This window comes from Silene latifolia, chromosome 8 (genome assembly GCF_048544455.1).
Source record: "Silene latifolia isolate original U9 population chromosome 8, ASM4854445v1, whole genome shotgun sequence".
Taxonomy (NCBI): Eukaryota; Viridiplantae; Streptophyta; class Magnoliopsida; order Caryophyllales; family Caryophyllaceae; genus Silene; species Silene latifolia.
Genome location: NC_133533.1, coordinates 81,900,346 through 81,972,434, shown reverse-complemented (window position 1 = coordinate 81,972,434; position 72,089 = coordinate 81,900,346). Strand labels below are relative to the sequence as shown.

At 37.2% G+C, this 72,089-nt stretch overlaps 1 protein-coding gene and 2 long non-coding RNA genes across 3 annotated transcripts; 2 read left to right on the top strand and 1 right to left on the bottom strand.

The window, feature by feature from the left end:
- Window positions 1-22,573: 22,573 nt before the first annotated feature.
- On the bottom strand, window positions 22,574-26,269 carry LOC141597009 (uncharacterized). The gene is made up of 3 exons (XR_012522662.1): window positions 25,920-26,269; window positions 25,614-25,793; window positions 22,574-22,808 (listed from the first exon to the last, which is right to left on the bottom strand). It is a non-coding gene; the product is annotated as an uncharacterized LOC141597009 (long non-coding RNA).
- A 6,154-nt stretch (window positions 26,270-32,423) lies between these two features.
- LOC141597008 (DNA-directed RNA polymerase I subunit 2) lies at window positions 32,424-58,097 on the top strand. Its single transcript, XM_074417307.1, has 27 exons — window positions 32,424-32,737; window positions 32,849-32,925; window positions 33,016-33,135; window positions 34,240-34,316; window positions 35,358-35,421; window positions 35,879-35,949; window positions 36,698-36,775; window positions 36,865-36,910; window positions 38,810-38,990; window positions 39,966-40,018; window positions 40,116-40,192; window positions 40,283-40,400; window positions 41,290-41,377; window positions 44,150-44,265; window positions 44,442-44,569; window positions 45,152-45,231; window positions 46,300-46,541; window positions 46,641-46,805; window positions 46,940-47,104; window positions 47,205-47,279; window positions 48,125-48,228; window positions 48,324-48,399; window positions 50,663-50,791; window positions 50,872-51,012; window positions 51,811-52,023; window positions 54,490-54,741; window positions 57,192-58,097. Exons 1-27 carry the CDS (start codon window positions 32,545-32,547, stop codon window positions 57,603-57,605), a joined length of 3,543 nt encoding a protein of 1,180 aa, XP_074273408.1. The 5' UTR covers window positions 32,424-32,544; the 3' UTR covers window positions 57,606-58,097.
- A 493-nt stretch (window positions 58,098-58,590) lies between these two features.
- LOC141594437 (uncharacterized) lies at window positions 58,591-62,290 on the top strand. The gene is made up of 3 exons (XR_012522202.1): window positions 58,591-59,434; window positions 59,563-59,667; window positions 62,105-62,290. It is a non-coding gene; the product is annotated as an uncharacterized LOC141594437 (long non-coding RNA).
- The last annotated feature ends 9,799 nt before the right edge of the window (window positions 62,291-72,089 follow it).

The window sequence follows — 72,089 nt, the reverse complement described above, 5'->3', positions numbered from 1 at the left end:
TAATTGCCAGAAGAACACCTTGATACGGGGAAGAACGGGCATTTTCCATATCCTACTCCAAAGCCATTTATCACGAGTAAAGTCCGACTGTTCTATTCCACTACCATCATCGACAAGCAATTTGTAGGCCGAGCGAACCGAGTACTCACCATCTTTCTCGTGATCCCAACACCAATCATCCACGGGTTTCGTTGCACTAATACGAATGCTAAAGACTCTTTCCTGTTCGAAAGGTAGAAAAAGGAGGACCTTCTCACAGTCCCAACCCAAACCATCCGCACACAACAAATGGGCCACTTTCATATCCGCATCGTTGTCCAGCCTAGGAGAAATAATACGTCGAGATTGAGTTTTTGGGATCCAAGGATCCGACCACACCGAAGTGCTCCAACCATACCCAATTCGTCGTCTCGCTCCTCGCATAACAACCTCCCTAGCTTCCCAAATGCTCCTCTAATTATAGCTCGGATTGGGTCCAAGCTCCGCTTCAACAAAGGAACGGTCTCCAAAATATTTCCCTTTAAGTACACGAGCCATAAGACAGGTATCATTTGTCATGAGTCGCCAAGCCTGTTTTCCTAATAGCGCTTTATTGAAATTCGCAAAATCTCGAAACCACAAGCCTCCACGGCACTTTGGCTTACACATCTTGCTCCACGTTACCCACGGCATTTTCCTCCTCCCATTGTCCGAGCCCCACCAAAAGGTCGACACCATAGAGCGTAGATCGTCACAAAAAGTCGTCGGGATTTTGAATACACTCATGCATATGTGGGCATAGCTTGAGCAACCGCTTTAATCAAAGTCTCTTTTCCCGCCTTACTAAAGAGCAACCCTCTCCATCCTTGAAGTTTCTTGCTTAGTTTATCCCGGATAATATTAGTAAGAGCTTTCTTCGATCGTCCTATAACCGTAGGGAGCCCCAAGTATTTTTCTTGTACATCGACTTCTCTGACCCCTAGCACTCCTAGGACACCCACTTTGCGGAACGCCTTAGTCCCCTTGCTGAAGGATATGGTTGTCTTCTCTAAATTAATAGACTGCCTCGATGCATCTTCGTACCTCCTCAAGATATCCCTCACCACGCCAGCTTCCCGAACATTTGCCTTAACAAAAAGAATGCTATCGTCCGCAAACAACAAATGGGTCACAACCGGGGTTACGGGTGCTATGCAGATTCTGTGAATACTTCCCCTTCCCATAGCATTATGGAGCATGCTTGACATAACTTCAGCACAAATGATAAACAAATAGGGTGATAATGGGTCCCCTTGTCTCAGCCCTTTAGTCGGGAAAAAAGTCTCAGACTCCGACCCATTAATTAAGACAGAATAGGAAACTGTTCTCACGCATTCCATAACCCGATTTATCCACCTCATGTCCATTCCCATCACACAAAGAACTCGCTCCAGAAAATCCCATTCCACCCAATCGTAGGCTTTAGACATGTCCAATTTCAACGCCATATGTCCCTCAGCTCCTCTCGAGTTTTTCATATAATGGAACATCTCAAACGCTATTAAAACATTATTCGTTATAAGCCGACCCGGTGTAAAAGCGCTTTGATTTTCAGAGACTATCTCACCAAGAAATTTTTTTAAACTATTAGCCAATACTTTAGATATAAGTTTATAGAGCACATTACATAGGTTTATAGGTCGAAAATCTACAAATTTGTCCGGAGCTTTCATTTTCGGGATAAGAAAAATCTGGGTAGTATTCAGACCAGTAGGAAAAGGGGCACCATTAAGCACATTTAAAGTCATATGAACCACAGACGGACCAACAATATGCCAATATGTTTGATAAAAAAGAGCATTCATACCGTCAGGTCCCGGGGCTTTGAGAGGATGCATTTGATTCAATGCTTCTACAACTTCTTCGCCGTTATAAGGGGCCCGTAGAGTATCATTCATCTCATGTGTCACCCGTCCCGAGACTCCCTCCAAAATATTTTCGAAGTTAGCCGGTTCTGATGATGTAAAAAGAGACCCAAAGTATTTAACAGCTGCCCCTTTAATTCCTTCCCCATTCTCGTATTTTCGGTCATTCTCATCAAAAATTTGGCGGATGAAATTTTTTTGCTTACGTTGCGGTGGAAGAATTTCGTGTTCTTATCGCCATCTTTTAACCACAGAGCTCTTGATCTTTGTCTCCAGTAAGACTCTTCTTTACGCAGAAGCCCAGCAATCTCGCTCATCACCGCTTTTCGCTCCCTCAGTAAACTCCTAGACTGCTCGCCCTCATTTAGCCTCTTAAGAATGCCCCTCTTCTTCCTCAAGTCCTTCAGAATTTGGCCTATATTTGAGCCTTTCTATTTCCCCAGCTCCATCGCACACCGATTTATTGTATCAGTTATATCAAAAACTCCCTCGTCCTACACCTTTTTTATAGTCTCCTCACACCCCACCTCCCCTACCCATATTTGTTCAAACTTAAATTTTTGTTTTTGCCCTTCGACACCACCAGTTCTCGCGTCAAGATCGATTCTAATTGGAGCGTGGTCCGACCATTCCCGGTCCAAGTGTGTAAGCTTGGCGTATGGAAACAAGTTCCTCCATACTTCATTCATCATAGCTCTATCCAACCTACATTGACGGTTATCATCCCCTTCTTGGCCATTATTATAGGTGAAAGCATACCCCTCAAAGTCAAGGTCCCGTAACCCACATTCTTCCACAGCCGTTCTAAAATTATTCATCTGCCACTGAGCCCGCTCTCATCCCCTCATCTCCATCGAGAACAAGACTTCATTGTAGTCGCCTATACAAATCCATGGGTCGTCCGACTGCTGAGCTAGAAGTCTCAATAATTGCTAAGAAAGGTGTCGATCTTGAACCGTGGGCCGACCATAAAACTGGTCACTCTCTACTTAGCCACCTCTCCCTCAATCACAAAATCCATATGGTGCACCGACGCATAATAAAAAACACAATTAACCTCCGTCCTCCACAGAAAAGCTAAGCCACCAGATCGACCTACACTATCTACTTCTCTACCAACAAAATCCGGAAAAAACTGTTTAACTTTACACATCTCTATACTAAGCTTGGTTTCACACAAAAAAACTACAGAAGGGGCCTCTCTTTGGATTAACTCCCGAAGTCCGCCTACTGCATCGGGGTTGCCCAGCCTCTGCAATTAAGGCTCAAGATTTTCATAATGTCCGGCGGGGTTGAGTCCTCTCAACCTCCGCCTCAGGTGAAGTTACACCCATCATTAATCGAACCTTCTTTTGACCCCCTACATCAGCCAGCCTGTCAACCCCGTGTTCCCCGTCACCCTCCTATTTTTTACGTTTCTTCTCCCCCTTCCTTTCCCCCCTTCCTTCTGTTCCTCCTGCGCACCCCATCCCCGCAACTAAAGTTCCCGTCCCTACCGTCCCCATCTAATCTCTCTCCAAACGCCTCCAAGTACTCAACCCCTTCAGCTGCCCTCCAACAAAGCCACTGTCAGTTTGCGTAGCCTCCACTTGGGAAAGCTTCGTGCAATCCTCCTCAGCACTCCCCCTTCCAACATCGTTGACATTCCTATGCTCCCCTGTCACCACAGCCGGCGTCCCTTCCTTTTCCCCCACTTTGATATTCTCCGTTGTACTCCTCATTTCCCCCTCCTGCTCTTGGTCAGTGCCCCCTTGCTCCACCACCATGGCCATGCTAGTAACCTGCTCCTTCTCGCAATCCTTAACTCTTCCCCCCTTCAATTTAAGAGCAATGGATTTAAGTTTGTCAATTATATTATCCACAGCTTCTTCCTCCCTCCGTCTGTTTTCCCTCTCAAATGCCTCATTTAAAGATCGCACTCCTTCGCCTTAACCTCCGTTGCAGTTTTGAACACCTTCCAAGGAGAGGCTCTCAAGGCCTCGCTGAAACGTAACTCACCCTCATCATAAGGTCCCTCGTCACAATCTTTCTCACCATGCCCTAAAATACCACATCTGTAACAGAAGGTCGGGAGTCTTTCATATTTCACTTCAAACTCCACCTGCAAACCAATTGGCATCCTCACTCCAACCTTAGACTTTAGGGGTTTTCTAATGTCATGGATAACCCTAAGTCTAATGGCTCGTTCCATCTCCGGAAAGGCGGCGTACGGTCCACCATCACAAACCGTCTCCAAGTGCATACCTAGCGTACGAATGTTCTCCTCGTTCGCTCTCCCCCTAACTGGTAAATCATATACCCTAGCCCATATTGGAACAAGAAATAGCGGTGTATCCGACAATCTACCATCATCACAAGGATCATTGAAGCCAAATAAATTTATCGAAATGCCACGGTTGGCCTTCTATAATTCTCGCTTTATCTTTCTCATCATCAAAGTTGAAAACAAAAATCTTATTTTTGACATCGATTAGGTTAACCGTAACCGTAACCGTACCTTTCGTATTCCAGAGTTTGATCATCGACTCAATAGCAGCCTTCGCATTAATCGCCTTCGAGGTCCAGATTCGCCCTACCAGAAGATGTTTTTCTACGCTTTCCTCCTTCAAACTCCCCCCAACATCCCATACAAAAGTCTCGTCATCAGCATTCATGGCTTTTTTCCCTTTGTTCGTCTCTGAATTTGACCTAGCATGATCCCCCATGCCCTAATCTCAAAAAAACGAATAACTACCACCCGAAAGAAAAAGAAGAAAGAGAAAAAGTAAGTAAATGAAAACATGAGCCCCTCGAAAAAGAACGAGGAGATCAGCCCTCAGGAAAAAGGAGAAATCGACGACTGAGTATAGACGGAAACCCTCATAGAAACCCTAGAGAAGACTGCCTTTTTTTGTGATTATCGATTGTACCTTGTAGTATTTTTAAATAAGGTTTTTCTTTACTATTATTATAACATAATTATCGTTTATTATTATTATTATTATTATTATTATTATTATTATTATTATTATTATTATTATTATTATTATTATTATTATTATTATTATTTTATTATTATTTTTTTATAATAAGGATGCGCGCAGCTTTCATTAAATGAAAAACAAAAGTTTACATGAAATTGGTGGGGAGCCGAGAAACAAGCTGGGCTCCCACACCCTTAGCAACAGCAAAGCTAAGTCTAGTAAAAATGTAAGCGGCCACCCGAGCCCCCGCATCCTGAGATACCGAGAATTTCTGGATCCGCTTGAGCAAGGCAACAGCATCCGAACCCAACTCCCCAAGTGATGAGAAAGAGAAAGGAAGGAAACCATACCCCGCAGCCGCGCACAAATCCCCATATTATTATTTTTATTATTATTATTATTTATTTATTATTATTATTATTATTATTATTATTATTATTATCATCCAATTTTCATCCCGACTTATTATTCTATTATTTACTATTTTATTATATTATTTCGTCTTATTCACAATCAATAATTATAAATGTCATAATTAATTATTAAAAATGCTCGAAACGTAAATATAAGTTCCCACAAATTACGGGGTATTACAGTTGTCCCCTCCAACCACCGCAAGAAACACAATATAGTTAAAAGAAATCATTCTTTTAGTTAAACAAACAACAACAAATAGTATCAATTCTATAGTTTCCCTTTTCATTCCGAATATCCCAACCAAACAGCTCTTAATTAGTTTCTTTTTTGGGTTTCACCCATCTATTTTCTATAAAAAAAAAGTTTTATGAATGAAAAAGAAAAATATTTTTTGTTACACAAATTGTTCTATAAGACTGTCTTATAGCATAAGACCAGCCGATAATCCAAAGTCCGAACAATTAACTTATAACGTCTTTTTTTAATTAAATAACCAAAACCCCCGAAAATTTAGTTAATAGACTTGTAAAAAATTATTTTATTTTGATAATCTAAAATTTTATGTTAATAACTTGTATATTTAAATATATTAATTTCGAATTTATTTTCAGCAAGTACAATTTTTACTCTTTACAAGATTACTTTTACATGATAATTTTCATTTGCATGCCCTTGACCAAAATAACTCTAAATCAAATTCTCTCCCTTGGTAACAATGCCTCTCAAATTACCTCTCAAATTAATCGAACACATCATCTCAAATCAATAAAATTGCTTCATTAGGAATGATATTTATGCTTAAATCACAAATTTATTGATCAATTTAATGTTATATTTAGAATATTTTATTTTTTTAATAATTAGGGTTTGTGGTTAATTGAAAATTATAAATCAAGTGTGCCGAGGGTGGAGGCATCACCGGCGACAGAAGGAGGTGGAGTCATCGGTGGAGGGAGGGGAGTTCACATGCGGGGGGACAAAGAGTTCGATAATGTAGACTTATAGTTGGTATCGAAGGCAGACCGTTGAGGAAAAGGCGTAGACAGTAGCCAGCGTGATGGTGAGGGGATGTCGTCGTCGGAGCGTCGGTGGGATGGTAGGTGGACGGCTGAGAGGCCGCGGTGGTCTAGACACCTCAAAATGTCTACCTAGCCTTAAGAGTACCCGATGATGAGGCTAATATTTAATGACTAAATGAAAATCGACAATGTTAATAATTTACGGCTCTTTACGCTTATTTCCCGAAAAGTTACTAACAATGGCATAAAACCATTCGTAGACCTTTGTTCCATTCTTTCTAATTTTGACATCTTACTAGTTGAAAAGCCCGTGCGATGCACGGGGCTCCCAATAGGATTATATGTAAAACCATGTACTAAAGTTGATAAAAAAAAAAAGTTCAACTATGTTGAATCATTGATGAAAAAAAAATCGTGGTTGGTTTAGTTGATCACCGATGAATTATTAGTGTGTTTAGCATAAAAGTTTTGTCATTCAATAGTATAATATCAAGTGACATAGTTATAGTATGTTGTTAGTTTTTTCATTGTTACAGACACAACTGGTTTTTAATTTAAAAAAAAATGATACCAGTGTTATGTAAAACAACATGTGTCAAAATTATATATATTTATTAGTATGTTCAGAGAAAATGTTAAATCTCTTACAACATAATTTTTAATTTTACCTTGACTATTTACAATTAAGAGTATTTGCTCCCTATATACTTTTCGCAAAATCAAATAATCCAAAATGAATTTCAACAGAATTAGTAGTCTCTAAACAACAATCAAAAATATTTGTGATTCTATTAAATAGAATGCAGGGTCGGGGGAACTTAGTACTTAGTAGTATCATCTTTGGCAACATCATTTAGTAGTTTAAGGTATCACTAAAATCGTTGGGTTACCAAGTTAGTATTTTATGGCAACACTTAAAGCGTTGATTTAAGTTAGCATGGTCCATGGGAAATAATTATTAGCTTGTGTACATGGAGGTGGGTCTTAGACCCGGTGGGAGTTTTACTCCGTAATGTCTATTCCTTTCAGTAATGGTATACCGAAATCAATAAACTATATCACTTGTATAACATTCGGAGATATAGTTGGATTATAGAGTTATCGTTTTTATTATTTCACGCACCATCATTTTTTTATCAAAATAGTCTTTGACTATGTATACTTAAGACTACTTATCCTTTGAAGTTTCATGCAAAATATTTAATATGACACCTAATTTTGTAAATTTGTGAAAACTTTTTTGTAAACAATGTTCTTTGTGTGGCCTTAATACATTTGGTCTCTATTATCAATGAGAACCTAAATCACTCGGATGACGTTGTTTTTTACGCTTATACGTAAAGCTGGCCATTACTAAATATTGGTTTCAGCACATAAATTCCAACATGATAAAGTGACCGTCCATGACTCTTGTTTATTGTCAAGGTGTAGAACGGCCTCAATAAATATTGTCTCCGCTCAAGAACGAAAGGAATATTTGCATCCGAGGAAGTCGTTACTATCCTCGAGTTAAGTACATTTTGCCGAATTTGAAACATGCAATTATCTTCCCTTATACTACGAATTTCCCAAAGCGATTGATAATAAAATAGATCTTGTTACATAATCCTCTTACGGAGTTAATGTTTCTCAATTCTCAACAACATAATCGACATACCACAATTGGTCTAAGACTCACCTTGCTTCTTAAACAAATCATTATGAGATATTAAAAAAAAATCATCATGGATATTCCTTTCCCTTCTTAAACATCTTCCACCTTACTTTTTAGGGGTCAAACTTTAATAAATTTGACCATTAATATGTCTAAATTCATGGTCAAACTACCCCATTGATGACTGTGTAAAAGCAATACAAACGATAATTGCGAAGAGGATGAAATACATTTAGTCAATTCCTAAAATTAATGAATTTTGCTCCCAATATATAACCCGACTAAAATACTATCAAGTCTCAAAAAAAAAAAATTGACTCCTAAAAGCAAGGATGTCGTATGAGGGAGGGGACAGGACGGATGTAGATCTTCTCATACCCGTATTTAGTAGAAAAAAGATACATGGTTGAGTAAATACTATGTAGTACACAAGCCTGATTTGGTTAAATTAAAACATATTGCGCATTCTTTTAATTTAATTAATTAATGACCATAACATATGTACACTCTTGAGGCATTTACTAATTAGTAGTCTAAATTATTAAGATTCTTTCAAACTTACTATTATTCGAAATTTAGGCTAATGCGTGAGTTTAGAAATGATCAGCAATTCATCATATGAATAATACTATGAGTTGCTGTCCAAATAACTGCCAAATTCTACTTCAATTCTTTTCGATTTCGTTTCTCCACCTAATGATCTCTACATTCTTATAGAGAGTAAATTGATGAAACAAAAATAGTAACATTTACAATTTATATACACACACTCCAATGATTATTTAGTGACTATATTTTGATGGAATCGTAGGTTATACTCCGTATAACTACGTAAGATTACATTACATCATATTAACATAACAATTTAATCAAACAAATTCATTATTTATCCTTCAGCTTCTTAAATTTATTTTAATGCTAGAATACAAAATACAAATGTATGATACCATAAGTGGGGCAAAAATAAAAATGATTACTTGAACTATTACAAATGTCCATTATTTATTTGATAATTTTAATCTACTTATATTAGTGTCATGTTATTAAGATACATTTGATCTACTTCTATTAGGATAGTTTTATTCAAACTTGTTTTAAGTATTAGAAATCTAATCTTCTTAGGATAATTTTATTTATTTTATTTATTAATTTTTTTTCGAAATCTGCTCTTATTAGTATTTGAATTTATTAAAAAATTGTTATTTTATTTATCAATTTTTTTTTTGAAATCTACTCTTGTTAGGATTTCTAAAAAAAGTTGGACTCTCTAATATCGTTCGAAAAGTTCCTGCTTTATATATATGTACTAGTTTGGAAGCCCGTGCGACGCACGGAGCTCCCATTAGGATTATCTGTAAAAAATATATTCTTAAGTTGATAAAAAAGTCCTACTATGTTGTTGTCATTGCTGAAAGAAAAAAAATCGTGATTGATATAAATGATAATCGATGAATTATTAGTGCTTTTAGCATAAAAGTTTTGTCATCGATTAGTATAACATCAAGTGACATAGTTATAGTATGTGGCTAGCTTTTTCATTGTTACATGGACAACCGGTTTTTAATTAAATACAAAACGCTTTCTCTATAAACATGGTGGAGCTCACCAATATCAACCCTTAATAACGGAGACATATCTTTATGAGTTTTGCAAATTATTTTATAACTACGTAAAACTGAACGATGTTACAAAAAACAGTTGGTATCATAATTATATATATTTAGTGCGTTGAGAGAAAATGTTAGATCTCTTACAAAATAATTTTTTCTTGACTATTTACACTTAAAAGTATTTGCTCTTTATAGACATCTCGCAGTATCACTGATTCTATTAAATAGAATGCACAAGCACCTAGTAGTATTATTTGTGACAACATCAGTTAGTAGTTTATTTTATTTTTTAAAATAGTTGGGTTACCAAGTTAGTATAATAATCTCAGTTAGTAGTATATATTTTATGGCACCTCAGAAAACGTTATTTTATGTCACCATTGTCTAGTAATAGAAAGCTATTAGATTTAACAAACAGTCAAATTATGCTATAAATGGAAGCAAACAAAATTCGGGGGTTGATATAGATGAGGACATATTAATCATCAGTTCCTATAACAAAAAAGCAACGAAAGCGTTGTGGCATTTGATATTTAACTATATCAGTTGTATACTAACATTCAGAGATATAGTTGGATTATAGAGTTACAATTCTTATTGTCTTAGCACCATCTATTTTTTACCGAAATAGTCTTTAACTACTTATCCTTAAAAACTTCATGCAAAATATATAATACGACATCTTAATTTGGTAAATTATGAAAACTTTTTTGTAAACAATGTCCTTCTTGTGGCCTTGATACATTTGGTCTCTATCATCGATGTAGAACCTTAATCTCTCGGATGACGTTGTTCTTGAAAGTACATAAAGTTGGTCATTAATAAAAATTGGTTTCGGCAGATAAATTTCAACATGATTTAATGACTGTCCATAACTCTTGTTGATATAATGATTCAAATAACTGCTTTTATTCTTTAAACTGTCGTTTCATAACTTTTAATCGTTTTTATTTAAACAATTTTACGACATCAGTTTTGTTTTCTAAACGGGTTAGTGGCTTGCACATAGTAATAATCATATGATAAGAAAGTGAGCCTTCTATTTGATTAAATTTCATTCAGATTTTGTATTTTTTTAATCAAACAATTGTTTTGGTTTGCCTTAACATGAAAATATTTTAATTTAAGTCAATTTGTGAAAACAGCGAATTTGGATTTCACTATTTTATATTTGTTCGAAAAATGACGGCAAATAGATGGTAAACGAGGTTAAAGGATTTTGGTTGACATTTAACGACCCATTTATATTATGTAAGTGGGTTGACACGAACACGACACAGATTTAATTGGGCTAGGTTTGGGTTGAGCACTCTACACACGAACCCAACACGAATAACATATTTACTAAATTAATCCCAAATTTTCTTGATCCTCACATAAATATACTTACACTTTCCAAATATTACATGACACGAAAACACGATACGAAATTAACGGATTAGGGTTGAGGTTTGATGACCTATTAATGTAACTGAATCGACACGAACACGACACGAGATTTAATTGGGTCGGGTTTGGGTTGAAGAGTTCGTGACCCGTTTAAATGTGACACCTAAACCCGACACGATTAGACTTGTTTGTCACGTCTACGTAGCATGGACTCAACATATATTGTCTCTCGCTAAGAAACGAAAAGAATCTTTGTATCTAAGGAAGTTATTACTATTCTCGGGTTCAGTACATTTTGCCGACTTTGGAACCCGTAAGTATCTTCCTTTCTATTATGAATTTTCCAGGGCGATTGATAATAAGATAGGTCCTGTTAGATAATTCTCTTACAGAGTTAATGTTTCTCTACAACGTAAAACGGGCATACCACACTTGGTAGAGCATACTATTATGAGTTATATTAAAAAAAAAATCATCATGATGTATACTCTTTCCACTTCTTAAACTCTTCCACCTTGCTCCTTAGAGGTCAAACTTTTATAACTGACTATTAATATGTCAAAAATCATGATCAAACGTCCGCAATAACAATTGTGTAGAAGCAATACAGAAGATCATTGCGAAGAGGATGAAATACATTTAGTATGAAATTCCTAAAAGATAATGAATCTTACTCCCAAAGTCCACACCAACTAAAATACCCGACCAAATCTCGCATAATGAAAATAAAAGCGACGCCTAAAAGTAAGAATGCCAAATGGCGGATAAGACATGACGAGTGTAGGCCTTCTCATACCCGTATTTAATAGAATAATTACATGCCCCTACTTGTCGCAAGTAAATTTTCAAAACCATAACCGCTTCAACTTTGGGAGATCTTAAAATAGTTTCGTTCCATTTAAATGTCATATACTCTTCTATTCTATAACTTTTTCAAATAATTTTGATATTATTTTACCCATATATAACACCCATGGTTGGCACGATTTAAAATTCAGTTTGAGTCTAAAATTTTATTTATATTCGCTACATCCAAGACAAATGCGATATAGCTGGACACTGTGATAGATTTTTCCTTTTGATTAAATTAATTTGCTTTTTTATCTTATTGTAGAGCTAATAATAATTTTCATTCTTATGTAGAAAGCTAACATTTATTTTGAACCAATTACTTATTTATTATGTTCCTCATGATTTTGTAGTATATATCTACCTTGTGGTACAGTACCTAATTGCTAATATTTATTTTGAACCAATAGCTATAATGGAGGTTATAAAATAAAAAATGGAACTTGAGATCAACTACTAACAATAGGGGCAAAAATAAGTAAGCATTGGCAAAAAAATATAAAGGAGTAATTAATTAGATATGAGGAAGCTCGGTAGATCATGAAAAATCTCATATTTAGGCTTTATTTCAAAGAAATTAGCGTTTGAGCAAAATTTTATTTATCTTAATACTTTTGTAAATATTTGATAGATAAATTATTTACCAAAATAAGAGTAGCATGTGAGAAATAAGTTACCTCTTTTTTTATTCATTCAACTTATAATATTAAATATAGAGAACTTATTACGTCCTTTTACCAAAAAAAACAGCTACCTTTCGGTTAGTTGCCAAACATGTAACACTACGGATTTTCTTTGGTGACTACTCGACCGAGTAGAACCTACTCGGCCGAGTAGTGCTGAGGTTGTGTGTTGTTTTGGTTCTGCCGAGGAACACTCGGCCGAGTAAAGTGAACACTCGACCGAGTATGGGACACTCGGCCGAGTATACACTTACTCGATCGAGTGTCCGGTTTGGCGGAGTGTTATTTCGACGGTTTGATTAGGGAATGTTTAGGGTATTTTATATTTCCGCGTCAGTTTCTAAACATCATTCCAACCCTAATCATTCTACGATCTCTCCCTAATCACTCCCTAATCATCCTCATATCTCGTTGTGTGTGCAAATCGTCGTGATCCTTGCGTGTAGTCTCTTATTCTACTGTTGGTAAGTTTCATTCCCTTGTCATTTGTATTCTTTTGGGGTTACTGTATATATGAATTGGGGAAAATGGGATTGTGCAATGTGTAATTGTATTATGTGATTATTGTTGTAGGTGACGATGTGATATTTGTTATGCATTTGTATGGTTGATTGCGATAGCGGATTGCGAAAAGGTAGGGTTTCCTACTCGGTTTATCATCAATTGATTTGAGATTGTGCTTGTTGTAATTGTTGTTATCTGCTGATCATCGGAGTATGGAGATTGTTGTGACGATGTTGGTATGAGCGGATTGAGATGGCTGTGATGTCATGTGATTGTGATTGTGGTGGAGTCACTTGCGGGAGTGGCTTCACACCCTAGTTCGCCCTCCGTGGAACCCGCCACGGGAGGGGATGTGCACATTAAGGGACAGGGATTGTTAGTCGCTCGTTGATGAGCTGGACTAGGTGGGGATGGGCTGCGGTCACCCATCGCGGCGAGGATTACCCGTGTTGCGATGGGTAATGGCAGCGGGCTACACACTTCGGTGTGTAGTCGGTTCTCGTGTGAGATCGATGATCAGCCGGTTGTATTGTTGTTGTCTTATATTGATTGAGTAGTACTGACCCCGTGTTGTTGTTTTGTAAAACCCGCGGTGATCCATTCGGGATGGTGAGCGATTGTGACAGTAATGCGGATGTTTAGCTATGGGACAGTCATGGGGAGTCACCACGTCAAGTCTAGCTTCCGTTGTTATGAGTTTAGATGTCTTGGATTTCATTTGTATTGAGACCTTGTACGTTTATTTTGAGTTGGTCTGAGATAATGTAATCTTTAACTTTTATACTTTAATAAATGTTGTTTGGAATTTGTAACTTTGATATACTAACCTCGGGAAACCGAGATGGTAACAGCCTTTCATGCTAGGGTAGTCCTTGGTAAGGTACCTTGGTATGAGGGGGTGTTACAAAGTGGTATCGGAGCCGACGATTCCGGCACCTAAAACTAATGAACCCAATGAACTTAGGGAGTCTAAATAAAATGAACCCGGGGAGAGTTGTTTGGAGCTACCGCAAAGACTTGGGAGACGTCCCGGAGTCGCACTAAGGCCCTTACGATCTCAAGCCGGTCACATGGGGGAGAAACTGTTGTATGTTTGAGTTATGTGTGTTTGATATCTGTAGTTTGAATCTTGTGCATGGTTGGATTAAATGAGGAAAGAAGTGGAATATGGTAGTAGTTGAAAGATGTATCGACGATTTGTTGATGTTGAAACTTTGAGCATGGAATATGTTGGCATGTTAAGTGTTGGAACATGGTAAAAGATGAAAAGTGAATTGTGAAATTGTATCTGGTTGATATTGAGCATGAAGAATGTGATCATGTTACCTGTTTAATACAATGTTGAGCATGAAGTATGGTAGTGGTACATGTGCATATGAATATGATGATTTTAATGCTTGATTGTTGGTAGAAGCATGTGATTAAGGTCATGCGTCTGTATATGTAAATGTGGTGTTTAATTTTAATGTGAATATGATAAATGTTCAACTATGTACTGGTTTTTAGAAGCATTGGGTCGTTATTGTTTGTTTTATGCATGTTAAAGTTGTTCTGAAAAGAAATTTTGATTTGTATACAAACCGATTTTGGAAGGGTTGTCTTAAAACTGTCATAAGTCGAGTTCTAGAAAAGATATTGCTGTCATTCCAAGTTGAGGTGATAGCTTGTCCTCTTACGATTCTAACGATAGGTCACACGCCCAGATTGACCAAGTAACGAGTGAGATATGACTGTTTTACGAAAACTGGACGGTGCTGAGAACTGCGCCTATACTCGACCGAGTAGTCCCTACTCGGCCGAGTGTCTTTTATACTCGACCGAGTATTCCATATTCGGCCGAGTAATCTCTCTGTGATAATACTTTTTAGCGTCTGGAGTCGTGAACTCGGCCGAGTAGTCTCATACTCGACCGAGTAAGGTCTACTCGGCCGAGTATTCCCAATACTCGACCGAGTAATCCTTCTGCGACAATTGAGTTTGCTTCTGGAGTCGAAAACTCGACCGAGTACCTTGTACTCGACCTAGTATGTTATGTATTCGACCGAGTACCTCGTTGGGCGGCCACTTTGAGTCGGTGGCTATGTTCTTACTTTTGTTTTGAGTCGGTGGCTATGTTTTTACTTTTGTTTTGAGCCGGTGGCTATGTTTTTCATTGTTTTGAGTCATAGGGTATATACACATGTATGTTTTGAGTCTTAACGCATTCTTTTATATGAGAGACGGTCTTGATACGTAAGTTACCGGATGTTATGACAAGGTGTATTCCGGCTTGTGAAGGACATGTGTTGGGAAAGGAATACATGTGTTAATATGTGGTTGTGAGGGATAGTGGAATAAGAAAAGAGTAGATTGATGAGCTAACCAAGACAAGGAGCATGTTTTGTGAGATACGATGAGTGATGTAGCCGTGGATTGAGTATTATAAAAGTAAGTGCATATGGGCAAGGGTGATGTACGTGTAAAGAAACGTGAGAATGAAAGATTGAGATGAGGGATACGAATAGTGGCGTATTGGGAGGTGTAAGGATTTATGGAGGGAGACGGTTTGGATTGAGTTGCTTAAGGTTATATGTGATAAAAGGTCGTTATAAGAGATGGAAACGAATAGTGTATAGTGAGGTCAAGTTATGCCGCGATGAGTAGATAGCAGTTTATTTGGGAATTTTGAATATCACGATGTGAGCCTAGTGAGTAATTCTTAGGGCAATTAACGGTATGAGATGAATTTTTGGTTTTCTAGTGATGTAAAAAGGGAGATGTAATTGTTTGAACATTAAACGTTGATTTTATGGATAGATTAGTGACAATTGGGAGTTATAGTATAATGAGGGAAGACCCATAGTAAGAAAGAGTGAGATGATATCGACATAAAATAATGGGATTTGAGTTTGGAGGCAATGTGAAGGTAACCGGAGCACTAGAGAGTTAGATAGAAATAATGAAGAGTTGAATTATTAAGGGAGTTTGTCGAGGGTAAAAGAAAGGAATAAGGGGAGTAAACCTAGGAACATGTTCACCGAGGTTATGTGATATAAAAGTATGGAATCGTCGAGATGTATGATACTTTCGTGAGGATTTGAGTTTACAGTTATATAGAAGTTTCAGGACAACATGATAATCATGAGTTTCGAGGAATTAAAGAAAGCAAAAGTTGGGTAAAGAATTTGCACGATATGAGATTTTGGTGGTGAGTCGGGTGACGATACAATTAAGGATGGAATTGGAAATAGTGTTGAGGTGATTTTGTTGATATATTTGATGTTAGTTGTTTGGGATGATAACTAAAGGGAGGAAACGGATTGTTATATTAAGAAGTGATAGTAAGAGAGTAGTCATATGAAAGATGTTGGTGTCATAGTATTGTCACTAGTGGTTGAGGACGATGTTATTTTAGGGAAGTTAGTTGTTCTAATGAGGTTGATTTTGTGGAGGTGATTAATGTTTGGTTGTGAGGGATTTTAAGGTATGGATATATGAGGTATTCGTTAGTAGTTGGGTACGGATGTTATGGCTACGTTCACGGGTGGTGATAATTGTGTGTAAAAGAAGATATGTTATGAAGGGCACCGAGTTAAGTCCTGGATAAGAGGTATTCATTGTCAAGTGGTAACTTACGTAATCAGGATTGGCTATTTGGATGTGATTATGGGTCTTAGGAGTATGTAAATGTTTGTGTGAGGTTGTGACCTCACGAGATGTGGTATGGTGTGATAGTCATAAAGTTGTTATATGAATGTTTGTAATATATGTTGGATACGGTAACTTAATGGAATGATGATAAAAAAAGTGATAGTTTGGGTGGTCTGACAAGATTGGTTATACTTGCATGTGTATTCATGATATATGTTTATTCCATGAAAAGTATGGATGGTATGCATGAGATTCTTGTCTATTTATTCCGTATGATGTATGGTGTTGTGATCCGTAAGGCGCTTTTGAGTAAGTTTGTTGTCCAAGATGTTATGTTGAGTCAGTGTTTATGGGATTGTGTATGTTGTGATGTCTATCGGTGTGGTTGTGGTGCCTCGGGTGGTGATCCGGGCACGGTACTTACTGTTGTGATGCGGGTATTTTCGCACCGTGGTGCGGTTGTTGGTGGCGGTGTTGCGATCTTTGTCACACGGTTGTGGTGGAGTAGGTGAGATGACTATAATACAAGTTTTCGTAAGTGCATACCATTAAACATAGATTGTTGTTTTGTTTGTCTTTGTTCCTTGTGAGTTTTGGTTGAACATAAAGACTGTTGTTTTGTTTTGTTGATGTTTCTTACCGCCTTTCGGTTTGGGAATGAGGGTAGAGTATGATGTGAAAGAGAGTTGTATATGTTTTCGTTGTTGTCATGGTATAGTGATATTCATTGATGGGACACATTGTGAGAAGTTGTTACGATAATTTTTATCTTGTTTTAAGATGAGGCATCGGTAGTCATGGTCATGGCAAGTGATTCGTGGAATATGTGTTGTAATGATCTGAAAGCGACAAGTGGTTCATAATCTTTTGTTGAGATAGTGAGTGCAGGATATTGGGAATTAGTGTCACGTTCAGTTATGTATGAGTTTTGCGGTAATGAAAGAAAAGAACTTGAGGATCTAGTGTGAGTGTACGTAACAAGTGTGGAGTGTGAATTATGCTTTTGGGTGATATGAGTTTTATATAGTTTATATAAAGATATATGTCATATTGCGGTAATGTGGAAGAGTTGAAGTTTTGGGTTAAGTTAAGGATTTTGAGGTATAGGTTAGGGGGTGTGACGAGTGAATTGAAGGATGAGAGTTGTTTAAGTAAGAGAGCCTAAGATATATGCATGGCGACTGTTCAGATTATAAGTGGTTATCTTTGACATGTGGTGGTGATGAAGATAATGAGAGGTATAGCTAAGGATCTAGTATTAGTGAGTTACGAGGACGTAACATTTATCTTAAGAGGAGTAGGATGCGATAAAAGAGATTTTGATGGTTGTGCATATGGTAGTATAATTGGAAGTAGAGTGTTGGTGTAGCATAAAGGACGGATATTTGTGTTGATTTTATTAAAGGTCATGACCGTGCTTGTAGTAGTTCGATGTTTAGCAATGAGAGAATATTTCAACAAAGGTGTTGATTGAATGATAATGATTATGAGTCTAATAGTTTTGACATTGGAAGATGATGTTTATGTGTTTGAGTAAACTTCGAGGACGAAGTTCGTTTTAAGGATGATAGAATGTAACATTCCGTTTTGATGATTGATCTTCTTTTGTGGATTGAGTGCTATTGAGTGTTATGGAAGTAATACAAGGTTGGCAACATTATATTGGGTAATGTTATGGAGTCAGTATTGAGAGCCTATGCTATAGTTGAGACGATATCGTGAGCCATGTTGTGGAAGGAAGAGTAGTTTGTGGAGTTGGTGTTGTGGAAGGAAGAGTAGTTTGTGGAGTTGGTGTTAAGTGTCCATGTTTTATAGGTTGGGTTAGAACTTCGCGGTCGTGTTTCGTTTTGTTTGTTGTTTTGCTTTGACTCGGGATAATGATTTTTGTGGTGACTTGTATAGTTCCTTGGTGTTGTTATATGTGGTTGGTATAGTCTTGTGGCGTAGTGTTGTGCTTTGTTTTATAGTAGAGTGTGAACTTCGGGACGAAGTTCTTTTAAGGGGGGAAGATTGTAACACTACGGATTTTCTTTGGTGACTACTCGACCGAGTAGAACCTACTCGGCCGAGTAGTCTTTGAGGTTGTGTGTTGTTTTGGTTCTGCCGGGGAACACTCGGCCGAGTAAAGTGAACACTCGACCGAGTATGGGACACTCGGCCGAGTATACACTTACTCGACCGAGTGTCCGGTTTGGCGGAGTGTTATTTCGACGGTTTGATTAGGGAATGTTTAGGTATTTTATATTTCCGCGTCGGTTTCTAAACATCATTCCAACCCTAATCATTCTACGATCTCTCCCTAATCACTCCCTAATCATCCTCATATCTCGTTGTGTGTGCAAAAATCGTCGTGATCCTTGCGTGTAGTCTCTTATTCTCTTTGTTGGTAAGTTTCATTCCCTTGTCATTTGTATTCTTTTGGGGTTACTGTATATATGAATTGGGGAAAATGGGATTGTGCAATGTGTAATTGTATTATGTGATTATTGTTGTAGGTGACGATGTGATATTTGTTATGCATTTGTATGGTTGATTGCGGATAGCGGATTGCGAAAAGGTAGGGTTTCCTACTCGGTTCTTGTCAATTGATTTGAGATTGTGCTTGTTGTAATTGTTGTTATCTCACGATCATCGGAGTATGGAGATTGTTGTGACGATGTTGGTGTGAGGGGATTGAGATGGTTATGATGTCATGTGATTGTGATTGTGGTGGAGTCACTTGCGGGAGTGGCTTCACACCCTAGTTCGCCCTCCGTGGAACCCGCCACGGGAGGGGATGTGCACATTAAGGGACGGGGATTGTTAGTCGCTCGTTGATGAGTGGACTAGGTGGGGATGGGTCATCACACCATCGCGGCGAGGATTACCTGTTGCGATGGGTAATGGCGGGGCTACACACTTCGGTGTAGTCGGTTCATCGTGTGAGATCGATGATCAGCCGGTTGTATTGTTTGTTGTCTTATATTGATTGAGTAGTACTGACCCGTGTTGTTGTTTTGTAAAACCTGCGGTGATCCATTCGGGGATGGTGAGCGGATTGTGACAGTAATGCGGATGTTTAGCTATGGGACAGTCATGGGGAGTCACCACGTCAAGTCTAGCTTCCGTTGTTATGAGTTTAGATGTCTTGGATTTCATTTGTATTGAGACCTTGTACGTTTATTTTGAGTTGGTCTGAGATAATGTAATCTTTAACTTTTATACTTTAATAAATGTTGTTTGGAATTTGTAACTTTGATATACTAACCTCGGGAAACCGAGATAGTAACAGCCTTTCATGCTAGGGTAGTCCTTGGTAAGGTACCTTGGTATGAGGGGGTGTTACAAAACATTTCTGGCTTAATCAATTAAATTATCATCTCTTAATTTTCAGTTACCTTTTAAGCTACATTTTTAGGTTTCAGTGAACTTTTCAGTTAGTACGTATGACAAATGGAATTTAAGATTAGTAGAGTTAATTATATTTTACTCCCTTTTGAAATTCAAATTTTAAAAATTACTCCCTTTTGAAATCTTTTGCTAAAATTACTCCCTTAAGTTGCATTTTTTACCTAAAATTGCTTCAAAATTTCAATTTAAGTGACTTATTTTCTTTGTTTTTGAACTCTCCCTCTATTTGCCTACATAGTTGTACCTTTCAAAGTATAAATTGGCTAACGCACAAACGGAATAAGTTCAAAAATGCAAAATAGGTCACTTAAATTGGAGTTTTGAAATAATTTTAGGAAAAAATGCAACGTGGGAGTAATTTTAGCAAAAAAAATCAAGAGGGAGTAATTTTTAAAATGTGAATTTCAAAAGGGAGTAAAATCTAATTAACTCGATATAGAATATGAATAATGTTTATATTATAATTAATATACCATATAATTAGTTACATTGTGTATTTTGAGTATCACCTACTTATATTAGAATAATTTTATTAAAATAAATTTAATCTACTTATATTAGGATAACTTTATTAAAATATTAAGAAATCTACTTTTATTAGGAGAATTTTATTAAATTTGTTTGAAATCTACTCTTGTTAGGAATTCTAAAAAAAATTGGACTCTCTAATATCGCTCGAAAAGTTTCTGCTTTATATATATGTATGTATTAATTGATTCCATAACCAAGTCCAAATAGTTATCTGGCCCAATTAATTAAGGCAACCCACCTTATTAACCCGATATAATACACCCGCTATATTTTTATTCAATCCAACAGCCCATTTATACCATGTCGTTGATTTTGGCCCAAGTAGGTATACAAAGGTCACTCTTGCCATTCCTTATAAAACCCAATTGTGATTGGATAAAGAAAGTAAGAACAAGGATGAAACAAATTAAGGAAGAGATATATGTTGGGTAGCATGATACACGTAGGAATGTTAGGGTCCAACAACCATACTGCAGCACATGACCGCAAATCACTATGACTCAGAGACGTACACTAATAATTATATATGACAAAAATATTATCTCTTAGATTCCGACTTGCATTAAGCCTCATTCTAAATTCCTAATAAGGTTACTATAAATATCACACAGCAGACGAGAATACGAAGCATACGGGATTCACAAATACACACACAAATCACACGAATTCAAATTCCGTACAAATTACCGTCTCAAATATTTTATCTCAGTTTCAAATCAAACGATTCACATAAAAACCGTCCCAGTTCCCATATAAGATAAGAAATGTTTAATTTACGACAAAGTCAAAATTCAAATTAATAATAAATAACATCCACATGTAGACACGAGGGTTGTTTCATCTTGTCTTGTATAAAATTGTATAACTAACCTTTTTATCGTCAATTTTCGTTAAATATATAATATTACAAATAAATAGTAGAGGCCGTCAGTTTGATGGGCGGTCCGGGTGCCTAACACCTTCCCTGACCGTACCTTTACCCCCGAATCCGCAATCTTTGGTTCAGACCGGAGAAACGGATCATTCCCATTCCAGGATCAAAAGGGCTTTTTCCGTTAAATTGTTTTTGTATGTTTTTTTATAAAACCTACTGGCGACTCCATATTAATTATTTAATTTTAAAAAGGAGATTTTTTCAGGGATCTCACAGTGGCGACTCTGCTGGGGACTTAATAAGAGGGTAAGACTTGAAATTTAATGGTAATAATATATATTTGACGTTTATTGTTTTCGTCTTTGGAGCACTGTTTGGAAGTGTTGTGATTAGAGGGAAATAAATCAAGAACAAACAAAAGTAGCAAGTGTTGTTGATTGCATGTTTTAACGTGGCTAACAAGTAACAAAGAATTTGATGAATCGTCTATACCTGTCCTTACCGTCCCATGCAATGCAAATCTACGACACTTTTGATATGAGTATTTACTTTCCATATTATTTTATCTGATGTGTATATTAAAATAGTTTTGTTTTATTGTACTTTATATTTTATATATATATAATTATATCAGACAAAAAAGTGTAGGCTCCCCGTTAGCCAATATTACGCCATTTAAGCTACCCTATTCACCTTCGGCAAAGTATGTTGTATACTTAGAAGGTCCACTCGACCGACTAGGCCTTACACATATTTTCCACCTCATGACGTCGCGTTTTGGCAACTCATTTGGTCCATATGACTGGGGGAGCACAAAAGCGAGAGATACCCTCGGGTATTTTAATGTTGTGAGTACCCAATTATCAACCACAAACCTAACCATAGATCCCGTAGAACCTTTGTTAGGCTATATTATGTGTCATGTTTGTTAATTTTTGACATAATCTTACTCGTAATAAATTTAAAAAAAAAATTATTATGATAAATAGAATTTGTTCTAGACGTGGGATAACAGGGATAGCTAGTATGCATTGTCTGTCTACTCATGTACATAAGCCATAGATTAGCCTAAGCATGTATTTGCAGCTACGTCCTCATAATGGTAGCGTCTAGCACGATCACCACATTTGTTTGTGTCTGTTTCCATAAGATCTCGTATCATCATGAACCATTACACTTAGGGAGGCATCGTAGGACATAAGTATTGCATTTAGCTAGTTCATCGACTTACCAGGTTTTGCATTTAGCTAGTTCACATGTCAGTCCGTCAGTTTCTCAGTTCGTAGTTCGTCATTCTGTCCATCGGTTCCACACACTAAAAAAAAAAAAAAAAAAAAAAAAAAAAAAAAAAAAAAAAACCAGTCCAGAGTCCAACGCATCAGTCCGTCAGCGCACCTGACGCCCGTCCCGTCCTGCTCATTTGACATGTCAAAAACAAAGTATATATTAGTACCTGCATTGAATCAAGGGTGCAGCATTCAGCATCCTAGAAAGTTCAGCATATGCATTCAACATAGTAATTTACATTCTTAGGCGAGGTCTCATGTAGAGCATGCATCACCTTGTGTCTCGTATCTAGGCCAGTGGACACGCATCCAGCATTCAGCACTTGCATATAATAGGTCCAGTATAGCAAAAGTAAAAGTACAGCAAGTAAAAGTACAACAATAACACTGAGCATGTAAAAAAAATAGGTACTTGCATTCAGGTTTTAGCTAGCATTAGATACATATGCATTCACCATTTTATCTCATTCTAGTCCTGTTTATTATAATATAAAATAAAACTTTCTAAAGCTAAGATATCATCATCCGGGATAGGGGGAGTAAACGAGACCCTAATAGCCACTCTAGCTTGGGAACCAAAGAAGAGTAGAGGAAGACTAGGTAATACCAACCTACATGAAGTTTCCATCAAATATAATTAAATTAGGACCATCCAAGTCCTTTCTCACTTGCATATATATATATATAAAAATAAAAACTAAGAGTAAGAACAAAAATGTCAACAGAATAAGAAAATTCACTCTTATAGTCATATAATCTCATACGAGTGTTCCTGACCTTACCTAAAAAAAACACTAGTTTACATAAGTGTCTAATTAAGATAGGACCATTCAAGTCCTTTTGAGTTACATATAAATAAATAAAACGCGCATATGTCCTTTTTATTAGTCACTTATTCTACTTTTTACCCTTAACTAGTAGAATAGATTTAGAATGCTTTAGGGCGTATCTCTTTAGTCTAGATCAATCGACCTCTTAGAGTCAGCCTGAACGAGGGCATGCATTTGACCACCTTTTCCACCTCCTGTGGTGTGATAATTCCTTGATCATCGTGTCTCTAGGTGACCTCTAGGTTTGGAGACTACATCTTTCTACCCGATTCGTTAATTTTCCATATGACTACCAAAGGAGCACAACTCTCCATCTACCAGATTTATCAATTTCCCATATTTCAAATGACCACTAGATGAGCATAAACTCATATGATCGACCATTTTAGCAAATATTGTCATCCATTTCCATTAAGGCTAGAAGACTAGCCCAAAAATATTAAAATCAGATTCCTAGTATACCCGTGCCTAAACTTACCAAATAAAACACGGGAGCGCATACTCCATGCCCTTAAAACAAGATAGGTGACCACAAGTCCCTTAGAATGAACTTAAGACATGAGTCTAAATACCAATACATTTTCAAGCAGAAAATCCAGCTTCAAGACTCTCAAATATTCAAAGAGAGAAATTATGATCTCAATAGATACAAATCCAATGTCAAAAGTCTCGAAAATCCACAAGACAAAAAAATCCAGCCAAAGTTGCAATTTTATCCCGTATCAAAAATCTCAAAAATTCAAAAGACAAAAAAAAAGTTCCAGTAAAAAAAAAGACAAAATAATTGTTCCAGTAAAAAAAAAGACAAAAAAAAAGTTCCAGTAAAAAAAAAAACAAAAAAAAGCTTCAGTCCAAGATGCAAATAAAAATTGTAGAGTAGTCACTTTTTCATCTCTCAGACGAGTCAATCCACAGTTACTTTGTCTCCATTCCTCTTGGGACGATCCTTTCATTCATTTAGGTGAGTGAGAGAGGCACACAGATCTCCAGTGTCTTCTAACACCATAGACCCTTCCACTCCATTCCATTTATCACCCTCGTTTAGCATCTAAGAATTCGGTGGATGTACGCTACACTTACACGGTCACAAAAGTATTTTATTTCTATAGTATTAGTTTTGGGTAATTAGCCGAGCTTGTTATTGTAAAGAGGGCAAAACTCATTTTACAAATCTCAAAATCCAAGGCAAAAAAAATAAGAAAAAAAATTGGCACAATCACGACCCACACTAGGCCGGAAACAAAAAAAAAGAGAAAAAAAAAACAGTAGCACGTGTGTGAAAGACACTGATGTAACATGGGGACAATCACGACCCACACCAGGTCGGAAAAAAAAATAAACAGAAGAAAGACCTGAACAGGTGGCTACCACAAAACATATAGTGAAGAGTTTCAGTTAAGTTCAATTCAGTTAAGATCAGGAGCATAAGGAAACACTCAGCGCACATGTTTGACTACATTTAGACGGCAGCCTGACCGATAATATTGTAAGGACTTACAAAGCAATGACAATTCAATAGGCATAACACCTAAGCAGCTAGGAGTAGAGTACTATGTCCCTTGCCCAGATCATGCTCAATAGCACGTTTTTAAAAAAAATTAACAGGACTAGAAATGAGATGTGTCATGTGTCCGTGGTCTATTTTAGGAAAAGAATGCATTGTCAATTAGCTAGTGTTTGTCTCCATTGTCTTAAGTACATTAGCATCTTGCATCATTAGCATCATAAGCATTCTAATTGCATTATCAGCATACTACTTGCGTCTTACATCATAAATTATTTGCATTAATGTCATAATTGCGGAATCAGTTCAGTCGTATTATCAAGCACACTACTTGATTCGAGAAATCGGTAAAACCATAAAACCAAAAATATAAAAAAACAAAGAAGAGAGCATGGATTCAACATCAATCGACTAAGAAAGGGGAAGCACCCATAATTTGGCCAGAAGCTATGTATCAAGCACACAACTTGATTCATAAGACCAGTAAAACTATCAGTTCAATCGTATAATCAAGCATACGACTTGACCAGTAAAGAAATAAAACAAAGAAAAGAGGCATAAATATGAATCAGTCAATAAAGAGACGGAAATACTCACAGCTTGATTGGAGCCGGTGCCAAGAAATCTGTTCAAATGTCACAGGCAAGGGTTCGACAATGCTCCATCATCAGTCATCCGGTCACCAATCCGAAGCTCGAACGATTGCTTATCGACAGTACAATAACTGTCGCCGATTTCATCCCATATTAAGGATAGTCGAATTGATAGGCGTTTTCTCTGATGGGCAACAACAAACGAAAGAAATTCAAAAAAATTCAATCACAATGTGACGAATGATTGGAGCTTCGTTGAGCAACAATGGTGGAATTTAAGAAAATTAATTAGAGAACAGGAAGAACAAACCTGAAGTCATAATACGAAGGGAAACTTGATCGATGAAATGAGTATCCGAAATGCAAAGTCCGTCTGAGGATCAAGGCCATGTCAGCCCCGACGGCGCTCCGTCATCGACCATCTTATCGCCAATCTAGCGATGGGTATGGCGGCACAACTTCAGAAGATTGATCTCGTCCCAAATCAGGATGGTACAATTAGTTGCTTGAAACTTCATTTGAGTCACAATAGAGGAATTTCAATCGAGAGATCCGAGAAAATTTGGTCATGGGATGATTCTAGAATAAAGCATGTAATTTGGGGAAAACAAGTCTTGCCCCAATTAGTCAATTCTGAAACATGTGATTGTGATTCAAGCTGTAAGTCCATTTCAAGTTTGGGTTAGGAGCACGTCATTTTCCCTTAAATGTCCACTAAATTATTTCCAAAATAATATGTTACGATTTTTTTTAAATCCCAGTTTGTAAATGGATTTACGTTCCTCACTCATTTTACAAGTTCAAATTTTATTTTTTAATTCCAGTCTATTTTGTTAGTAAAACATTACGATTTTCAAATTCATCCTTTTTCAAAATAAAATTTTGAATCCTGTGGTCGGCAGGCCCTGACATGCATTTGAGTTCTTAAAATAAAATTTTTTGAACTTGCCTTTTTGCGAAATAAAACTTTGCAATTTTCAAATCCTTTTACAGTCGTGCGCCCGACGTATTTTAAGTTCTTAAAATAAATTTTTTGAACTTGCCCTTTTTTTATGAAATAAAATTTTGCAATTTTCAAACTTATCGGTCTACGGTCCCGACACACATCTAAGTTTGTAAAATAAAATTTTACGATCTTATCCATCCTTTTTCAAAATAAAATTTTGAAATCCTTTGGTCAAAACCACTCGACATGCATATGAGTTCTTAAAATAAAATTTTTTGAACTTTCCTCTTTGCGAAATAAAATTTTGCAAATTCTAGTTTGTAAAATAAAATTTTACATTCTAATCCCTTTTCAAAATAAAATTTTGAATCCTCGGTCAATTGGCCCCGACACGCATTCGAGCTTGTGAAATCAAATTTTGCAGGTTCACTCTTAAGTGAAATAAAGTTTTGCTTAACCAGATTCCAGACCAGCGAAACAAAGTTTCGCTCTACCAGATTCCAGATCAGCTAAACAAAGTTTGGCTATAGCAGATTCCAGACCGGCAAAACAAAATTTTGCCATGCCAGTTTCCAGATTGGCGAAACAAAGTTTTACCAACTTCATTTCAGATTAGTAAAACAAAGTTTTGCTAAGCCAGTTTTAGATTCCAGCTGCTCCAGACGGGTAATATAAGAGGCCCATGTACGTTTCTTATCCTTTATCTGTCCCGACCGGACTACTTTGACCTTCGTCTTACTCAGACTCGGTCAAAGTGGGGGCTTCTGTAGACACCTCAAAATGTCTACCTAGCCTTAAGAGTACCCGATGATGAGGCTAATATTTAATGACTAAATGAAAATCGACAATGTTAATAATTTACGGCTCTTTACGCTTATTTCCCGAAAAGTTACTAACAATGGCATAAAACCATTCGTAGACCTTTGTTCCATTCTTTCTAATTTTGACATCTTATTCCATAACCAAGTCCAAATAGTTATCTGACCCAATTAATTAAGGCAACCCACCTTATTAACCCGATATAATACACCCGCTATATTTTTATTCAATCCAACAGCCCATTTGTACCATGTCGTTGATTTTGGCCCAAGTAGGTGTACAAAGGTCACTCTTGCCATTCCTTATAAAACCCAATTATGATTGGATAAAGAAAGTAAGAACAAGGATCAAAGGATGAAACAAATTAAGGAAGAGATATATGTTGGGTAGCATGATACACTAGGAATGTTAGGGTCCAACAACCATATTGCAGCACATGACCGCAAATCACTATGACTCAGAGACGTACACTAATAATTATATATGACAAAAATATTATCTCTTAGATTCCGACTTGCATTAAGCCTCATCCTTTTTTTTTGAAGGGAAAGATCGATTTCATTAATCAAAAGCCATACGGCATCTACAACAGATGTCAGAAAAGACGAAATACAATATCGTTAACATCAAAGAAAAACCATCTTTAGCGAAACAAAGATCACTAATTAGAATGCAAGAGGCTTCTGCACACCCTCGGAAACACCGCTGTTTCTTCACACAGCTCAACGGGAGGGATTCTTCGGATCTGAACGAGTTTTGTGAAAGATGAGTTTTTTCTGATCTAACCTCTTGTATCTGACACACCGAAATCAGCTGCACCACCATAGGAGAAACAACGAGAGCGCCGATCTTCCGCATCGATCTACAAATCCCAAAAGGGAGACAAAGCCCACAAAAAGCGGGAGCAAACCCACCATATGTGGGGACAAAACTCTCCAACAGGGAGAGGACAAAAAGACCAAACTAAAAACGAAGCCTAAACGGATGAACAACGCAGAAGCGAAAAAAGAAAAGAACAACAGAAAACATGAAAGAAAAAGAGGACCGCCACCGCTGAACCCACCGTCACTACCACCAAGCCAACAAACAAGCCCTCACATTCAGATCTAAAACACCGATAAAGAACCAAATCAATAGAAACCCACAGAAGAAGAAAAAAAGTGGGTTAAAACTGATTTATCACGAACTTTATTGGTGGTTTAGAGGTGAATCGCCGGAGATCGACCTCAGGGAGGCCAAATCGCCGGCGTAAGAAAGGGCTAGCATGGGGTGGTAGAAGGGAGGGGGCGGCGGCGGAGCAGAAGAGGAAAGGGTTTTGTGTTTTTTTACTTATTTATTTGGGAAATTTTAGAGAGGGAAAGAAGAGAGATAGTTTTGTGGTTTGCATTAAGCCTCATCCTAAATCCTAATAAGGTTACTATAAATATCACACAGCAGACGAGAATACGAAGCATACGGGATTCACAAATACACACACGAATCACACGAATTCAAATTCCGTACAAATTATCGTCACAAATATTTTATCTTAGTTTCAAATCAAACCATTCACATAAAAACCGTCCCAGTTCCCATATAAGCGCATAAGAGCCGTTAATTTACGACAAAGTCGAAATTCATTAATAGTCAACATCCACATAGGCCTGAGGGTTGTTTCATCTTGTCTTGTATAAAATTGTATAACTAACCTTTTTATCGTCAATTTTCGTCAAATATATAATATTACAAATAAATAGTAGAGGCCGTCAGTTTGATGGGCGGTCCGGGTGCCTAACACCTTCCCTGACCGTACCTTTACCCCCGAATCCGCAATCTTTGGTTCAGACCGGAGTGACGGATCATTCCCCATTCCAGGGATCAAAAGGGGCTTTTTCCGTTAAATTGTTTTTGTATGTTTTTTTTATAAAACCTAAAAGCGACTCCATATTAATTATTTAATTTCAAAAAGGAGATTTTTTCAGGGATCTCACAGTGGTAAGAAAGGTTGGTAGTAAGGTGATTGCTTTGTTTTGCAATTTGTTTTTTGTTTATTTTTCCTCTTGCGTAGTATCATAAGACGGCGTGTGCGGAAAAATCCGGCCAGCATTGGGGGCGACAACGGCTAGTGGTGGTTGTCGGCAGAGAAGGGCGGTGGTATGGAGTTGTGGGAGAGGAGGTGGAGGATGAACCAGGAGAATAATGGGAGAAAATGTACTGCACAAAGTTTCACTGAAAAATTTATAAAAACTCATATGTGGTGGTTGTACTCGCTGTTATATTATGATTATTTTTCACAAGTTCTGATGCATTGTTTAAACTTTACAATGCCGTATACCATATTCAATATTAATCTTGCAGTACACTATACGGTAAGGTGGAAGATGAAAATGGAGAGAAATGTTAGAGAGATGATTTTTGGGAAGAGAAATGAGAGGGGTATTTTTGTCAAAAGCGTACTACAATGAGTAAAATATATACTGCAAAAATCAGGACCCATTATTTTTTATCATAAAATATCATGTTGTTAAAATAAAATTAAAATATAAATTAAATTAAGTGTCATCTTTGGAAAGGTAGAAATGAGGACGTAGCTATAAGGACCTCGTTGATACTCCGTCAAACTTGCCGTTATCTTATCTTCTTTTTTTCTTTTAAACAAACAAATTCTTTGTCTACAAGAATTTGCCACATGTTAATATGATTTAAATATGCAGATCAATTTGCTCCATGCTTGTTTTGCAAATGAGCTAGTTTTGCTATATCTGTCTATAGCTAAAAACAGGTTAAATAGCTTAAAAGTGGTAATATTTTTGCGCTCACCATCCCACTTGTTACTTATTCTATTAGAAATGTGGTATTGTATTTGACCCGTCTTTAGTTATAGACGGATATGTGCCCTCTATAATGAGATTTTGTGTTCACAAATTATTTCTTATTTCTATATCTATTACACAATTCATTTATAGTTTCATAAATTGGTTATGAGACAGGTGGTAATTGGGTTGTTTGGGCCGGGTTTAGGTTGGGTTGAATTTGGTTCAGGAAATGCCTATGATCAGGTCGAGTTCGGTATGCTTATGGCTCGGATTAGTCGGGTCAATTCTTAGCTCGGGTTTGGGTTGGAACGGATTCGAATTATTGTCAGGTCGGATAGATAGATTTGTCGGGTTGAGTTGAGTTTTGGTTGTGTCAGGTCAGGTCATTGTCGGGCATGGTAATTATGATATTTTCTCGGGTTTGGGGGTTTGCTTGGTTTGGGCCGGGTTTTTGTATAGTCATTATTAGTAAAGTTATAGGGTTATTAATACTCCCTCTTTTTTTTTTTCTTCCCATTTGCTTTATTGTGGTATTCAAGAGACCAAGATGGAACTTTAACCGTATTTTTCGACATGTATATGTTACTTTTATTTGGCTTTTTTTTTCCGTGAAAGATGTCTTTATAATGAATGTAAATGTTTTTGTTTTATAAATTAAATTTTTTTATTCTCAAACTTATTTACCGTCAAACATTGTCATCCGAAAAGCAAATGAAAAGAAAATAGGGAAATGGAGGGAATATAGTAAAAGTTAGTGGAAAGGTTATGTGACAGAGTCTACTTTATAAAAGTCGTTCAATTTAAATTGGTTTTGTCGCCTTAACTTCCGCTTTTCTCGGGTCAAAATTTGATGGATCTACTCTAAGGTGAAGGTGGAGGCAAACAGTGTCATACGAAGTAAAAACAAGCAAAATGGAATTTTTGGTAAATAATACTCCCTCCATTTATATGTTTTTTTTTTCATTTCATTAAAATATTCCTCACATATATTAAAGAAATGGGAAAAAAACGGATAAATGAAGGGAGTACTTATTTTTCTAATAAGTTGTTCACGGAGGGAGTGTCTTGAAGACTTGGCCTGTAGATGTTATCACGGCCGTTTGTTGTAGGTCCTCAAAACTCCTTAAAGAAAGTTGAGGTCCTTATATCTCCAAAATGCAATAATTTGAGTCCTTGTACTATAGTTTACTCTTGGCTTTAGTAATTAAGTAGGGTCCTGCTATATGTCGTCGACAATTTACTAATTATCGTCGACATTTAATGTAAATTTCCAAGTTTGCCCTCCATAACATAACTCCATTTCCGTCTTACTAAAATGTAATTTCCGTCTCACTAAAATCTTTCAAACAAAAAAAAAAGACGGTTTTTCAAAAAAAAAAAAAAAAAAAAACGGGATTTGTACTTAACAACATGAACGAGAACTTAGCGATTATCGATTACACGCACCAAAAATTAATCTAAGTCGAAAAATGATTTTTTTCTCAAAAAAAAAAAAAAAAAAAAAAAACTTTTTTCCTGGACGAAAAACATTTTCGTCCAGACCAAGGTCCGGACAAAGAAAATTTTCGTCCAGACCATGGTCCAGACAAAAATATTTTTCGTCCAGACCCAGGTCCAGACGGAAAATATTTTCGTCCGTCCGCATTTAAAAATATTTTCGCCAGGAAAATTTTTTTTTTAAAAAAAAATTTTTTTTTTTTTCCGGGACGAAAATATTTTTCGTTCTGGACTGACGAAAATATTTTCCGTCTGGACCTGGTCCGGACGAAAAATATTTTTGTCTCGGGACGAAAATTTCTTTGTCCGGACCTTGGTCTGGACGAAAAATTTCTTTGTCCGGGCCCTTTTTCAACAAATTTTTTTTTTTTTAAAAAAAATTATTAATTTCCATCTTAAATTAGTTTTGGGTGCGTGGACCGATAATCGCTAATTAAAATAAATTTCAATAAATTAAAAAATTAAAATAAAACGAACTATCCGAACGGGTTTATTAGTAATTATTAATTATTTTTTTACGAAAACAAAACAAGACGGAAAAAATATAAGGGGGAGTGTGAGGGAGGGGTAGTTTTGGAAGTTCATTAAAATTGTCGACGATAATTAGTAAATTGTCGACGACCTTTAGCAGGCAGGATTAAGTATCACGATTTAGCCCAACCCATACCCAGGTATGAAGTTCGAATTTTGATTTCGCAGCTGGGCCAAAATTTCAATAGGCAGCTCGTATATATATAGACCAGAATACCTAAGGCACAATTAAAACGACAGTCTCCTCTTCCTACAATTCACAGTTTCACCATTAATTCACACTCAAGCTTCCATTTCTTCATCTCTGCTTAATTGCTTATTTACTTCCACCATTAACAACACACAAGATGAACAAAGACGGAGTTAAACCTCAAAAGCAACACTCGAAATCGGGGGAACCGGATTTCTCAGCACTTGCGGAGCTATTTTTGCCGCATATAGAGTCGTTCGACCATATGATTGAGTCTGGTTTGGAGACTACGCTGTCTAATATCAAGCCTGTTCAAGTTTACGATCCTTTAACCGGCGTTAAACTTAGAAATATCCTTCTTTTTCGATTAATTATATTTTGTTTTCCGAGTTAGTCTTGTTTAAAACCGTCTTAACTTATTTGTTGTGTTATATGATTGTTCCTTGACTTGTTTTCCGCACTTTCTGTTAGTAATCCTACTGTTCATCCACCTTTAAAGGATGTCAATGGAATCAATAAGGCTTTACTTCCTTACGAGGTCAGTCAGCTATGTTTTACTTTGTTAATTTGTTTTGAGTAATACTTGGATTAAGTTCAGAAATTTGACTTCATTTTGTGGCTGTCACAGTGTCGTCAGGCAAAGATATCGTATTCGGGCAAGTTTACCGCTGATGTTTGCTTTCAATACAATGAAGGAGCTGTTATTAGGGAGAGTTTCAGTTTTGGCAACTTTCCGGTCATGCTAAAGGTTTCTGATTTCATTCTTTTTAACCTTTCACCAGTTATCGAATTTTCTACTTTATTTTGTTGATGCAATTATCATTTTGCGGAGCTCCTGAGGTATTGGGGTAATGTCATACTTCATAAGATAGAAAGTTCTGAATTTCTGATGTAACTGTTGCTACTGCCTTTCATTGGGACTGTGTGAATGAACAACATCACTTATTTTATGGCAGAGTTCCAATTCTATGAACGACTACAGAGTACTTGTGAGTCTATGTAAATTTATTCCTAAAATTGTGGGTAATTTACCTATTAAAACAAGGACATCAAAGATGTATGTTTTGTGTAATTCAGTTGCATTCACTCTAGTGAGTTTCCGTTGTTACATAGGAAGATGCTGCTAGCTACTTTAAGCATCGATAATGACTGAATGAAGCCGCTTATTATATGTATTTTTAATGGCACATTAGAACTTATATGAGCTATATCAATGTTTAAGTACGGTGTTGGATGGATATTAAGTGTGGATCACTTCTTTTCTTCACTGGAAGTTTGCTTTTGCTACTTAGAAGAGATTATTTGAGGTTCTAGCTGTGCGATGGGTACACCCTAATTCTTTGACTGTTTTTTTGCAAATGAACTTTGTTAGTATATGATTTTGACCACTAGCAGCTCTATGTTTTTGCCAACTTTACCTGCTTTTGATCTCATGGTCCCTGCATTAAACACAGATCTGTTATCTTATTTAGAATAATGAAAGCGGGTTTTTTTTTTTCTAAGTTGTCTTTGCAGTTATACCCTACGCCATTTTTTTATTTTGTTAGTAGGCCATGCTCGACATATGGGAGTCTGAGAAAATAAAGTACATGCAAACTTCACTTTATACATAAAACAACCAGATAGATGTAAAATATTAAAATGCATCCTTGTAGTACAAGTATGCTGGTATTTTATTTTTACTTTATCTACCGTGGTCTTGAGTCTGCATTGTGCTAATATATTATATTATTGATTACAACAACATTTACTCCAGTGCCTTTAGAGCTCCCGCAAATTGCGGGGGGTTCGGATGTGATGTTACTGATTATATAGACAAGTTATTGAGGTTGTTTCTACATCTTATGCTTAGTCCAAGATCTGCAACCTCAGGAATGCGTCTCCAACAAAACTAGTTTCTTACAAAGAAGAGCAAGCAGAGATGGGAGGGTGAGTTGCTGCTGTTCTATGATTTCATTGCTTTATGTGTTAATGCTTGACTTTTCTGTTAGTAACTATTTATTGATTATAAATAAGTGATGTAAGTCCAATTTTGATAGTTGTCATGCGTCTCCCCAACTTAACCACCGCACACTTAATTTTATCTTGTTGCTGGCTTTGGGTGGCTAGAAATGAGTAGAGAGAAAGAGAGAGATACATAATTAGGTTGTCGTATTATGGTGGACAGTGAACGGTGGACGGTGGACCTGCCATGGTTCAAAATCTCGGTATCGGTCGTAGTTGCAGTAGTCCGATACAACTCAGCTGATGCGATACAACTCGGCTGAGATTTTGAACCATGGAACCTGTGTAGTTGTGACGGAAAATAGATTTCTACGGCTGGAGGGGATGGGACTACAAGAGCGGTGGCTGGGGGAGGGTGGCTGATGGAGTGAAGAGAGCAAGGAGTGTGATTAGGGAGGGCTCTATGCAATTTCTTAGAAAATAATGTGACTACTAGGAAAAGCCTTTAACTCAATGTTGCTGCAGTTTATGACCTTACTTTATAATTCTTGCTCTCTCACAATCCAAAATCCCAACTCTTTTCTAGATTAATGTTAAAACCTTGATTCGGAACGAAGAATTTGAGCAACAGTTGTAGCCTACAGGCAACTGCGATTCTATGAGGGCAACGGATGATCAGAACTACTATGATAGTTTTTATGCGATAGTTAATTCTTTATGATTAGTATGAGTTGGAATCAAGCTGGTTGTTTGAATTACCTTAGGTACCCTGTATAAAAAGAACAAGAGAAGAGTTCTAGGATTTTGATTTGCTGCAGTAATGTAGGAGGAATTTAGGGCTGCAGTAATTTAGGAGAGTATTTGGGGGATCAGGGTTTAGGTGCTCTATTAGATCCAATTGTATGTTATTTTCACTAACAATGTTTGTGTCTTCCTTAATACTACTATTGGGTGATTAATGACTTTGTTCCTGAGAGGTCATGTATTTGTTAACTTCTAGTACTATAAGTTTCATTTCAATTGTAGGTACTTCATATGCAACGGGCTTGAGAGGATCGTTCGACTATTGATAATGGTGAAGCGGAATCATGTAAGTGATTAGTTTGTTATAAGACGTTTTTATTTATTATTTTTATTGCTATAAGCCTATAGGCTATAACGGCACAACACATTGCGCCAAAATAAATTAGTGGATCTGGAATTATTATGTTGGATAAATCTTTCTTTCCGTTTTCATGTTTTCTAATAAGGAGGTGGTTTTGACTTATGAGTAAGCCTTCCTACTAAATCATGGCAGTTAGGTGTTTCAGTGTTTGACACTTTGACATAATTTATTGCCTATGGATGTAGCCTGGATGACCATTTTTTGTGATTTTTATAAGGTTGTATGGACTTTCTACAGCAACAACAAAACCTTGGCCCCGAAATAAACTGGGCTAAATAGAACCCTTCTCTAAAAAAGTGTGTGATCGTTTAAGTTACAAGGTTTTCCTGTTTCAATAACCTATCACTAACAAATATTTGTTGATTTGTTCAATGGGTTTCAGCCAATGAGCATGGTCAGGAATTCATTTCGTGCTCGAAGAGAAGGATACAGTGATAAAGCTGTTGTCACAAGGTTTCTTTTAAAAACTTTGTTTGTCAATTTGTTTTACTTTTTGAATGATTTATTGGTGTATTGCCTCATTGCTAGCTTCACTTAGTTATGGAAGTTGCGTTGTGGTCTTGTGGATGAGGCTAACTGCCTCGCCTGAAGGCGTTCTTTTTAAAAGTAATTTAATCAAGAGTGATTGGCTCAATTCACATCGTGATAATGACTTAACGAGTATATACGAATTTGCTGTAGATCAACATTGTCATCTTCCCTGTTCTGCAGTTCCAGGAAAAAAAATGTCTACACGTTTACACCAATATTCCATAAAGCATTTCCCTCAAGTCTATGTTTCTTCTGCCATAGCCTGGAGGAATTGTAACTAGTTATCCTTAACAAGTGTTGCTCACTTATACCTGCCAGTTTCATGCCACTGTTTACGTGCAAAATCACTGCGAAAAAGAAGGATTTTGCAGTTTTAGAACTTCAACATTTGGTTTGGACTAGAATTTCTCAATGAAAAAGGTTCAAAAGAGAGGAAGACCCTCCTAACACCATCCAGTTTACTAATGGGGGTATACTAGGAGAATCTCATATTAGATATTTAATATGGTGTCTTTGATCTGTAGGTTGATACACTATTGCGGAGAAAGATAATAAAATGATCTACTATTAAATTTATTTTTCGTTGAGTTGGCACATAAAGTTTTTGATGTGAATTGTTTTAATTGTTGACTCTCGTAAAAACTGATTATAATTTTCTTCTTGCATATAGGTGTGTTGGAGAAGATCAATCGTCCGTTACAGTGAAACTATACTATCTTAACAATGGAAGCGCTAGGCTAGGATTTTGGTGAGCTGTTATTGCTTTCTTTCGACAGATTGAAATTTGTTGACCATGGATAGCTTGAAATAAAAATGTGTTGCTTTTATGTACTGTAGGATAAAAGGAAGGGAATTCTTACTTCCCGTGGGTGCTGTTCTGAAGGTCAAGCATGTTTTTCTGAACTCTTTCCTGTTTTAGTGCTTGTCTTCGGTTCTTCACATGCTAAGATGGAATAGTAGAACCATTTCCATGACTGTTATATCAATTTGATTTCTTGTACCTTTGTGAGCATTTTCATTAAATATGTGCATGGATAAAGATTGAGACACTTCTGACACTTGTAAATCCATAAAAGTGAAACATATCAGCATGCCTTCTCCTAGTATGTGCATGACAGTAGTGAGGATATCTCTCACTTATTTTTCTCTGTGACATTACTCGATTCCTTATATATACCAGTCTAGCAAGTTTGAGTTGAGAGTTGGGTTTGTTCTTCTGGAATCATTGACCATGACAAACTTACTATGCGGGGCTAGGAGGGAAGAAGAAGAAGAAATTTTTAGTCCTTGTGCTTATGTCAACCTAGTGCATGGATTGAGATTGAGATGAAACACTTCTTACACTTGTAAATCCTTAAGAGTCCTAAACATATCAACATGCCTTCTCCTAATATTTGATTGACTAGTGAGGATATCTGTCACTTATTTTTTCACTGTGACATTGCTCAATTCTTTATATATACCAGTCTAGCAAGTTTGAAGTGAGAGTTGGGCTTGTTCTTCTGGAATCATGGACCATAAACAACATACTAAGCTAGGCTAGGAGGGAAGAAGAAGAAGAAGTGTATTAGTCCTTGTGCTTGTATGGTTTACTTTCTGGGTTGTTTGCTGGCGAGAAACTCTCGGGTCTTCATCAGGTTGTTCTCATGATCTAGATTTCCTTTGGGGGAAGGTCATTCATTTTGCCTCTTTATGGGCAAAAGCACCGGGGGCTTTTAAGTGAATCCCTATGACGATAATTACATCCCAATTAGGACAGTTTTTAAGTTGCCCTCTTATAAGGATGTGGTATGCTCATTTCTTTTGCTAATTCATCAATATAATTTTTGTTTCTATCAGAAAACGGATGATGGTTATTATGGTGAAGAAGTTGCTGTTGCTTTTTATTCTTACTGGACAGTTTGTCTTTTCAGTGCAGAAGATGATAATAATAGTTGAACAAAGATCAATGAATGTATTGCGTCTAGTTTAGTTTGTAAATTGCCAGTTTACCATGCCATTGTTTTTTTTTGATATAATTCTTATGTTCCCCTTACCCCATGTAATGATTGATGAGAACATGTTTCAATATCTCATCAGTCCTATCTCGTTGTGCCCTAGCCATTGCATTTTTCAAAGCTGGTGTTGTGAGATTTAGCTAGATGTTGTGGTTTGCCTTGACAATGTGGTTCAACTTTTCGGATGTTATTGATAGGGCTAGTTGGCGCAAGTGTTAGCGATGCTTTGAAATTTTGTTAAGTCGGAGATTCAAAATTATGATTTAATGGAAACATCTTCTTCTTGATATCACATCTAAAATTCTGAGGCAGGGTTGTTCAAAAGAAGATTAACTAGGCCTTCATTGTCTTTGTCCAGACTCTCCTATTGGCCCCACGGGATCTGTTTCTCAGGAGATGTTTTTTTTCTTGATTGACATTAAGACAATTAATACGGGTCTTGATTCATTCCAGTATCTATAGTAGTTGGTTAAATTATGGATTTGATGTTCTCTCGGCCTTGAGGTAGTAGTACTTCTAAGACACAAAGGGCATCACTAATCGAATAATTGCTTTTTTTGTTTCTTTTTCATGCCAATTTTCTTTTAAGCCTGATGGATTTTTCAAATAGAAGCCATATTGATCATCTTGTTGTAACTTCATTGTCATCTACCTCCAATTGGCAGCCATTATGTATCATTAGTTCTGTTGTTTTGCTTATTCTCCCATCTCTTCCTGCCTCACCATGACTGCTTTGCATATTTATAAATTTCCTCTCATTAAGAGAAGCTTATTTCTGATAACAGGCACTTCTTGATACTACTGATCACGAACTTTATGTGGCACTCACATGTTCCTACAATGAAAAATATAAAGGAGCGAAAGGTGCTGTCGGGACTCAGCTAGTTGGTGAAAGGGCAAAGATTATACTTGACGAGCTGCACAATTTGTCGCTTTTGACTCGCCGCCAATGTCTAGAGCATATTGGTATGATTTAGTTGTTTCTGCGGCTGCTACTCTGGATAAAGTGGCAGTTTTGTTGGCGGTTATTGTCGCTTGTCAATTTTATTCTGAAAGTTAAGGACAAACATTTTTGGCTCAACAAACTGATGTTTTAACTGATTAATACAATCCTCTTATAGCGAGGCAAGGGTGTTTGTTTTATGCAACCTTACCTTACATATTGTAGACACTCACGCCTACTTCAGCATGACTAATACTCTAACAACATTGCATCGGATGGCATCGATCAACCGTTACACACAAAAAAATACTCCCTCCGCCCCAAACCAAAGGTAACATATGGAGAAATGGAGAATTTAAGAAAAGATGGAAAAAGGAGGTGTAAAGAGGGAAAGAATAGGTTGGGTATGTAATTGTGGGTTTAATAGTGAGTTTGTAGGTGGGCCATGTAATGGCATTTTGTGTAAATATCAAATGAGTATAAAGACAACTTGATAATGTTGTAGGCTAAATAAAGAATGTTACCTTTGGGCTTTGGTTTAGATCGTCGGAATCCTGGCGGAGCGGGGCAAAAGGAAATATTATAAGGGGGGCTCGAAAAAATTCGAAAATTTTAACTAAAAATTTCGAATTTTTCAAACTTCAGTGGCCCCCCCCTCCTCTTTCTCCTCGGTCCACCACTGTCGTCGGTTGATAGTAAGTGTTACCTTTGGTCTGGGTCGGAGGGAGTATTGAGTATTTCTTTAGAAATATTGAGTATTGGTTCCATGGGAAATGGAGTTAGACACTTCATTTCAACATAAAATGAACAAAATTTAACCTCATGTTACTAGAATATCTATGTATTTTTATTTAGAAGTATCTACACAAGAGTTAAGACTGTTCACTAATAAGTAATAGCAGAGAACACAAGAATTCGCTACATTATTTGGCGATTTAGCAGTATTTCCAAGCCCAGCATGTGGCCCTGAATAATAAGATCTTTCTCATTTTTTCTAGGTGAGCACTTCCAACCTGTCATGGAGGGAATGGATCAAGAAAGCTATTTAGTTGTATGTCATTCTTTACTGGTTCTGTAAGTTGTCACAGTTAATGCTATCTTTTGTTTTGTATTCTCCTGATTTATGTCTACTGTTTACTTGTTATCAGGTTGGGGAAACTGTTCTGAATGATTACGTATTTGTCCACCTTGGTTCCAACAATCACGACAAGTTCAATCTTCTAATGTTGGCAGCTACAAATCTTATCCTCCCTGTATATAAATATTTTTATTTTTTTGGGCACTGCTTTTCATTGAGAACTAATGTTTTTTGCAGGTTCATGCTACAGAAGCTCTTTTCACTAGTAGACCAGACATCTGTGCTGGACAATCCAGATTCGCTGCAGAATCACGAAGTTCTACCAGCTGGTCAGCTGATATCCATTTATGTAAAGGTTGTTACATAGTAAATATAAATAACTAAATATATAACAACACACATCCAAGGCTTGGTACTTTATTTCTCTCCCTTTTAGGAATCTATCTAAAGGTTGTTACATAGTTAAAATAGTAAAAATAAATAATTAAATATATAAATAACACACATCAGAGGCTTGGCAACTTTTTTCTCCCTTTTAAGAATTTTGCTATTACATGTTTAAGGAGTGATACGCATATGAGGGCATGAGGACTTGGATTAGTGAGAGAGAGTTATATGCGTCGACTTAGAATTGAAAAAAACTAGTAGAGTTAGAGAGTTCAGGGTGGAGGGAAATCATCTGAATGACAGGGTTAAGATTTATTTTCTTTAAATTTAAATTTGCATCTCGTTTTTTATATTCATACTTATTTTCCTCTTTGTGTTTCTTTATTCTCTCTTTATGCACATACTCTTTTACTGTTTTCCTTTTGTTTTGGCACACTGCACGGCGCACACGTATATTCCTTTTTGCATCTCCACCTAGTTCTCTTTTAACCTTTTTCCTTTTCATATTTGCATTTGTCTCTTAATGTGTGTTTTTCTTTGCAGCATCTCCACTTATTTCTTATGACTAATATTTTATCCACTTATAACTTTTTCCACTCTTATCTATCCCATCCTTGCCGGTCATTAGTAAATGTGTTTAGGTCATCTCCGTTGCTTGTTTTGGGTTCCTTTCTGGGCAAGTTTTTTTTGGCTTGTGAAAGTGAACGAGTGTTTGATTTGAAAATCACATTTATACCTCTGCCCAACTTCGCCCTGCCTCAGCTGCTCTTCCTTGTTGCAGTCTTTTTTGTGATTCTTTTTCTTTTCCAACACCATGCAAATTAATGTTTTTTTATTCTGTATATTTTTCTTTCCAGGATAAGCTGCAGGAGTGGTTGAATAGATCCAAAAGGCTTCTTAATGAAGAAATGAAAAACAAAGGGGAAAAGTTTTTGCTCAACAATTGTATGTCATGCGTTTGTGCCTTTTATTTCGTAGATCTGATATTATTTTCTTTTCTTGCCGAGTATTATATCTGAAATGGAATGTAGTGTATTTTCCCTCGTGCTAACTCTGTTATAGATAGACTAAATAAAGCTACCAACTTTATTTCGAGTGATATTACTCTAGTTATTACTTCAAAGTTCAAACGAATGATGGTCACATGCTCCAGTAGAAATTTATGAAATCCCTTGTTGCTAACTCTGTCAAAGATAGACTAAATAAATGCTTCCAACTTTATGTCTATTATACAAGTATACAACAATAACAACACCGACAATTCTTTATCCCAAACTGCAATGAGATAAAAAGAAAAGAGTGAAAATAGAATCAAAAGGGAAACATGATGCAAAAGTCAATCTAAACCTATAGGTATAAAAATAAAAAATTCAGTCTTCTTTTACAAATAAATTAGATACAAAATACAAATCAATAACAATAATTTTTGAAAATAGAAATAGAAGTTAATGTTTGAAAATATAAAAAGTAAACAAAGCCTGATGATATACAAAGTTTTATGTAAACTTTTAGGTTTTTTTGGTCAAAAACTACCTTAACATTTACCTCATTTTCAAAAAGATTATTTAACATTATTTATTTTGCTTTTTACTATCTTAATTTACTAATTTGTCAAAGACTACCAATTGCTAATTTGCGGCCAATTTGGTCAACATTTCGGTTTTTGTTTACACTAGAGACAATTGATAATATAAATTTATTTTGAGTGATAAAAGAGGAAATGTACTTCTAATAATATCTTTTAGAGAAGAAAAATAAAGAAATTGAATGATACTCCCTCCGTACCACACCAATGGTAACATGGTAAAAAATGGGATATTTAAGAAAAGAGGGTAAAAGTAGGGGCAAAGATGGAAAGTAAAGTGAATATAAGGGATTAAATTATTGGGTTGGTGAGTGGGCCATAAGTGGTCATTGTGTAAATATAAGGAGAATATAAGGGTATTATTGTAAAAAACCAGCCCATTTATAGTATGATACCATTGGTGTGTTACGGCCGTATTAGGTAAGTGTAACCATTGGTCTGGTACGGAGGGAGTATAACATAATATTTCTTGCCAATAAATGAATGGATGATTAAATTTGGTGGAAAATAAAATTAGTGAAAAATTATTAGGTAGTTTTGGGGAAAATGGAATAAGTTCTTAGTTTAACTATTTAAGGGAAAGAAATACAGAAGTTGGGTAATTCTGTACAAAATAAAAGTAAGTCAATGTCGAAATATAGAGATTTTTTGCCCTGATAGTGTATTTCATAGTATTTTACAAAAGAAAGTAAGTGATAGGTAGGAAAAGCAAAAAAATAAATGTTAAAGTAGTGTTTTTGAAAATGAGACAAATGTTGGGTAGTTATGACAAAAAATTCCTAAAATGTTTGAAAAATCTCAAAAGCAAACAAATACGTTATATTTAAAAATAAATAAGTATTTTAAATAGAAAAAATTACTAAAAACAAGCAAACAAAAATTAAACTATATCATCCACACCTATCATTTCAACGAAGCCCATACCATTTCCAATCACCTTCATCGATTTTTGTTTTGTTCTTCCTCTACCCCTTGCAACCTTCTCAGTTCTCCAGCTTTCGAGCTTCCTAACCGGTTCATTAATTTGTCTTTTTCTCATATGGCCCCAAACCATGTTATCCTATTTTCCATCGTCTCGTCTTCTATAGATGCCACTCTTCCCTTCTCCCTAATCACCTCATTTCTAAAGTAACCCATTTTTTCCACATTCATCTTTTGAACGTGGCAATGTTTCACAACCCAATAGTCAAGTTCAAGTTCAAGCCGTATAATAATGTAGGTTTAATTGTTAGACGATAGAATTTACCCTTTAGTCTATGGGTCATGCCGTTCTCACATAAAAACCCAGTGGCACTTATCCATTTCAACCACCATGCTTTAAATCGGTAAGTCGTATCCCCCTATAATTCGCTGGTTTTTGAATAATAGATCCTAAATATCGGGAAAAATTTTGATCCATGAACAACCTTTCCATCAAAAGTAATAGTCCCCGCTTCTCTAGTTCCCATTTCACTAAACTTATACCCCTAATACTCTATACTCAGCCTAACCCAACGAGTCTCCAATGTATTGCTCCATAGTTCCAATTTCCTTTTATCTCCTTCCTTTGTCTAATCAATCAACACAATCATCTGCAAACATCAAACATCACGCACGAGGGGGATGTCGTCTTGTATTGCCCTTGTCAACTCATCCATAACTATAGCAAAGAGGAAAGGGATCAGGCCACAACCTTGATGCACCCGAATTTTTATAAGAAACTCTTTTGTCCTCCCAATTAGTTCGTGCACTTGTAGTAGCATCCTTAACTCCTCATACACGCCCTTTATGAGGTCAATATATTTTTGGGATACACCCTTCTTCTCCAAAGCCCATCAAAGTACTTCTCTCGGTAGCCTATCATGTCTTCTATGAATCAATAAAGACCATATGCAAATCTTTTTTTTTTTTTATCACGATAGTGTTCCAGACTCATAAGCTACATTGCTTCCATAGTCGATCTCCCCGGAATAAATACATCCAAATTGGTTATCCGAGATGTTTACACATTTCCTAAGCCTTTGTTCAATCACTCGATACATTGATTTTAATTGTGTTCTTGGTTTGTAAGTTGCTTGTTATTCATCAAGAGGTGTAATAACTCTTGGGTCATTAAGCTGATATGGTTTTGTTATATGTGGGAAATGATGCAGTTGGTGATGTCAAAAAAGTGTTAAGAAAAAATGATTCAAAACAAATTGGTGTTGCCATTGAGAATCTCTTGAAAACTGGAAGATTGGCTTCAGATTCGCCACTTGACTTACCGCAGGTATCGACTTGTTCAGCATACATGTTCGCCTATTTATTTTTTTATTTTAAAGACCTGGGATTCACTTGTCTTAAGGTTGAGCTAATCTTGAGTTTGGCCCTTCTTTCACTATCGTCGCCTATTTTGTTTCAACTGCCTTGAATCTATAATAATTTTTGGCTGTTTTCAATCATTAGAGAGCTGGGTTCGTCATTCAGGCTGACAGGATTAGCTTTCTGCGTTTCCTCTCGAACTTTAGGGCTATTCATAGAGGTACCGCTTTTGCTGGAGCTCGTACTACAAGCGTACGGAAACTATTGCCTGAGTAGGTTATCTTTTCATTTTTCTTTACTAGTGGTTACTTAATTTGCTGTGTTGTTTGCTGGCTAACTGATGCTTCTGTTTATATTATTGTTATTTCTATTATTCTGTTTTTGTTGTTGTAATAGACGCTCCTTTTTCATTGTAATGTTTCTCTTTGACTTTTTGCGGTCTTTGAGACAACACTTTGGCCCTACCTTTTTATTTACATAAATTTATTTTTTGCTGAAAATATATTTATGTGAAAAATTTATTTGTAACGATGCATATAATTTAATATCAATGATAAAAAAAACTAATTATTTTCAACGTATTTATGATCAAAGTTGGTAAACTTTGACTCTCAAAAGTCAAAGAGGAATATTACAATAAAAACAAGGTAGTAGTATTCATCAAACGACTCCAACGGGGTGATGCCCTTGTAGAAAAAGACATCATGATAGTGACACTCATGTAAAAAATGAGAGAAAACTAATTATGCTCTCGAAGTTATATTGAATAATCTTTTTCACGAAAAAAGAATTCTCGAGTGTTGATCCTAGTGTAGAACTTGGCTCTAATCATACAACTTCAATGCTGTTTGCAGGGCTTGGGGATTTCTTTGTCCTGTTCATACACCTGATGGGGAGCCCTGTGGGCTGCTAAATCATCTCACCTCTACATGCAGTATGTAACTAATGTTTCATCTCAATCGCACATATTTCTTGCTCTAATAACCGTAATCAAACTTACAGTTTATGCTTATCATTGACCATTTTATTTTTGTTATAAAAAAACTCTACGTCGAGAGTAAATATGTGGTATCTGCATAACTACGTAATTTTGTATGATTTTCGATGGAATATCTCTGTTATGTTTAGTTTATCATGAGATATGAAGATAATTTCTGTGTGATGGTGATACAGTGTCAATCATGTGGTGGTCTTGGTGCTGAAACAGGTTCAGCGAGAGAACTAATCGAAACATTACTCTCTAGTCTTCCTCTTAATTGCCGTCTTTAGCTTTTTATGTCAAAAATATTTTAGAATTGAACGATTTTTTTTTTGGTGTTTCTATGCTTTTTTAATTCTCGTCAATGTACTATGTCAAACTTTAGGCCCCTAGTTCGCACAATTCTTGTAATCCACCTTCAGTATGTTCGTGGATATCATGTATGACCATGGAAATGCCTGTCATCAAAATTCCCAATGGCTGACCAGTGCAGCGCGAAAAAATCCTAGAATTTTTAGAGCGATTTTATGTTCTGGATTTCTGATTATGTGATGGGAAGAGAAGAAATTTTGTTATATTTTTTATGTTCAAGTAATAATAAAACAGTATACCAAAGTATCACCGACAAGACAGAAGAAAATTTGTAATATTTTGTTGAGCAAAGTACTGATAAATTGGAAATGGCCTCTTTTTGGCATCCAAATTGGGCAATGTGGGCAATTATTTAGGAATATCGTTAACAATTGCAACTGTAAAAATTTCACATACTGGTGATTGTACTGTGAAAACAATCCCTCATAGATCGCAATACCCCTACCTAAAGTAAGCCTTCCCTTGCCATTGTGGTTTCACTTGAATTGCATGCTCCCATAACAGTCTTTTGTTATTTGCGATGCAGCTTAGTTTCGTCGTATTCTTCTCTAAATTCCTTTGTTTTAGGGATCACATCCCATAATAGTCTTTTATTATCTGTGGTACGGCTTATGTTGTCATTGTATTCTTCACTAAATTCCATTGTTTCAGGGATCACCTCCTTCTTTGATCAACAAGGAGCCATAAAAAACTTTTACAACATGAGATTGTCTATTATCAACACTTTGTTTAAACTTGGTATGAAGTCTTCTTTGCCAAAACTTGTGCAAGGCGCCCCTCCTGAAGTTCTCTCAGTTCTTCTCGATGGAAGAGTGATTGGAGTAATAGCAGCTTCTCTTGTCGAAAAAGCTGTCGCCCATCTAAGAAAGCTAAAGCTGTCTGAAGGTTCAGAGGTTGGTTATTATCCTAACATCTTGTATTTGCTAAATTTAGCTCGTTAATTGTGATATTGATCAGGAGAATTTTTTGACCAACGAGTTTGTCTAATACAGATTCCTAGTGATATGGAAGTGGGCTATGTCCCTTTGAGCTTTGGTGGTGCATATCCTGGGTTGTTTCTTTTTACAAATCCTTCCAGGTTCATTCGCCCAGTTAGAAATATTTCTGTCGTTCCTGAAGATGGTAACGTTACTGAACTAATCGGTCCGTTTGAACAGGTGGTGTTCTTTTGTCCCTTTTCATTGATTTATGTATGGTTTTACGTTATTTTTACCCAGACAATTTTGACAGGTTTTTAGTTAATGGTTCATCTGTGAATGAGCAAGAATTTTGTGTTTTCTTTTGGAGTTAGGTTTTTATGGAAATTAAATGTGCTGATGGTGGAGATGCTGGAAGGAGAGATGGCGTTCCTGCAACACATGAGGAAATACATCCAACTGGTATATTGAGTGTAGTTGCTAATCTCACACCCTGGTGTAATCACAACCAGAGTCCACGAAATATGTACCAATGTCAGGTAGACTCTGGCATGTCCAATGCTCTCTTTTCTGGAATGTTCACTGGTTTCTTCTTTCCATGGTGGTTGATTTTTATCTTGGTGTCTGCTCAATACGTAGATGGCAAAGCAAACGATGGGTTTTTCTGCGCAAACGATTAAATTTCGTTCAGATCAGAAGGCTTATCATCTCCAGGTCTGATATACTGACACTGTGATACATATGGTTGATATTATTAGAGTTATCATTGAGGGATAGATGTTCAATTGTTCTTTGTCATCTATTCAGCCGTCAGTCACTTTATATATATTCCCGTGTCTTATAGATCAGAACACTTGCGAGAGTTTTTATTCTGACTGCAAGTTAGAACTTTGTATTTTCTGAGTGATGTTAAGGCTGTTTTACTTTGCCATAGGATTAGATATTGTTCGGATTACATCGCCTTTTACTCTTTTTCCTAGTGAGAAGTCACCTATTCAATTGTGGTATGATATAAGGCTATAAGCTGAAAACTGGATGTCTAAACGTTTATTTGCTTGATTTTATGTCTTTGGGCAGACCACATCCTTCACGAGAGCAGCTTGGCTATCTCATTAGAAATTTGGTGTCTGAGTTGACTGTTTGTACTCTTTCCGACTCACGGAGTTCTTTACTTTTTTTATTCTTTGGTGAGGAATTTTTAATCAAATGTAAAGAATCTGCCGAGTCCGAGAAAGTAAAAGATAAGCAGAACACTTATTGCTGATAAGTTCTTGGAACATGTAATTTTGACATGCTTAATCTGTTATTTTTTTTTAATTATTTATTTAGGCAGCTTCTACTTGTCAAGGCATACGTATTTTTTTTTTTTTCTAAAGTGCTGGAAAGGGATTTAGTTGTCTTGTGACCAGCTGTCGTTATGTTCATTCAAGTTTGGTGAATCGTGTTTCACAACTTGATATAGTGTTTGCCTTTTTAACCGATGAGTTCTCCTCTGAAAACTTTCTACCCGTTCTATGTGTGTGATGCTTATATATTTGAAAAACTTTGGGACTTTGCAGACTCCTCAAAGTCCTATTGTGCGGACAAGGTCTTATTCGAAGTATTGCCTTGACGAATATCCTTCTGGGACCAATGCCATTGTAGCAGTTCTGGCATATACGGGGTAATATCTTGTGATTTTTAGAATTTTCTAAGATTTAAGGAGGACCAACATATTGTGTATTGTGACTCATGTTTTATACCTGTTTCCTTTTCCAGGTATGATATGGAAGATGCCATGATTTTGAATAAATCTTCTGTTGAGCGCGGAATGTGCCATGCTCAAATATATCAGGCAAGCCTATATTATTTTTTTCAATCTGTTTATGCTTGAATGGCGAGGAAGAATCAAAAGCACTTAAACGATCATTTTTCGTGTCTATTCTGCCACTTATAAATTGTGGAACGAGTATATAGACTATAGTGTATCTTTAAATATAACCATACCTAGTCGTCATACATAGAAACTTACACCCGTGGGAAGAACTTTCTCTAGTGACTTCTGTAGTTATGTTGTTATCTTCCTCACTTGGGCAATTATGACTTCCTTATTATGTTCTAAGTCATAACCTCTTCATGAGCCCTCCACTTCTTCAGAAACAGTGGTAAGGATGGAGGTCATAAGAAGCACATGTATACGTAAACACTTCTAAGTTGATATTTTTACTCTTCAGAAAACCTACCATTAAATGTCAGCCTAAACAAAAAAAGGCAATCTATTTATTAGAACCCTTACAGAACATTACTAGTATTCTACTTTCTCCTACTTTTCTTCTCTCCACTTTTTTGATATTATTTCCAACTCTGCAGCAGCTTGTTCTGAAAACTATCAAAGAGAATCATAGTGATGCTATTGTTTAAGAAACGTTGGACAGTGATATTAGCCGCCACTCTTTCTGAATTTTCTAATGACTGGAAGCAATGTATTATTCTGTTAACAATGCAGTGAAATACTCTCATCTATTTGACTTTGGAATTATATGGAATAAAGTAAAATACTAAAATGATGTGCTAAACTGTATACACTTTTATTGAGATTTCTTATGTCATAAAGTAATAGTCAATATCGATACAAGCTTCCACATAATTTTCATTATGGGTTATGCGTACTCGAACTTTCTTTATGTTCAACGCTACAAAGCTTTGGTACTACATTAATGTTGTTGTAGCCTTGTAGGCTTTAGACCTAACAGAGCTCTACTTGATTATATCTTGATGAATATATACTACAATTTTTTTTGGGAATTGCTTTTTCATAAACGCGTTTTACTAATCATATACAATCTGCACAAATTTTCCCTACACTACTCCTCGCCTGAACAAAATAACCTAAATTTTCTGTAATCTCTTCCTCTCAAAACATGTTCATTTTTTTCTAAAAAAAAAAAATCAATTATGGATCTTAATTCGCATATCAAACAAGTATTTATTCTGTTTTGTTAACTAAATTACATGATTTTTTGTTTTAGATTGAAATGTTTTTATTTTTCTTGTTGTTTTTGTCCACGTTAGAGTCTTTGAGGAATTAGCTTGCAAATTTGTTTGGTGGGGCAGAGAGGTGGTGTTGGGAGAGGGTGGTTGTCGGATGGGGGTTTCGACTCTCCTTCAACGTCCACCACCATAGTCGTCCTACTTTTCCGTGTAGTCGCCCGCCCGGTCGACCATATTTTACTCATTCTCTTTTACTCCTTCAGATCTGACGGTAAGTTGTGATTCCGTGGGATTCACCGGTAATTTTGAGGGATTGGCTTGCAGTTTTGAGCGGTGATGGTGGATTGTGGTGGGTTTAGGGTCATTTGTCAAGGTGGTGGTTTGTTTTATGTTCATGGACGAGTGGGGTGATGATTGATTGGTTGAGTGGGTGGTTGGTAGTGGGCCGGTATGGTGGTGGGCGGTCCGAGGTGGCTATGGGTTTTGGGTCCGGATGGGGAGTGGTGGAAGGAGGTGGTAGATGGATTGAAAAAATGAGAGGGGTAAGACTAAATCATGTATATGATTTAGTAAAATGCATATATTAAAGAGCAGTACCTTTTTTTACTGCTTTTCTATGGCTGCTACTATCCAGAATAAATTTTATAATATTAATTTATTAGTCATAATGAAAATTTGTGGGTTCATATATGGCAAAATGAGTAAGAAATTTTTTTACACATGCATGTTTTTACAGCAAAGTTACCGAAAAGCTGAAACGCGTGGGTTTTTGAGATCCAAGTAATACAGTAGTCCCTGCACCCCTGCTGCTATCTTCAATAACGGCCCTCTGCTGATATAATCAAAGAATGTCATCAATTTTGCTGATTGTTTTAGTCTGTATATATAAGGAAGTGAGTAATGTTAACTGTCTTTCTTTATGCCTTTGAGACCTTTGGCACTCGAGTGATGTTATGCCTGCTTTGAAATGAAAGCTGAAGAACTTTCAGGAATGTCATTGGGTTGGCATCTGGGTAATGGCAAGAGTTGCAATTTAGCATATAGCTCAACTCAATATTGAACACGAGTATGCATATGTTCTCGCTTATCTGGCTACCTTCATCTGATAACATGTATTGGTCTTTCAGACAGACACAATTGATTTAACTGATGATGGCGGCAGATCAGGCCGTGCTGGAAAAACATTCAGTAGAAGTAAAGTTGAGAGATTAGCAGATTCTTTGATCGATGTGGATGGACTGCCCTATCCCGGACAGGTTCATTCACTTCTTCATTCAGCTTCTGTCTTGCAATGTCACTGTAATCAGGTTGGAGCTCACAAAGAATATGCTTACAGATCATTCAACCAAGTGAGCCGTATTGCGGCGTCATAAATAGTACAAATGGTGTACATTTTACTCACAAATTGAAAGGTTCAGAACCGGCAGTAGTTGATTATGTAGCCATTGATGGGAAGAACAAAAAGGGGATTCAAAAGGTAAGTATGCTCTTCCCTGCCATTTTCTTTGAGATTGGTAAGTGAATAAGTGGAATGTTCCATCATATCAATCTGGAATTAAAGCTTGACAAAAAGGCACGCTGTCAAGTTTTTCTTGACCATCAAGATTCATATTCATTGCCTTAGTAGTTAGTATTATTATTTATTTATTTTATTGTTTATAGATTGAATGACAGTTGAATGACAGTTGAATGACATTGTTTTATAGCTACATGTCTGACTTTTTCATTTTCTAGAACTTGCACATATTTGGCCAAATGTCTCTCCATTTGTATACAACTATGTAACACAGGAATTTGTGGAGATTCAATTGTGGTGATAACTTTAGCTTTTGGATTTCCATGGTTAAATTGATCTTTGCAAGCCTCCTTTTGTCCCAGCTCTTCAATTTTTTTTTCTTAGGGATGATTATATTATATTCTCCGTCCTATTATCAATAACCCTCCCTATTTCCTTTTCCGTCTATTCATAGTACCTTCCCTATTTCTATTTTTGGTAAGTGTTTGTGTGGTGTAAATTTAATTGTATGGTAGGGTAGTGTGTTTGTGTGGTCCAAATTAATTTATATGGTGGGGTAACGTGTTTCCTTAATCTCTGTGTCAAAATGAAAGGGGAAGGTTATGTAGAATAGGAGGGAGTATATATTTAATCTCCCACCTTTCCTCAAAAGTTGCTGGAGTCATCTTCCAAATTTCAGTTTGCTTCACTGCTAGCAGTGATTGTAGCTTCCCTATTTTTCAATGGTAATCACAATCTTATGGTGCTCTGTGTCATTAGGTAAATATCCGGTTACGTCGTCCAAGAAATCCCATCATAGGGGATAAATTTAGCAGCAGACATGGGCAGAAAGGAGTTTGCTCTCGGTTGTGGCCAGACATTGACATGCCGTTTTCAGAGATAACTGGGATGCGTCCTGATCTTATTATAAACCCACATGCATTTCCTTCTAGGATGACCATTGCTATGCTTTTGGAATCCATTGCTTCCAAGGTAAATATGCTCTTTCTATTTGGCTTTTATATCTTTTTAATGTTCTTTATTTTCTACTAAGGTAGCCAAAATAACATTTTTTTTATGGGTTAATTGATAGGAATAATCCAAACTATGGGTCATCTTCTCGTATTAATCCGAACTTTAGTTTAACTTAAATTAATCTATACTATTACCCTATTCTACCTATATTGCACTTAGCTCATTATTAACCTGTAAAACCGGTAATCATCAGGTAAATTTCAATTTTTTTGTTCAAGCCTCCTTCCTCCTCTTCCATTAACAACCTTCATCACCTACCGCAATGGACGAAGATGATGCAGACGACATTTCCACTTCCAAAGATGCACAAAATCAAACATTTTAGAATGAATATCAATAAAATCAGCTCCGTTTTCAATGTACTCATTCCACTAGCCGTCATTTTGAATGCTTACTCACTAGCTCCTACATCAAGTACATCTTTATATTGCATCGTCAACTCCTTCCTTAATTCCTCTTTATTTCTCCAAATTCCTCAATAATTTCCTTCAAATGTCCCTTCATTTCACCCCCATTTTCTCCCTCCAAAACCCTTATCTTATACCCTAATTCGCCCCACTTGCCCTCAATTTACCTTCATAATCCCCTCCTAATTCTCGATTTCAGCTCATTTCCTAATTGGGTTAGTTTAATTTCGTGACGAACTTTGATTTTCTCCCAAAATTACAGCAACCACCACCATATTTAGCATGAGTTGTTCCAATTTCTGAATAACATCCAAATTTTCAGCTAACGGTAGAGGGCAAGGAAGTGTGATTCGGTTGTGTGAGACGGTGAATGGTGTATTCTTGAGGTAGTGGTAGGCAGTGTTGCGTCGACACTTCTATCAGGTGCCGTGTCGAGTGTCGACACGACACTTCAACGGATACGACACTTAGGACGCCTGGGATACTGCAATTTTAGACACGACTCTCGACACTGCTAATGGTAGTGATAAACTGTTGGTTTGAAATTATGAGGAAGAATTAAGATGATGAATATTTGCATAATAGAAAGATGAAGATGAAAAGACTTCTTTCTTTGAGTGAGCAGCAATAGAAAAAGTAGGTGGAAAGGTTTATAGGGAGTGAAGAAAGTAGACAGGCAATTAATGTTTATTTCTTTTTCAATGTTGAAGGCAAGTGGATATATGGGTTTGTCTTATTACTTACAATTTGTTCACTATTACTTCCTCAATAATTAAACAGTCCTATATATTTGAATTATTTTAATTTGACTGCAATTTTCAAGTATAATAAAATATTCATTCGGAGAGAAAGGTGTCGTATCGGTGTCTCTAAAACTGGTCAAGATACTTCGTTGACCGTATCAGAGTGTCTGAGAAATTCTCATATGAAGTGTCCGACACCCCGACACGTGTCTGACACGACACCTGTCTGGAGAGTCGATGTAACACAGGTGGTAGGTGATGTAGTTCGTTGTGGTGTTGGTGGTGGTACTGAGATTGGGAGGGTCCGCAGCGGAGAAACAAAGGAACCCAGATCGAGAAATCGGGTTTAAAATGGGTGATCTCGCAACCACCCTCAAATTTTAGTGAGATTGATTAATAATTGGAGAGATGTGCATTTTAGCCACCATTGAAGTCGTCATCAATATCAGCTCCGCGGCCGCATCGTTGTTGAATTCGTCGTTGTTACCCTCGTCAGTCATCCAAATCAATTTTGAGGTAAATATGAATTCGGAGTTGAAGGGGTCATGAGGAGCTGTCTTATAGTGGATGAAGATGGTTGTAGTGGTGGTCGTGGTTGTGATGTTGGCGGTAGTTGTGGTGTTAGTAATAACTCTGATAAAGGTGAAGGATAAGGGTTGGCTGGGTGAGTTTTGGAAGAAAAAAGGGAGGTGACTTGCTAGATAGGTAGTCAGTTACCGAGATTGATACCAGATAATAGATGCAATAGTTTGGTGTATTTTGAGTTAAACTAAAGTTCAGATTATTACGAGAAGATGACCTATAGTTTGGATTATTCCCATCAATTAACCCTTTTTTTATTTGGCCTTTTCTATCCTCTCGCTGATTATTGTCCGTATAATGTTTCCGGATATCTGCTTACACATTTCCGACAAATACACACTGAAGCATAGAAATAGTTACTCTTGGAACTGTAAAATGTTGTAGAATGGAATTCGGCTTCTTAATCTGCGTGGAGAAAAAACACGTAATCTCTCTGTTTTGAACAAACTTCCTGGTTTATATTCTGGAGATGTCCACGAATTCTTTTTTTTTTTTTTTCTCCTCAAGTTATTCATGGTCATTGTGGTCTGTGATCCTAGATCATTCATCAACTTATCTTTCCATCTACATCTCAGTTTCGTGAACATAGGGTACCTCAATTTTAAGCCCCCTTAGGTCTGAATGTCTGATGGCTATGGCTCATCCAGACATATCAAAGTATGAGGTTTATTATCTCTTACTTCTTGCTGTAGGGTGGTAGTTTGCGTGGAAAATTTGTTGATGCAACACCATTTGAGGACGCCTTGAAGAAGGATGGAGAGGGTGGATCTGAGTCGCCTTCGCTTGTTGATGAACTTGGCTCCATGTTAGCAGAACACGGGTTCAATAGATATGGTACTGAAGTATTGTATAGTGGAGTTTATGGCACCGAGTTAACATGCGAGATCTTTATTGGGCCTGTTTATTACCAGCGATTGCGTCATATGGTATCAGACAAATTTCAGGTTAGCAATCACATGCCACCATTCATTCCATATTATGTTCGTGCTTTATTTCATTTTGCATAGGCAATTATATCAGGCTTATCAGCGATTCAGCAGAGTGAGTGTTTCACTTTTGCCAATCACTTGACCTGAATCGCTTGTGATGTCTGCATTTCAATTATTTTTGTTATGTTTTTTATTTATTTATTTATTTTTTTGGTGAAAGGTAAGAATATCATTAAGCTCATAAACAAACTACGCATAGTCTTTTAATAGACCAATACAAGATCAAAAAGCAATCAAGAATGATTACATAAAAGTAATTGCTCGATCCATCAATTTTATCTTGTTTTCCTTTGCATCCATATATGATAGTAGACAGCCATGGTGATGTTCTTTTTCATCTTAGACCTGTTTCTAGTAGACATCCAGGCCAGGACATTAGTATTAGGCAGACTGATATGAAACACTCCTGCCATTCCATCAATTAGTAAACGACTACAGCTGCAGTTCTGAAATAAGTGCACATGTCTCACTTCCAGATCCACGCAGGCGGCATTCAGCATTACTGCAGATGCCAAACTACGCAGCTTCTCCTTCACCTGTAGAGCATTCCTGGCAATTAGCCAATTGATAAATCTGTGTTTGGGCACACTCCAACTCGACCTGATGTTTATTCCTAAGCCAATTATATCCTCCTGAAACAGAGTAGCCAACTAGCCATTAGGTTGAATAACCCATTGATCATTTCTATAACCATCTTAAGCTTGTCTCTAACTTTACAAATAGCTTTCCGACTCCAACTCATATTGCAAGTACTCCACCCCTCCGCTTTTAAATAGACCTGACTGATCCATTTGACCCACAGGCTATCAGGCTTAGAGTAAATCCACCAAACAAGCTTACCAATTGCAGTTACATTCTAAGCATCACTATCCCTTATTCCCAATCATCCTTCCTTCTTGGGTGAGCAGATTTTATCCCAGCTTACAAAGGGCACTTTAATGTAATCAGGGGTGCCATCCGATAAATAGTTTCTACAAATGGCATTTATTCTCAACACTCCTTTAGAGATTATAAAGATATTTGCCCAATAAGTATATAACGAGGTCAGTACAGCAGTTGTCGTGACCAACCTTGTCAATAAGGATACTACAATCCTTTTTTGAGATTTTGCCAGCACTGATTGCTACCCCCAAGTACTTGAATGGATAGTTTCTTCAATAAAACCAGAGACTTTGAGGATATCATCTTTCACATTCTTACTCACTCCATTAAAGTAGGCAGTAGACTTAAAATTATTCATTTGAAGTCCAGAAGCTTTAGAAAAAGTAGCAAAAGCTCTAAGCAGAATCGTACCTAAGTGAGGTCTCCCTTTGCTAAACAAGAACAGATCATCTGCTAACATGAGATGAGTGAGTTTCATTTTCTCACATAAGCAAGTATCCTGCTCAAATACTCCATGGCAATAGTAAACAATAGAGGAGACTTTGGGTCTCCTTGTCTAAGACCTTTGGCACCCTTGATTCATTGAAGAAGCCAAAGCTTTCACCATTTATCACCGAAGAATAATGCATTTCAAAGTTTGAATAGTGGGTGGTTGTGTCTTGCTTTTTGTCCACAAATTTGAAAGACTTTGGAATGGTAATTTCAGTGGCTTTATCTTTCACCTGATAGCAGTCTCCTCAAACAAATACTCCTTCCATTCACTTGAATTTTCTGCAGTTGTTTTTAGACTCGCCTTTTAAAAGATGAATACGTGAATGATTTAGTGGGTTATATCTTACTTATGGTGGAAATATGTGACTCAAACATTCCGAAAAGGAATATGAAGTGAATCCAAATGAGTGGAGGGAGTATTTGCTTTGCTTAATCCGCTGTTTAGTAGCTAGCTGTGAAGTTAGTTTTTTCAACAATCAAGGAAAACATGGATGCTATTTGTGGGAGTGCATTTTTTGCAAGAGTTTTCCGCAAATGATTCTTGCATTTTAACATAAATTGTAAGGGGGGTTGGAGGTAACTATTTCTGGAGTAATAGAGCTGAAGACAAGAGGATATAGTAGGAGATTTGTGGTTAGTGGTGGTTGTGCATGGTGGAACGAGGAGTGATGAAGGAATAATTACCTCCATAATGGGTAACACATTACTTGGGGTGAAGGTAACTATTCCTCTTAAATGAAACAACTATTACACACTCTTCCTCATTTCTATCTTCCACCATCACTTTCGTCTATTTTCTAGTTCTCACGCTCTTAATACCAAATAATTACCTCCATCCCAAACAAGCGCTAAGCTGTGTGTTTTTGCCAAGTCATTGGATGGCCTGGTACTCCTTTCATCTTTGTTCTTGTGATAAATTGTATATTACCTTGGCTGTCTTTTTACATTAATCAGACCTACACACTTGCAAAGAAACAACTACTTTTGATATCTAAAATCATTTCACTTTCCATTTGTCTTCTTGGCTCCAGGTCCGTTCTACAGGAACTGTCGATCAAGTGACACGACAACCCATCAAAGGTAGAAAGCGAGGTGGAGGTATTCGTTTTGGTGAAATGGAAAGAGATGCAATGCTCGCCCACGGGGCGGCCTATTTATTGCATGATAGGCTCCATAAGAGCTCGGATTATCACATTGCAGATATTTGTTCCCTTTGTGGAAGCGTTCTTTCGACCACAATGGTCGAACCACATAAGCTAGCTGTGCAAAAGATTGGTGGGCTCCCCCCTGCCCGGGCTCCTAAGAAGGTCTTCTGCCATTCATGCAAAACTAGTAAAGGAATGGAAACAGTTGCTATGCCCTATGTATTCAGATATTTAGCTGCTGAGCTGGCTGCTATGAACATCAAAATGTTTCTTGAGCTAAGCGATCCAGCCGGAGCCTAAGCTGAAGTCTCAGGTTGTACATAAAAGCCTCGCGTGATGTAGTTGGTTGATGGAAGCTTTCGGCATTAGCATAATTAAGAAGACCAACCGTCAAGAAGGAGTTCGGAGCTTGTTAATTTTGTTTTGATGGTTAATTAGCAACCTAAGTTTTGAGTTTAACTTAATCTTAAACAAGTAATCGTTAAGAAGTTTAAGAATATCATAGTCTGCTGCTGATTTCTTGCTTCAGATGGTTAATTATCAACACATGCTTTCTCTTGTAGTTTATAGGAAGACGGATTTTTCTGATAGAGTAGAACTCCCCGGCCCATTTTTGATATGAATTATGTATCGTTATCACCTAGCTGGTTTTGGTGTTTCGATTTCGTGTCCTCTGCCATTTAGCTTGATAAATGCGAAATGTATGATTTACCTTGTTACTATCGTGTAACAGTTTGATGTATTGTATGAATCGATAAATTTGGAAAACAAAAATGTTTTTTTGCATGACCTAACCTTGCTTGGTTCCGAGAGTGGCTTGTTTACCCGTGGCTTAACTTGATTAACAAGATGGCACACATTAGATTGACCTGCTTTTCAGTAAAAGGAATTTGATGTTTTAGCTTTTAATACTGAAACAATTTGCACCTACCGTAACTGATCCAAACATTGAACGGTGACTTAACTTGATATGCAATTGTCCCATCTGCTAATCGAAGGGGTGCCGATGAAGATGAATGTTCTTAACAATGTGTTCAAGTATAAAGGAGAGTTAGATAATAGATATTGGTACATTTACAGATTTCGAATATTCTTTCATTATTAGATAGCAATTGGAACAAATTGAGTTTGATACAAAAAAATGCGACCTACATAGCAACTACTTTCACTAGGGAGGTTTATTAGGATCAAGATATATATTAACCTACATAGCAACTACTTTCACAGGGAGGTTTATTAGAATCAAGATATATACTTCCTCCATTCTCCTTTAATGTTCCCATTTTCCTTTTTGGGCCATCCCACTATAATGTTCCAATTTCATTTGTTTCTCTTTTTGAGCCTAAAAAATGACCAAATGGTCCTTGATTCATCAACATATTTACACTAAATACCATTGTTTAACTCATCTAATCTACATTACAACTAACCTATTTGGTCTAATTACTCCCTCCATTTTCTTTATTTCCCACCAAATTTCCCACCAATACTCCTGTTCTTCATTTACTCCCTCATTTATTTTCAACCGTCCCTCCATATTTCTAGAGTTTTCCAAAAGAAAACCCTAGAACTAACATCTCCTTCTCCGCCGTTTCCTTTTCTCCTTCTTCGGTCTACCACTCTCTCTAGATCTACATTACATACTCTCCTTTTCTTCATTATTCATCATCTAATCCATCAAAACATCAACCTTGGTTTCCTTATTTTGCGATTATGTCATTAAAGAAGCCCCATATTCGTTGCGAATCTCAATCCTCTTCGATGAAACCACCCTCTTACCATGAATCTCTTGATCATCTCTTATTTATACCGGTGTTGGGCATGTTGCACCCGATACATACTCGGTTATGGCTCACTTCTTGATTCCGATGTTGACGATGATACCGAGGCTACTTCTGCGTTTTGTGTTGAGTCAAATACCGTTGTTCCTGATTCCGTTATTGACGATGTCCCTAATTATAGGGAGAAAGTTGATAAAAATGTTGATGATTTTAATCCATGTTTTGATGAAGGGCGGATTTTTCTAAAAAGTGGTAGATCTGGTGATTTGTCACCAACTACTAAGAAGTTCAATGCGTATTGTCGGAAAGTCGTAGAAAAGCTGCGAAAAAAAGAGGATGAAAATAAAGGTTAATTCTTATACTCGTGTTTTTATTGTTTTGTGTTTTGTTTTCTCTTAATCCATTTTTCCTGATTTTGTCTTTGTAAAAAAATTTCATCTTATTTAACCGTATTGTTTTCTCTTTTTATTTTGAAGGTACTCATGAATTTCTCCCAAGGAAAGTCGTTGATGATGTTGATTTGTCACCAAAATCAAAGAAATTCAAGAAATTTTGTGAGAAATACAACTGTGCTTAAGGAGGTTTATCTCTTAAACTCTTTTTTAATTGATGTCCATTTACGGATTTGTTGGGTATTTGGTTCTGTTAGCCACTCTTGATAATATGCTTGCTGTTTGTTGAGAATGACCTGGGGTATGACTGTATGAGGTAGATGAACAAGTATGTCGTGATGACCCTGCAAAATACGAGTGTCCTAATAAAAAACCCGAGTCTTAACTCTGTTGGTGATGCTGGATTTTCTGATGCAGGATATTCTGTCTGTTTTGTTTATTGTTACTCTTAATTCTCTATGATGTTCCCATTTTCCTACTGTGTGCCCTCGTTGCTGCATTTGGCTTTAAACATGACATTTGTGTATGTGGTGTTGAAATTTTAAGGTTATTGCCCTATATTTGCTGCCACCAAGAGGATTTCATGTTGAGATACTCTCTAATTTTGTTGAGTTTCCATGTTTTGTTTCCTCCCGATGAGGCACTTGTATGTTTTCATGTTACTCCATGAGGCACAATTGCTTGCTGAGAGTAACCTTCTTTGTCATCACTAAACATAAAATGTCATGTTTTACTTGTCTTTGCTGCTGTCATATTTAACCTCAGTGAAGGTCTTTACTTGACTGAGAGGTTAAATATTGTTGTTGCCTTACTTATAAGGACAATACACATATACTCCTATACAGAGTGCTCCATGTATCCCATGTTGAAGTGCCCTTGTTCATAAATGTATATGGTTATTGATCCATATTTGATGCCACCAAGGGTCTTATCATGTTGAGACACTCTTTTTGCATTTTATGAGTTTCCATGTAATCTCTTGATGAGGCACCTATATGTGATCAAGTTACTCAATGAGGAAAATGTGCTTGCTGAGAGTAACCTTCTTGCATTCATTTAGATTCCGATGTTTTATTTATCTGCATTTAGTTTTGTATTTACTTTGTGATGCTGAGAGTAAAGTTCAATGACATTTTTTTCCATTTCCAAGTTCATTGCATACATACTTCATAACACAAAATGGAGTCTTACAAAATGGAGTCTTACAAATTTCATGAACTAAATATAATAAAACAACCTTCACTTTGTGATGTTTGATTTTGGCAAACTATCATGTCAAAATCAGCTTTGCCAAAATCAGCCTTTATGATAGTTTGTCAAACAAACAAGCTTCTTGGTTGTTCAAAAGGGGACTTGGATACCTAGGTCTAACATGAGTTGATCCAATTCACCAATCATACCATATGTAATTAAGAATTGAATGCATTCCTTCACTAAATCTTCATTTAATTGTAAATTTCTTGGAAGTGTCCCTTGCCTCCTTTGTCCAGCTTTTGCCAAGTGTGGTAGTGGGTAGTTATTATGCCCCCTTTTTTTGCATTATTTCAACCATACAAGCTTGCAAGCTTAGCCAAACATTATCTAAAGTTTCAAAAGTTTCATCTTCATATGCTTGAGTCACATTATTCACTAATTCTTCAACTGTCTTAGTTGGATTTTCATCTTGTAAAGATTGAATGGATCTAAAGAAACCTAAATCCAATATGTTTAAATCTGGAGAGTTTGCTGGTTGTTGTTCTAAAATGATGTTGAAACCATCTGAAGTGGCTACTTCTTTGAATTCTTTATTTTTCCCACTTATATGAGGCTTGACATTATCTTGTTGTATGCTTATATCCATTTGATGCAGATGCTGGCCATTTTTGTTTAACGGCTGGTATCACTAAGTTGATTAAAGCTTATTTTGTCACCTTCTTTGTGATAGATTCAATTGGTTTTGTGACTATTGTTCCAGCATCCCTATTCTTGCTCTTTCTTTTTGCTGGTTCTTGGTAAGTAAAGGGCCATATACCCAGCTTCCCATCAAACAAAACTTCTACATTCTCTTTGTATGTTGGCCTTGAAACAGCAGCTAAGAACATTATCTTTGTTATGTACCTCTTGCTTTTACAACTTCGTAAAGGAAGAGCTTCATTCTTTGCCAATGTAGTATCGACACTTTGGATTGGTCATATAAAACCACTTTTCATCAATATGAATGATATGGCTCATATCCTTGAACATGACACACCTCAATATCCTATCAAACACTAATTTACCAATGACAAAATGCAACCTGATGATTTTATGCTCATTACTCAATGCTGGATGTATTGAATTTGTATGAGACTTTATAAGACCTTCTTTTACCCATCTATGAGATGTTGATGGGGCATGTCCTATTGCCTTGCCTAGTCTCTTTAGTGTTGTTCTCTTTTCGACATCAAGTGCCATGATAGCCTCAATTGGACAAGGTATTCTTTCTTTTTCCTTCTTTCCTTTTATTTTACTCCTCACATTAATAGGCACATGCCCCTGCCTCTGGTTTTTAGCTGCTGTCCAGATTTTGTGAATACATCTCCTTGACACATTGAACATGGCAGAAACTTCATTCATCTTACCATGTTCTGGTTTATTGTTTTTGCAGCTCTCAAACAGAAGGCACACGATTCTATGCCTCTCATCGTCTGTCAAATTTGGTTTCTTCATTGTAAAAGTATTTTTGAAGTGTGTAATTTCAGTTTGTGGTTTACAGTTTTTGAGTTGTGTAAAATATTTGGGGTGTAATTTGGTTTATGTTTTGAGAAATGTAATGGCAGTGTAAACTTTTTGCCTATTTGTAACCTAATTTTAGTGATAGGATGTAATTTGGTGGGAACTTTAAAATTTCATGTGAAATTTTTCCCCCCTTTTTTGTAAAAAACCGGGAAGTACTGTGTGTACTTCTTTTCCAGATTTTTTTATCAATTTCCTACTTCCAATGCAAATTAGTATTAAAGAGTGATATGAAAAGGAACAGGACTCAGAATTAGACAAAGAAAGCTTATATATTAATTGGGTTTTTCTAACATGTGCCTTGAAAAGTCGGATTACAAGTTGAGTTTTAGGAGATACGAGTACAATATTTTAGTACTTGGTTGTAGCAAGTTCTAAGCTTTTCTATTTAGTACGAGTATACAAGTTAAAAGAAATAGAGAAATATTACAAGGTGAGGGAATACTACAAGCATTCCTTAGACATAATTAGTAGAAGACAAAAAAATTCTTTCGATAATATTATCATAATCGATTTGCAATACAATGTTGTTCATGTGGAAGCAGGGCTACTACACAATAACCACTCTAAAAATCACTTAAACAACCTATTTATTTCGAACCGCTAATGAAAAAAACTACTCTAATTAGCAATGTCCTAGCTTAGCTAAACTATAACGGTATAACCTATCTCTATTGCTATTAAGTCAGTCTATTCAGTTATCGCAGCCTATATTAGTCTTAACCGAGTCCGTGATAATCCTAATTTGCAATATTAATTAATCAATTCTGATCAGTAATTAATCAATTAGATTCAAAACCATAACTGAACAACAAACAAAAGCAATTTAACAGTTAATGTATTAGTTACCCCATTCTAACATGATCGTCGATCCCCTTTACCCTAGATTAGGAGTTTAGCTACACATACTAGAAATAACAATAATAATATTGAAGGCAAACATAATTGAAAGCATAAATAAGATGAAAAATGAATTAATTGTGTAAACTAGAAATTGAATGAACAATAACTAAAGAAAAAATAAAGAATACCGTAATTAAAGTATGTTGATCTTGAAGCAATGCATAAATTAACTAAGTCTAAAGTATTCTAAGATTTTGAATGTTAAAGAGGCGTAAAATAATAATAGGTCACGAGTTTGATATTTATACAAAACGTAAACCAACTTTAGGAAATTGCGCGGAAAGTCTTCAACATGTAGGATACTCGATCAAGTGCAAGTGCACTCGATCAAGTATATACACCACTCGATCGAGTACTGGAAGACTCGATCGAGGAACCTCAGAATTCAGCTTTTTTCATGTTTTCTCCTTTTTTTTCCTTTTAGTCTTCTTGGTTCTTGTGCCATCCTTCTTATACACCGTCTTGCCAACTCCACAATGCTCATTATCAATCATTTGTTCCTCAAATGCATCAAATCTGCATTTAAACACCAAAAAGTGGAAGTATCGACATTCTAGCAATAACGGCATATAATGACATATCTAAGCACAAAACCGCCTCAAAAGTAACTAAGGGGAGGTATAAATATGTATATAATTATGACTCATCAAACAACCCCAAAACATCTCTTTGCTTGTCCTTAAGCAAAACACTAACACAATACTGAGAAAGCAATCATACAAATGGTGTATAGATAACTCGTAGCTAATGTTAATGCACATACAAATCCCCACTATCCATATCTATAACAAAGCAATGACCAAAGTGTACCAATAAAACAAATTCAAAGGCACGGGTAATAGAAAACACAACTCAATTCCCTTGTCACCGTAATATAGAAAAACGTCAAATACTTTTCGATCTTGCAAGACAAACTAGTCGGATTCTCGCGAATTCACTCATGCACTCATAAGTATGGGTGATTTATGTGTAAGATAGGAAGAAATAAGACACTCGCTCAACTTATGAAACATGCATGTAATCTAATGTAATAGAAATTTCTCCAACTAATACGCATTCACAATATAGACGAAAGTACATGTATCAAGGACAATAAGGGTGGCAAATGGGTGAATGGTGTAAAAATGGTTTGTGACAAGGCACGTATGGATATGTGAGGCTAAGACGGTAGTCGCAGCTACACTTGATAACCAAATCTTATCTAAACTCATGACAGCGGAAGCTAGACTCAAAGTGGTGACATCCCATCCTCGTCACCGCAGCTAAATGTAATCATCACCTATCACAATCTGCTCACCATCCCTGAATGGATCACCACGCTTTACAAAACACAACGGGGTCGACCACCGAATAATCAGGATAAGCTAATCGCGAGAAATAACCAAGACAAGAACTATGCAACCATTCTCCAACTCCAATCATATCTCATATTCGTAAGTGTGTAGCCCTGTCAGATTACCCACCGCAATAGGTAATGACCATACCGCCGGGGGGACAAAGAACCTTCCCCACCTAAACCCCACTCATCGCAACGAGCAACAACCCATGTCCATTAATGTGCACATCCCCCTTTGTGACGGGAACCACAAGGGACGAATCAAGGGCGTGAAGCCATTCCCAAAAATGACTCCACTCAGCCGAGGACGCACCCCGCAACCACAGTCAATCCACCACGATTCCAATCAACCAAGAAAGACAATGCCAATAATGATAATAATCATGCCAATACGACAATAATCATCTTAAATCAATTAAATAGACAATCGAATAGGAAACCCTACCTTATCACGATCCGAATCACAAGCACACAAAGTAAGCTAAAATTCTTCCTCTACGAATCCTTAACCTAATAACAATCATAACAGTACTAATCACAAACATGGCAATCAACATTTCCCCTAAATGTAATCATTAGGGCAAAACCATAAGAGACAATTCTAATCAAAAGACACAATACTAGTGACTTACCGATGAAACTGATGCGAAAGAGATGAACGAAAGACTCATGAACGATCAATTGCCTTGAGAGTGATTAAGGGTGATTAGAGGAGTGAAGAACGTAGTTTAGGTTTTGGTAAAATAAATTGGAAACTGTTAACGAGGTTTATATAATCTTTAATCACCCTTAATCAAACTGTGGAATTAATCCCGTTAGACTGGTTACTCGGTCGAGTACCTGGAGTACTCGGCCGAGTACCCATTACTCGGCCGAGTGTTCCTAGACATTAGCCTGACCAGAAAATACATGACACCTTACTCGGCCGAGTTAGCCCTATTCGGCCAAGAAAACTTGATACGATTTGGGCAGGGGAATCACACAAAATTAAACAGGTACGTGGACTGTTCGTACTAGGTATGCGCAATCCTCAAACTGTTCGAATAAGACAACAAGAACTATTAAAATTACGGACTTTTTTTGTCGAACTAAACGTACTAGGTACGACCAGTTCTGGTTTTTGTGATTAAAAGGATAGTATTTGAACAAGCAAGACCTAATACTTGATCAAAGTGAGTGAGACCAAGACCTATTGATCAACAACTCGAAAATTTAATCAGAATCGCGTTCCAATCAAATCAATTTTGTTTCTAAGCAAGAAACGATTTATTTTTGTAAACACAAGTTTATGCAAATTTCTAGATGATTTTATTCATAAGCTTGAAGTCATTATATAGCCCTCAAGGATGCCGTTCAACAGTCCAAGCAAGGTGAAGAGTTGAGCAATCACTCTTCTTTTAATTACAACACTTAAAGTTACAAGTTCAATGAACTTAGACAACTACTAATTAAGCTTAAGATTTTATTGTAATAACATAATCTGAAACGTAGTGGTAAGAAGGTCGAATCCACAGGGAGGCTTTAATGTTCTAGTTTATTATTATCTAAGTCTGTCTTAAGGTAATAGTTTTCTTGAAGGATTTGATTGATTTGCTAAAACTAATTGCAAAGTAAATAAATAAATAACGAATTCGATAAGATTGAAGGCAAATATAAGGCTTTAATTAGAATAATCCTTGTTAGGATAGTTTAATATATAAACACTACTCTAACCTAGTTATTCTTTTAAGGAGATATTTGTGAGGCAAACATATTGAGAGTTTTAAGAGGCAGATCTAGAAAAACTCTGTGCTCATCTTTTGTAATCTGTAATTCTCCCGACAACGTGAATTATTCTCCCTCGCCCTGGTGGATGTAGCTATCGCATTGATATAGAACATGAACTCTTAACACCAACTCCACCAACTATGCCTACCTCCACAACACAGCTCACGGTATCGTATCAACTACATCATAGTCTCTCTCGACACCAACTCTAAACACTAATGTGGACAGCGGGGGGCCCACGGGGGCGCTTGGGAGGAAGAGAACAAGCGTTTGCATTTTTGTTGGAGTCGCCACCAATTTTTATGGGAAATTGGAACCGTTTGAATACCTCGTGTCATGTCAAGACACAAAGTAGTGACATGAACACTAAGCAATCGTTACCCTTAGCATTCTATGTCTAGAATGACTCTCGTGGATGCCAATGAACACGGATGTTCACAGAGATCTGGAGTAAGGGGTGAGGGTACGTATTAGGAAGCTCTTTTGATCGAACACTTAATCCCGCCCGCCTCGATAGCGGCCTCTACTAATGATTAGGGACATCATCTATACTCGATATATCGTCGATTGTATGTATGCAATGAAACATCCAGTTTTGATCCTAGCATGTGAAGAATTAACTAAGTCGGTTGACACGTAATTAGCAAACAATTGGGTCGAAGTAGGATTTAATGTTCAATTACATGTGAGAACATACAAATGATATAAAATTCAATGATAAATGCAATAAGAAAATTACAATAATTACATCGGATTAGGCGATTTATGTCGAAAATACCTTTAAAACGGATAATTTGAGAAAAAGAATAAAAGAATGAATCAACGAACAAGTCAGAAGGTGATAATACGAGTAATAATTAATTATACGTAAGCTAATTAAACTAGGTCAAGGCAGAACGGAGTTCAGAGACAAAACTCAATAGGCACAGCAGGACTGCGCCCTTTGGAAGAGGCGCAACAGTTGTTGCGTCTGTTCCAAGGTTGAGTTCTGGCAGTGAAGCCGGAACTGCAAATCGTTAATGTTAATTGGTAAATTTAAATGATTAATTATGATAACTAACTCGGATGAAAGTGATTAACAGGTTATTTACATATGATTAAGGTCATCAAAGCAATAAAACATGGATGAGACGGATTAAAGACGGATTATTTACATGAACGAATGATTGATTAGTGACATGGGTGAACTAAATAGGTTAAACATGACGAATTAATGACAAATTAATGACGAATACGACAAAAGACAGATGAAAATATATCAAAGATCGAATTCCAGAAACTCAATATGAACGAATTGAATTCCTACAACCCGGATTGAATTTAAGGACGAAAACCCGCAAATATGAGATTATAAGGGATTTAAGTCGGATTAAAATGACGAATTAAACATATTAATGATGGACAATAATATACAGGTGAAATTATTATGCTATCATAACAAAGAATTAACAAGAAACAAACGAAAACAAACAAAAGACGAACGAATCACAGAGGACGAAGAAGAAGAAAGGAAGCAGAAATGCGGCCCTCACGAAGAGGCGTAACATATACTGCGCTCCTTCGAAGAGGCGCATCAGTTGCTGCGTCCTTTCTCGACGGTTTGTCTTCTGATAATCCGTAAAAAGGGTTTTAAAGCACGGTTTTAGAAATCGGTTTTAAGGAGGTATTTTCGACATAAACCTTACATTAATGATGATACAAAAAGTAAATAACAATAATAAAAGAGAGATTATACACCCTCAGACTTACATGTTTGACGAAACGAGAAGGACTAAGTTATCGATTAGCGATGCTCGACTCGAACTATAATGCAAATACGAAAGTGCCCTCGTAAGAGGAAAACGATTAGATTAATTATGTTGATTGATTGTGGAGTTGGTCAAATTGGTCGGTCATGCAAACGAGGCTGGTACTCAGAAGGATCCGAGCTTACGTGGTCGAATGTTCAAGCACGTAGACGCCAAAAAGTAAGAACAAAGGTCTAGAATGCAAAGGGAGAAGAGAAGGGCGGACACTCGCGTGAGAAATATGAGGAGCGAAGGCTCCTATTTATACTAAACACGTGAAGGAATTAGGGTTTCGGAGAGTCTTTGGAAGTGAATCTCGGAAAGATATGGAAAAAGATACGAAAAACACGCAGAAAAGGACATGGGAAGAGGCGCGGCGATCCATCGCGTCTCTTGGAAGAGGCGCGACACTGCCAAGCGTCTGTTCCCAAGTGGTTTCCTCCTGCGGAAGAAAGATTTCCGTGTTTAAGTTATGGTAGGACGGAATATTTCGGTTTTCCTTAATATCTTGTGTGAATATTATGGGAAATTGTTTACCAAAGGATAAAGATTGTGAAATATTTATAAAATATGGAATAGAAATATCCGGAACATTCCAGAACATTCTGACTCGGGATTTAATGGTTATCAGAAAATGAAGACGGTTTCAGACCCGGACTCCAAATGTACTCTAATTACTGTCAAAACGACCGTATCGGCACATAGATGACAACTAAGACGTAGACATTAGTATTTGAGCAATCACTTGACGATAAACTTAAGAACTGTCACAAATCGTTCCGCGTAGCAAACATGCGGCCCAATCATCACCGGGTGGTTTGCGAGAGGTGCAGAAATGAGGTATCTACAGAGCCCCCACTTTGACTGAGGCTTGGACAAGGCGAAAGTCAAAGAATAGCCATCAGGTCAATCGAAGATTAAAAGCTGACGACTATGGCGACGCGAGGCGGCTCAAGGGGTCTGAGCCAAGGCCCTGTCATCGGGAACATTTTAGAGTCTGTCGACTATCAGGGAGGGTCGTTTAAAGTCCATTAGACTACGTAAAGAGGCTCGCCAGCCATAAGAATAGACCATACCTGAGACTTCTTCTCGAGATGTTTCTGGAGTTGTGTAAGGGTAAGCGTAGGAGCTAAGGGTAAGACCTAAAAGATATATAAGGATTGTGCTAGGGTGTGGGACCCTAAATGAAAGCATCGTCGGGAAGGAGGTCAAATATAAGTTCAACTTAAGGGGTAATCAAGGCGCGAGTGTAGGAACTCTATTGGTTTGGGAACTTACGGAGAACGACACCTTCGTCGCACTCCGAGGGGAAGCAAGAAATGTTGTGAGTAGCAGGACACAGGCGGGAATTGCTGGGAGAAATCTGTTCATGTTCAGCTTCGAACAAACTTCGGAAGAAAAAAGAGGGTTTGATGTTGATCTCCATGTCTCGAGAGGGAAAGTCTATCCGCTTACTCTCGTTGGGGAACATAATCGGGAATTAATCTCCATGTCTCGAGAGGGAAAGTCTATCCGCTTACTCTCGTTGGGGAAAAAATAATGAAGGCGTGTCGAAACACCTGTGAAGGAATAAATGCTCGTTGTGACAAGCAAGGGTCTTGTAAGCAATAAATAACGTGTAATAGTCTGCTGTTGGCTTAGAAATGCGGGCCGGAACGAAAGATAATCGTCACACAGACCAAAAGAATAAAATAGCATCGGGGAAGAGGCGCACCAAAGATGGGCCCACAAATAACGAACTCATAAGGAATTTTTGAAAAATCGTATGGAGGGAACACAAGGAAGAGGCGCAGCAAGAGCTGCGTCTCTTGGAATAGACGCATCGCCTGCTGCATCTGTTCCCCAAAGCGTTTTTTCTGCGTAAAAACGCGATAAACAGAGGGGTTGTGTTCATTTGTTCGAAACATAAATCCTCTCTTTCTCTCTCAAATCTTAACCATTTCCGCCAAGGTTTGATAAAAAAGCTTGCATTAATCATGACTAATCGAGGTATGTGTCTCATTCTTGCATTGATCTTCTGTATTTGTTCAATTTTGGATCGAAAAAATTAGGGTTTATGACCCAATCAATCGAAAATTTGGGGCTTTTCCCCCAAATGCTTTTGCCTTGTCAAATTGACATTAGAAACGGGTAATTGGTAATATAAGGAACATAACCATGCATTTGTTTCGAATTTTCGTTGAGTTTTGAGCCCTTGAGTGAATTTGAGACGGTTTCACAGCTAAACCGTAAATTGTTTCGAAAATAGCCTTAGGATTGTCCATTTGTGATGAAACTTGATATTTGGGATCCTTTGATGATGGGTAAAATTCCTATCATCTCGAAATTTTGGTTTGTGACAGCTTTTTCAGGATACTTTTCTAGGGCATAATCGCCGTTATAACGAAATGCTGCCGAAATTTCGACTTGAACCCAATACTAGGCTTCAAATTAGGCTTGACTTGACCCAAATTAACACATGAGTGTTTGGGTTTGTGAGAATATGGCCAAAGATGGCGAGAAAAGAGAGCGATTTCAGAGCTTCTAAAGGCTCGAAAATCCCTTAACCAAGGTTCGTCGTCACGTGACGCGGCCTAAATTTGCTTTAATGTTGCAGGTGATGAGGCTTATACTTCTGAGAGGACTCCCATGGAGATAGACACTGCTGTTGTCGAGGAGGCTTTAGAGCAGGCCTTCACCGCTGTGGTGATGGCTGCTGGGGACGAGATCCATAAGAAGGAGGCTGTTGAGGAGGAGGAGGCCCCGAGACGGGCCAACGTTGGACGAGGAGGTCATCAGCTGAGAGGAGCTCCCGCGTGGGCTGAGACTTAGGAGAGTAGGCACTTGCTGTGGGCCGCAGAAGGTCACCTGTCCTACAGGACGGTGAAGAGCTTGGTAAATAGGAATTCACTACTCATCACCCACCTTCTTTCGTTTATTTGTTCATATCTCCTCCAATTTTTATTCGAAAAAACTAAAGATAGCTTTTGTTTCAAATCACATTAGGAGGCCGGGAACATCAGGTCGTTCTCGGGCTACATGACAGCGATGGATTGCTACGAGCGGCTGTCGGCGGAGGAGCGCGCCATGATCGAGCGCGGAGCGTTCGGTGCCTTGGTGCAGGCCTGTAGGAATATCGCGAAGAGGAAGCTGCGGGCTAACCTTAGCCTGGTCCGCGCTTTCTTGGACCGATTCTGGGATACGACTTCCACGTTTCACATGCCTTTTGGTGAGGTGGGAGTTACTCTGGAGGACTACGACATGATTTATGGTCTGCCGTGCGGGTCTGAGACTGTGGAGTGGCCGGAGACTACCATGAGGGTGGACTCGGCTGAAGCTAGGAGGTTGATCGACTGGAACTTGTCGCCGAGGGCATCACGATCTTGCGGGTTTGGTGCCCAGCTCCTACGTTCGAGACTACTTTGCGGGAAAGATACCGGCGGTGACGATTGACGGGAGGGAGACGGCTCCTCCTCCCTGTCAAACCGAGCATAGGGCTCGTTTGTGGCTCACGTGGTTTTTTGTCTTCGATTTAACTCGGAGACAAGGGTGAGAGGTCACAACCAACGAAGCTTCTTCCCTTTATTTCGACCCGAGCTCCCTAGGGCGTTGGGGTGGGTCATCTGCGGCTTTGCCGTCCTCATCCGCTTTATGAGGGCCATGGTTCGTCCGGGAGTTGATGGAGAAGGGGACTTCTCCGTGCCGCTGTAGGACTGGACTACTCGCTTTGGAGGTATGAACCTTCATTTAGACCAAAATCAATTCCTTTCTTTGCCAAATCACGAAAGATCGTTATTGACTATCTTGCTTTACAGGCGTGGGTGTACTCCTACTTCCGGGCCTCGCGCCCAAGAGGACGAGCCAGCTGGAGAAGGCCTATCCCGTGGTGAGGGATTGGGTGATGTGTAGGACGAAGAGCAAGCGTTCTTCTCACGGTGTCTACCGGCGGGACGTGAACGCTCTTGACCTAGACAAAATAAGCATCTCACTTATATTCATTTGCTTCTATATTGCCTTTAAATTGATCATAAGAATGATTCCTTTGTTTATCTTGTTCCGTGGGTGCCCGTGGCCTTGGGCGGAGT

What these genes read in the sequence shown, in the direction of transcription:
- LOC141597008 (XM_074417307.1), top strand. Translation starts at nt 32,545, where the DNA reads ATGAACAAAGACGGAGTTAAACCTCAAAAGCAACACTCGAAATCGGGG. An exon ending in GAGCAAGCAGAGATGGGAGG is followed by an intron (nt 34,317 to 35,357) that starts GTGAGTTGCTGC and finishes TTTCAATTGTAG; the next exon opens with GTACTTCATATGCAACGGGC. An exon ending in GACAAGTTCAATCTTCTAAT is followed by an intron (nt 40,193 to 40,282) that starts GTTGGCAGCTAC and finishes TGTTTTTTGCAG; the next exon opens with GTTCATGCTACAGAAGCTCT.